At 35.3% G+C, this 72,089-nt stretch overlaps 2 protein-coding genes across 2 annotated transcripts; one reads left to right on the top strand and one right to left on the bottom strand.

Annotated features, from left to right (window-relative positions):
- The first annotated feature begins 31,269 nt into the window (after nucleotides 1-31,269).
- On the top strand, nucleotides 31,270-31,773 carry LOC107915663 (uncharacterized). The gene has a single exon (XM_016844796.1). It carries the CDS (start codon nucleotides 31,270-31,272, stop codon nucleotides 31,771-31,773), a length of 504 nt encoding a protein of 167 aa, XP_016700285.1.
- Nucleotides 31,774-48,917: 17,144 nt separating this feature from the next.
- LOC107915664 (uncharacterized) lies at nucleotides 48,918-51,257 on the bottom strand. Its single transcript, XM_016844797.1, has 3 exons — nucleotides 50,862-51,257; nucleotides 50,144-50,390; nucleotides 48,918-49,687 (listed from the first exon to the last, which is right to left on the bottom strand). Exons 1-3 carry the CDS (start codon nucleotides 51,255-51,257, stop codon nucleotides 48,918-48,920), a joined length of 1,413 nt encoding a protein of 470 aa, XP_016700286.1.
- Between the last annotated feature and the right edge of the window lie 20,832 nt (nucleotides 51,258-72,089).

Raw genomic sequence — 72,089 nt, 5'->3', positions numbered from 1 at the left:
CTTCAAAAGGATGCTAAGTTCGAATGGACGGAGAAATGTCAGAAAGGCTTCGATCAACTGAAAACTCATTTGACTGAAGCTCCAATTTTAGTGCAACCCGAATCAGGCAAAGAATTTGTCATTTATAGTGACGCATCCCTACTCGGGTTGGGTTGCGTATTGATTCAAGAAGGCCGAGTTGTGGCCTATGCGTCGAGACAATTGAAGCCACACGAGAGAAATTATCCAACCCATGATCTCAAACTAGCCGCCATCGTATTCGCTTTGAAAATATGGCGACATTACTTGTTTGGCGAAAAGTGCCATGTATTTTCGGATCACAAAAGTCTCAAATATTTGATGACTCAAAGAGACTTGAATCTGCGACAAAGACGTTGGCTTGAATTGTTGAAAGATTACGAGCTTGTCATTGATTACGACCCGGGAAAGGCTAATGTGGTTGCGGACGCCTTAAGCCAGAAATCATTGTTTGCTTTACGAGCGATGAATGTGTACTTGTCTGTTCTACCCGACAATGTGTTAGTAGCTGAATTAAAAGCCAAACCATTATTGATTCATCAAATTCGTGAAGCCCAGAAAGTTGATGATGAATTGGTTGCAAAACGGGCTGAATGTATTCCGAATATGGAATCCGAATTTCAAATTGACGATGACGATTGTTTGAGGTTCAGAAGTCGGTTGTGTGTTCCAAGAAATTCAGAACTCATTTCGATGATTCTGAACGAAGCTCATTGTAGCCAAATGTCAATTCACCCGGGGAGTACGAAAATGTACAACGATTTGAAACGTCGGTTTTGGTGGCATGGTATGAAACGGGACATCTCCGACTTTGTTTTGAGATGTTTAATATGTCAACAAGTGAAAGCAGAACATCAAGTGCCTTCAGGATTACTTCAGCCGATCATGATACCCGAGTGGAAATGGGATCGAGTCACAATGGACTTTGTGTCCGGACTGCCATTGTCAGCAAGTAAGAAGGATGCGATTTGGGTTGTTGTTGATAGACTGACTAAGTCGGCTCACTTTATCCCCGTGCGTACGGATTTTTCATTGGATAAACTAGCCGAATTGTATGTTTCTCAGATTGTGAGATTACATGGAGTACCTATTTCTATCGTGTCGGATAGAGATCCGAGATTCACCTCGCGATTTTGGAAGAAATTGCAAGAAGCTTTGGGTACCAAGCTGCATTTTGGCACCGCTTTTCATCCACAAACCGATGGTCAATCCGAGCGGATAATTCAGATACTTGAGGATATGTTGAGATGTTGCATCCTCGAGTTTAGTGGTTCATGGGAACGGTATTTACCTTTGATCGAATTCGCTTACAACAATAGTTTTCAATCAAGTATTAAGATGGCACCTTACGAGGCTTTGTACGGTCGTAAATGCCGTACGCCATTGTTTTGGACCGAGCTCGGTGAAAGTAAAGTTTTCGGAGTTGATTTGATTAAAGATGCCGAACAGAAAGTAAAGGTAATCCGTGAAAGTCTGAAGGTAGCCACAGATCGTCAGAAATCGTATGCGGATCTGAAACGAAAGGACATTGAATATCAGGTGGGAGATAAAGTGTTCCTTAAAGTTTCGCCTTGGAAAAAGGTACTTAGGTTTGGCCGTAAGGGCAAGTTGAGCTCGAGATTCATTGGGCCGTACGAAATCTCCGAACGAGTGGGGCCGGTTGCGTATAGATTGATTTTGCCCCCTGAGCTCGAAAAGATTCACGATGTCTTTCATGTCTCGATGCTTCGACGATATGGGTCCGATCCATCGCACGTAATTCCTCCATCGGAGATCGAGATTCAATCTAATTTAAGTTACAAAGAAGAACCAGTTCGTATTTTAGCACATGAAGTAAAAGAACTACGAAACAGGAAAATCTCATTAGTGAAAGTACTGTGGCATAAACACGGAATTGAAGAAGCCACTTGGGAACTTGAGGACTCTATGAAGGATCGATATCCAAAATTATTTACCGGTAAGATTTTCGGGGACGAAAATTTCTTATGTGGGGGAGAGTTGTGACAACCCAAATTAGACCCTGGTCGGAATGTGGTTTCGAGACCACATTACCGAGCCAAAAATTTATTTTTTGTGTTTTAATTGCATAAATTTTTGTGTGACAGTGAATATATGAGAAATTAAATGCTTAATATTAGCTTTAGGATTGTGAATTAATTCAAAAAGGACCTAGTTGACGAAGTTAGAAAAGATGATAGATGAATTATAAGGAGTAATTAATAATAGGGTGAGGAAGCATGGCTTTGCATGTCAAATTGCCCATAAAATACATGGTGGCCGGCCAAGGAGTGATGATGCTCCACTCATTCTAATTTAATATGTTTTCTTTTGGTTAACAAATGATGGGGATAATAATAGGAAAGTGAACAAAAAAAAATGGGTGTCATACTTGCCATCTCCTAGCCGAAAAACCAAGAAAAAGAAGGGGAGAAAAACTTGGAAAGAGTTCGGCCATTGCTTGTATCTAGGAGGAGTGTTTGATGTTGTTGCATGAAAATGAGGGAGTTTGAATGCTTAATAAGGAGGGAAGAAGGAGTGTTCATGTTTTCTTTCTTTTGCAATTGTCGTAACTAGAGGAAGAAGAGGAAGCAAGATTCGGCCAAGGTGGTCCTTTAGATCAAGGTATGTTCAATGATATTTTTGGAAGTTTACACAACCTTTGGGGGATGAGTCTAAATTCTATCTATCCCATGGTTGGATTTGGGGTTGTTGGAGAGTTAGGATTCGGCTAAGGAGCTTAAAAAAATTTTAGTTGATACCTTGATGCTATTAGCATGCTAGTTATATGGATGTGTTAAGTTGCTTGTTATGTTAGCATGAAAGTTGAAATTGTTAAGCTATTTTGTTGGAGGTGCCGAATTTAGGACTAGGAAGAGAATGAGTATTCGGCTAACATAGTGGAAAGGTGGGTGTTGCCGATTGCTAGATTTAGACTATGGGAGTGGCTATAATGGGCATTAAGATGTGGAACTTAAGAAATGTAATTATATGTGGATTTACATGATGTTACAAATAGATGTGAAAATATGCTAGATTAGGAAAATTCGATTAAGTGTTCATGAGATGAAATTAGGTGTTTAAATGATGTTATAGTTGACATTGTACATGTATACATACATTCGGCCATCTAATTGAGTATGAAGGTGGTGTTAAATCTAATTGTGATGCCCATTCCGAAGTATATATATACATATATATGTATATATACACAAGTATGCCCATTCGGGATGTTACCTTTAATTATGTGTATAATCGACTAAATGGGTAATTAGTGAGGATGGTTGCCGAATATACAAACATACATATGCATGTGTAATTGAATTATGAATGTTTAGCAAGATGGCTAAACTAGTTGATTTATTGATTAAGCTCAAGGAGTTAAAGGAGGAGAATCAAGCAAAGGCAAAGAAAAGATCATCGAGTAGCCGAATTGGAACCGTCTTACCCAACACCAAGTAAGTCATTAAGCATATAGTTGGTATTAATTCAAATGGTCATAACGTTTATGTAATGATGCTGAATGGAATGAATAAATATATATATATGCATGTACGTATGTGATGATGAAAGTGTTGAATGAAAAGAAAAGAGGTGAGATGTATTGAGTTGTTGATCTCGGCACTAAATGTGCGGGTATAAACATTTATGACCATGAGATTGGCGCTACGTGTGCGGGTTTAAATTGTGCAGCACTAAGTGTGCGAATTGACTATGTAGCACTAAGTGTGCGAGTTTGACTATGTAGCACTAAGTGTACGAGTTTGACTATGTAGCACTAAGTGTGCGAGTTTGACTATGTAGCACTAAGTGTGCGAGTTGACTATGTAGCACTAAGTGTGCGAGTTTGATTATGTAGCACTAAGTGTGCGAGTTGATTATATAGCACTGAGTGTGCGGACTTAATATATATTCTTGAATCATTATGGACACTAAGTGTGCGACGCTATTGAGTCGATCACGGACAGCGGATCGGGTAAGTATCTTGAGTTCATGGCTAATAGGTGCTATGTTTATAGTTGGAGTTGAGCTTGGTAAGTTGAACTTATGTGACAAATATACTTGAAGTCACGTACATAAGATTTATCGTGGAATGGGTGAAAGGCCGTTTAGTTGTATGATTGTAACGAAAATGAAATGATTTATGAAAATGCCTCGAATATTCTATTGATGAGTATATGGAATGTGAATGCATGATTTGGTATGAGATTGAACCGATAGGTCGGAGGAACTATGGTATGGCTCGGTATGGATGGAGTAACTAGCCTCGTTCCATTTTGTTTCCTCTTGTGATAATGTTATTAATGGATGGTAGTGTATTGCTTATGACTTACTGAGTTATAAACTCACTCGGTGTTTCCTTGTCACCTATTCTAGGTCTCTCGGACTCGTCTCTTTTTGCGTGGTCGGGCCGTCATCGAAGTCATCACACCGGATAGCAAGTTTTGGTACTTTCTTCTTAGTTGGCTTAGGAGAACATTTCGGCATGTATATGCTATTATGTTGTGTTTGAACTTTGGTATGTAATCTTTTAGCCATGCGAAAATGGCATAAATGTTCGGTTGGGTTTGGATTCATAACGTTAGGTCGCAAATCTTGATAATTCGACCTTTTTTATGCCATACGTCATGGTTGATTATTTTGGTGTTAAAATTCATGATATGGCAATAGTGTAGTAGGGGGAAGTTTGACAATGATTAGCCTTTGGCATGGCTAGTCATGATCATAATTGGTGATATGTATGATGAATTACTAGTTAGATCAAGGAGAAATCACGAAATAGGCATAGTTGCTTTCGTAACAGATGCTGGCAGCAGCAGTGACGTGAGATCGAAAAATCACTAAAAATAGTAGGAGTGGAATTAATTGATGAATAAATTATGTATTTGAAGCTCGATGAGTCTATTTTCATATAGAAGTAACGAAAAGATCATATGGACAGTATGTTAAGAGATATTTAGGGTCTCGTGAGACAGGGCCAGAACGGTTTCTGGATTCCCTGTTCCGACTTTGGAGATTTATTATAAATTAACCAGAGATAATTAGGAGTCATGCCATATATGTACAGATTCCTCTCTGAGTCTAGTTTCTATAGAAACAAACGACATCAGTATTGAAGCTCTGTGCAGGGAGATATCCAATTCGTAATGCGAAAGGGTCAGTGTAGTCGATCCCTGTAACATGGGAGACTTTGACTAATAAACTGTACTAATTGGCCCAACCAAAAATTCTAGAAAAAATTATGGAGATGGGCATATGAGTCTAGTTTCAGGGAAAAATCACGAAACTGATTTTCGAGTTATGAAACTCAAGATATTATTTATAAAGCGACTAGTACGCAGATTGGCAGCTTGTCTGGGAAATGTCGAATAAGTGGTTTGAAGTCTGTTAACACCTCGTGTTCGACTCCGGCGACGGTATCGGGTTCGGGGTGTTACAATAAGAGCCCTCGAGGCCCAAAATACATATTAGAAACAAGTAGGGACTAAATTGGAAACTCAGAGCCGATGGATAGTGTGATATAGCTCCGACAAGCTTTTAACCCGAACGAGCTTCTAATTCACTATAAAACACGGAAAATAACACTGAGTAAGCATTTAAGCTTAGTAAGTTCGTAAAATTAGAATTTAACTTACCATTTAATCAAGTAATAGGTAAGTTACAAAGCATATCCCAACACATTTTGGCCAAATGCCTAAGCACATATACACCAACCAATATTAGCCATGTAAATACATATATGAACCAAACTCATGTATGAGCTCAACAATTAATCAAATTCCATATACATGTATCATCCATTTCATATATCTATATATATCATGTAACATCATTTCTATGAATTTCATGTGTATACCTCTAATAGTTCGTATCAAACTCATACCATTTCGTATCAGAACATTGCCCATTGAACCGTTTAGAATATCGTTGGATACTTGAGATAGCTCACACATTGTGTGCCAGCTCTTATAACTGTAATCCGTCAATTCATGTACATGTATGCTCATACGAGTTGTGAATCAGTAACATTCATGACATGTCATTTGTATCCTTCGGATTCCTAAGGTTCAAACGGGACTCGGTATTTTGTCGAACTTCGTTGGATATGCAAATGTAAATTTATAACAATTCACAATTCATAAATAATTCATTATAAATCATATAAAAACAATTTACTCACATGAACTTAGCTCGATGAGTATCCGTAGATACGGAGGCAATTAATTTGAAACTTTCTCTTTGCCCCGATCTAACTACGGATAAATTTAATCCAATTTAATATAAAACATATTTTTTTGCAAAACATATAATTCACTCAATTTAATCCAAAACATATTTTTGGAAAAATTACTATTTTGCCCCTATACTTTTAATTTTTTATAATTTAGTCCCTAGCTCATAAAATAGAAATTCATGCAATTCATGCTTAACCCACTATAGGTGAATTTTATATAGGTCCCTAGCAAACCTTATGTTTCATTTATTTCACAAATTTACTATGTATAATTTCTATTTTTCAATTTAATCCAAAATTTGACAATTTCATCAAAAATCACTTAACAAAAGTTGTTTATCTATTAACAACTAACCATTTTCTTCCATAAATCATCAAAAATCATACTCATTCATTCATGGAAAAACTTTCAAAGTTTAACAATTTCACAAATTAGTCCTCGGGCTAGCTACATTAAGCTAAAATGATCCTAGAAACGTAAAAATGATAAAAAAACGAGACAAAAACACATACCTAAACAAGCATGCAAGATTGTCGAAAGCCAAAACTCAAAAATGACTTTCCAAGCTTTAACTTTCAGTTGAAAATGATGAAAGAAAGATGATAACCTAATTTGTTTTATTTTAATTTAACTTTAATTACTTAATTACTGATTAACCTTTAAAAACATTAAAATTTACACAATTGTCATGCCATGTACATCCACTAACACCAGTAATGGTCTATTTACCACATAATGACTTCCACTTTAAAGTTCTATAGCTATTTAATACCTTTAGCTATTAGAAATCAACTTTTACACTTTATGCGATTTAATCCTTTTTATCAAATTGATTATCTAAACGCTAAAATTTCTTAACAAAATTTTTAAATGGTATTACTATCATGTTGTAGACAATCAAATAATAATAAAATAAAATTTTTGACTCTAGATTTGTGGTCCCAAAACCACTGTTTTGATTTTACTGAAAACGGGCTATTACAACTTTCCCCCTAAAAGGATTTTCGTACCCAAAAATACTATTACCGGAAAAGTGGTTTGGATATTGCTTTCTTATAGATTCATCGGGTTCCCAGGTGGCTTCTTCTATTCTGTGTCATTGCCAGAGAACTTTTACTAAAGCTATGTTCTTGTTTCATAATTCTTTCACCTCATGTGCCAGAATTCTAATTGGTTATTCACTATACGACATATCAGGCTGAATCTCCACATCTGTCGCAAAGATAACATGTGAAGGGTCAGATTAGTACCACCGTAACATAGACACATGAAATACATTATGAATCTTTTCTAGTTCTGACGGTAAAACTAATCAATATGCAACAGGTCTGATTCTTTCAGTACTATCAATGGCCCATAAATTGTGGACTCAGCTTTCCTTTGTGACCGAACCGAAGGACTTTCTTCCAGGGTGATACTTTCAGAAACACTTTATCACTAACTTGAAATTCTATGTCTTTACCTTAAGATCTGCGTATAATTTCTGATGATCTGAAGCTGCTTTCAAACTATCTTGAATCACTTTTACTTTTTCTTCGGTCTCGTGAATCAAATCAACCCCTTGTATCTTTTTCTCACTGAGCTCGGTCCAGTGTAATGGAGTTCGGCATTTATAGCCATATAGAGCCTCATATGGTGTCATATTTATACTCGATTGAAAACTATTGTTGCACATAAATTGAACCAACAGTAAATATTTCTCCCAGTTTCCTTCAAACTCTAGTACGCCACAACGAAGCATATCTTCAAGAATTTGAATCACACGCTCGGATTGACCATCAGCCTGGGGGTGAAATGTAGTGCTAAAATGCAACTGCATACCAAGAGCTTCCTATATCTTTCTCTAAAATCGTGATGTAAACCATGGATCTCTATCTGAAATAATGGAGACTGGCACTGCGTATAATCTGACAATTTCTGAAATGTATAACTCAGCTAATCTGCCAACGGAAAAATCTGTACGTACATAAAATGTGCAAACTGCGTCAAACGATCAATGATAACCCATATGACATCTTTCTTTCTCGGGGATAGGGGTAAACCCAATACAAAAATCCATAATAACTTTATCCCATTTCCATTCCGATATCATCATTGGCAGTAACAGTCAGGAAGGTACTTGATGTTCAGTATTAACCTGCTGACATATCAAACATATCGATACAAAATAAAAACTCCCGTGTTTCATTCCTGGGCACTAGCACATCTATCTCAAATCACTTTACATTTTATTGCTTCTCGGATGAACAGACAAGCTACCATTATGAGCTTCGTAGAAGATTTTCTGAATGAGTTCTGAACTCTTCGGTTTACAAATTCTACCTTTGAACAATAAGCAACCATCAGATCCTATATGAAATTTTGAATCAGAAGTCGACTGACATTGTGCCCGTTTAGCTAACAAATCGTCATCACATTTATGATCTTCACAAATCTACTGTAAGAATATCGGTCTAGCTTTCAACTCAACTAATATCGAACCATCATCAGACAATGTCAGTTGTGTAATCATCGCTGGCAAAGCAAATAAAGATTTTCTATTCAGAACGTCAGCAACTACGTTCGCTTTTCTTGCGTGATAATCAATGATCAACTCATAATCTTTTAATAGTTTGAGCCATCTATGCTGTCTCAAATTCAAATCTTTCTACGACATTAGATATTTCAAACTTTTATGATCGGTGAATATATGAGATTTTTTACTGAACAAATGGTGTCGCCAAATTTTTAATGCAAACACAATAGCTGCCAACTCTAGGTCATGAGTTGGATAATTCTTTTCCTGTTGCTTTAACTGTCTGGAAGCATAAGCTATTACCTAGCCTTCTTGCATCAAAACACAACCTAAACCATTTAAATATACGTCACTTAAAATTAAAAATTATTTACCCAATTCAGGCTGAACCAAAACTGGTGCTTTAGTCAACAATGCTTTCATCTGATTCAAACTTTGCTAACATTTCTCGAACCATTCAAATTTTACATCTTTCTATAAAATTCGTGTCATCAGTATAGCTATCTTTGAGAACCCTTTAACAAACCTTCGATAATAACTAGCTAATCCCAGAAAACTTCTAATTTTGAATACGTTTCTCGATGGTTTCCAATCAACAACTGCAGAAATTTTACTCGTGTCAACTCTGATGCCTTCAGCCGATACTATATGTCCTAGAAAATCGACCTCTTAGAGCCAAAACTAGCATTTGCTAAATTTAGCAAACGATTGTTTATCTCGTAGAGTTTGTAACACAATCCTCAAATTTTAGAATGCCTGGACTCGTCTCGAGAATAGATCAAAATGTCGTCAATAAATACCACAACAAATCTGTTTAAATATGGTTTGAAGATTATGTTCATCAAATCCAAATGGCATCACAAGAAATTCGTAGTGTCTGTACCTGGTTCTAAACGCAGTTTTTGGCACATCTAAATCTTTCACTTGTAGCTGATAATAACCAGAACGAAGATCAATCTTTGAGAATACTGTGGCACCTCTTAACTGATTGAATAAATTATCAATACAAGGTAGTGGATATTTGTTCTTGATTGTAACTTTGTTGAGCTAATGGTAGTCTATACACAATCTCATCAATCCGTCCTTTTTCTTAATGAATAGAATCGGTGCACCCCAAGGTGAAAAACTGGGTCGAGCAAAACCCCTATTTGTCAACTCTTGCAGCTGTGCTTCCAACTCTTTTAACTCTGTAGGAGCCATTCTGTAAGGTGCGATCGATATCGGTGATGTCCCCGGTAAAAGTCAATAGCAAACTCAACCTCTCTAATCGGTGATAATCTAGGTAACTCCTCTAGAAACACATCAGGATACTCACAAACCACTAATACTGACTCAAGCTTCAATTCAGACACTTTAGAATCTAGTACATAAGCAAGGTAAGCATCTCAACCTTTTCTCACATATTTTTCTACGAACATAGTTGATATAACCATAGGCAACCCACTCAGACTATCTAATTCAATTTGAAGCATCTCATCATTCTAACATTTCAATACAATAATCTTTCATCTACAATTTACAACCGCGTCGTGTAGAGTTAGCCAATCCATGCCCAGAATCACATCAAATTCATCAAACGATAGTAACATCAAATCAATCGAAAAACTGTAACCTCAAGTCATCAAAGGACAATTCTTGCAGACTTTATCAACTGGCACATACTGACCTAAGGGGTTTAATAATTTAACCACGAATTCAGTGGACTCAACAGGAAAATTCATACTAGACACTAAGTTCGTTCACACATATGAATGAGTAGATCTCGGATCAATCAAAGCAATAATATCAATACCAAAAATAGAAAAAGTACCGGTAATAACATCAGGAGCAGAAGCAACCTCTAATGCGCGAATAGCATAAGCCCTAGTTGGTGCTCATGCCTCTAATCTCACAGTAGAATCTTTAGTAACACCACATCTACTATTTACATTTTTGGGATTACGAGCTGGTCTACCACTCGCAGCATTATTGCTCGGCCTCGTGGTCTGAGCTTTCTCTTTCTCTGATTTCTCTAGACAATCTCTAAGATAGTGTTTTAAGGAAGCACACTTGAAACACACTCCGTTCTTTAATCGAAACTTGCTATAATGTGGTTTCTTACAGTGCTTGCACTTGGGCCAAACATCTCTAACACTACCCACACTTGCTACAGATGTAGTTTGTGATTTTGGACTAGAGCGTTGGGTACCTCTGTCTCTACTAGAATATCCCACAAAAGTTTTAGAATGGATGTGATATTCTTTTGATTTCTTTGTTACTAATTGATAGGACTTCCCAATCGATCTTTTTCTCGAGTCTCTAGCTTCAAAATCAGCGCGTCTTTCTCTGTACTCAGTTCCTCGACCTTATGTGCTCTGTCAACCAGTACAAGGAATTCTTTCATCTCAAGAATTCCAACTAGAAGCTTTATGTCTTCATTTAACCCTTCTTCAAATCTTTTACACATAGTGGTCTCGATCAGAATACACTCTTGGGCATATTTGCTCAATCTAAGAAATTCTTGTTCGTACTCTAATACAGTCATGTGGACCTATTTGAGCTCCAGAAATTCTTTACGTTTTTGATCCAGAAACCTATGACTAATATATTTCTTTCATAACTTAGTTTGAAAAAATTCTCAGGTGATTCGATCTCTCGGCACAACAGAAATTAACGTGTTCCACCACTGGTAAGCTGAATCTTTCAATAACGACACTACACACTTAACACAATAAGCCGATGAACATGAGAGTTTGTCAAAAACCCTAATCGTATTCTCTAATCAGAATTCAGCTCTCTCGAAATCATCCTCAGCTGTAGCTCAGAATTCTTTAGCCCCGTACTTACGTATCTTATCGGCAGGCGGCTTACTAACTAAGATTGGTTCCATACCTTGACGAATAGCGGGAACTGGTTGGGCAGTAGAAGGGGGTGGAGGTTGTTGAATAGCTGGGTTCATCCATACAAACTCAGTAAACCATTCGTTCATCATCTAGAAGAATGCTTCCTTAGCCTCACCTTTCTGGCCCTCAGATACGAGCCTCATACCACTCGATGCTACTCCGTGAATGGAGGCTTGAGCATTACTCTCTACTTCATCAGAGTCAGCTCGGTTAGATGTCATTGCTATATGAAAACATGTTTTAAATAGTTAGGAATCACACTATCACAGGTTATATAATGGCATGTATAGCTAGACCCGTACACGCTATGTTTAGTTCAAGAATTGACTAAATCGTAGCTATTATACCAATAATTGTAACACCCCTAACCCAAATCCGTCACCGAAATAGGGTCACGGAGCATCATCAGAGTTTACAAAATAATCAAAAAGAAATTTTAAAAATTTCTAAACATATCAATATTCATATCAAAAACCAATTCAAAACATACCGAGGCCCAAAAATATGCGTTAGAAATAAGTCGGGACTAAATCAAAAACTCAGTATTTTTAAAAAAAATTGGAATTTTTCAATACTGCAGGGGTTACATGGCTGTGTGGCTAGGTCGTGTGACTCACATGGTCAAGAGACACGCTCGTGTCTCATGCTGTGAGAGCATTCAAAGTAGGGACACACGGGTGTGTCCCAGCCTGTAACAGCTCATTTTTAGTGAAATTGGAAAAGTGGTTTCGAGACCTCAAATCTAAATTCAAAAAATTTATTTTATTATTATTTTATGGTCTACAACATGATAATATTACCAAACAAAAATTTCGTTCAGAAATTTTACCATTTACATGCTTAATTTGATAAAAGGACTAAATCGCGTAAAGTACAAAAGTTGAGTTCTAATAGCTAATAGAATTAAATAGCTATAGAAATTTAAAGTGGAAGTCCTTATTTAGTAATTAGACCATAAATGAGTTAGTGGAAGATGTTGGCTTGGGATTTGTATAATTTTTAAAGCTATTAAAGGTTAAAGTAGTAAAAAGGTAATTAATGTTAAAATAAATAAAACAAATAAAACTTTCATCTTTCTTTCTCAACCACAATCGAATGTAGAAGAATAAATAGCCATTTTTGAATCTTGATATTCGACCAAGCTTGTAAGCTCAATTAGTAAGTGATATCTGTTCCGCTTTTTATGATTTCTATGTTTCTAGGATCATTGTAGCTTAATCTAGCTAGCCTAGGGACTAATTTGTAAAACTATTAAACTATTAGGGATTTTTGGTGAAATTGTCAATTAGGGGTTAAATTGAAAAATATGATAAATTCATGGTAAAATTTGTGAACTTGTGAAATATGTGGGCTGTTATAAGCATGTATAAAAATTTACTACGCTTGGGTAGGAGTAAAATTGCATGAATTTCATTTTCTGAGCCTAGGGACTAAATTACAAAGAAATTAAAAGTATAGGGACAAAATGGTAATTTTGAAAAATATGTGTTGGACTAAATTGACTGAGAAATATATTAAATTGAATTAAATTTATCTGGATAGGTCAAGACAGCCTCCGTATCTACGTATACTCGTCGAGGTAAGTTCATGTAATTAAATTGTGTATTTATATGTTTTAATTGAATTATATATATGTGTATTTGTATAATTGCCATGTATAAATACTGATCACATATTCGATGGTGCACGATGACAACCGAGTCCCGTTTGAACCTTAGGAATTCGTAGGATACAAATGACATGTCATCAGGGTTACATGATTTGGGTGCTGGTTCTGAACATTCTACCGATGGCTGAGGTCTGGCATGTGTTGGAGATACTCCACAGCTCGTGTGAGCAGCATTGTGTAGCTACATACCACCCCAAAGCTCGTAGAAGCTTACCAATTCATAGCTCGTATGAGCTTACTAATTTACACCTTGAGAGAGCATACAGATTAATAGCTGTATAAGCATACATGTACAAGATTTGACGGATTACAGGTTAGCACACTATGTGTGAGCTATCTCAAGTATCCAACGATATTCTAAATGGTTCAACGGGTAATGTTCTGTTACGAGATGATATCAGTTTGATACGAACTATTACAAGTTTTTACTTGAAATACATGGACATGATTTTACATGATGTATAGATACATGATATGGATGTTACATGTATATGGAAACTTGATTAATTGTTGAGCTCATCATCCATGATTATTGATTCATATATGAATTTACTTAACTAACATGGTTGGTGTATATGTGCTTAGGCTTTTGGCCAATTTGTGTTGGGATATATTTTGTTACTTACCTATTATTTGATCAAATGGTAAGTTTAATTCTATGTTATACGAACTTACTAAGCTTAAATTCTTACTCTGTGTTATTTTCCATGTTTCTAATGAATCAGAAGATCGTTCGGGTTTGAAACTTATTGGACTTGTATCACACTATCCATGGGCTCTTTTGGTAGTTTTGGTTGGTTAAATTTTGGTTATAATAGCATGAATAGGTTATTTTGGCTAATGTTGGCTTATATGTGTTTTGGTTGTTGGAAATGACCATTTGGTTGGATTGCATTTTGGCCTTGTGTTGGTGAAATGGTATATTTTGATATGTATATAAGTAGCCTTATAATGGTTGTTATGTGACTTGATATGGTTGAATGATGGAAGAAAGAAAGGTAGTTGAATGTGCATATTAAATATGTCATATAATTTGTTGTGAATTGGTGTTTTGTTGTGGAAGGCATATTTGTATATTGATGCTAGTGATTAAGTGATTAATTGGTACCATTTGGTGTGTTTTGTTAAGTGAGTTACATGGTAAGTTTTGGTGCAAATATGCACATATGTTAGTTGATCATTTTATTATATCGAACACATAGTTAGACATGTTTCTAAATTTTCATTTGAGGTGCCTAAGGGCATATTGGTTGCATGTGAATATACCATATGTGCAAGGCTTGATTATGCTTGTTTTGGGTGCCTTATTATTGCTTGTTGTTATGCATAATGTTGGGTGTAGGTTTATGCCTATTTGGGTGAGAAAAATGGCTTCTAAAATGGCCTATTTTCGTCCACACGAGCAGAGACACGGGTATGTGTCTCAGCTGTGTGTAACACACGGCCAGGTGACATAGCCGTGTGTCTCCTGTAGCTTTCAAAGGGTTGCAAGTCAGGCTGTGACACGGCCTAGCACATAGCCTGGCACACGGGCATGTGAGGTTACTTCGAAGGGTACATGGCCTAGCACACAGGCGTCTGGCTTGGCCGTGCGACCCAAGTCAGTGTGTTATACGGGCACGGGTACGAGGTGGGACACGGCCATGTGTCCCCATTTTGAATGCCCACACAGCCTATGACACGGGCATGTCTCTATGCCGTGTGACCCCTGCAGCTTTGAAATTTTTCAATATTTTCTGAAAATCTTTGAGTTCTCGATTTAGTCTCGATTTGTTTCTAATGCGTATTTAGGGCCTTGAGGGCTTGTATATGAGAAAATATGTATAATTTTGATTGGTTTTGATAGGAAATGTTTGAAACTTTTGTCCGTTTAATTTGTAAACTCTAGTAATGCTTCGTAACCCTATTTTGATGATGGATTTGAGTTAGGGGTATTACATTTATTTGTATCAGAGCTATAGTTTACTCAATTCTTGGGCTGAACATAGTGTGTACGAGTCTAGCTATACATGGAATTATATAACCTATGATAGTGTGATATCTCCTGACTGTTTGAAACATGTTTTCATATAGCAATGACGTCCAACCGAACTGACTCCGATGAAGTAGAGAATAACACTCAAGCCTTCGTTCATGGAGTAGCATCGATTGATACAAGGCTCACATCTGAGGACCAAGGAGGAGAGGCTGAAGAAGCCTTCTTCTAGATGATGAATGAATGGTTCATCAAGTTTTTATAGACGAACCCGGCTGCTCAACAACCTCCACCCCTTTCTGCTCCCCAACTGGTTCCCATTATTCCTCAAGGTATGGGATCCTGAGTTCGTATAGATGAACCGAGTTAGTAAGCCACCTGTTGATAAGATATGTAAGTACGGGGCTGAAGAATTCTGAGCAATTGCTGAGTATGATCCCGAGAGAGCTGAATTGTGGCTAGAAAATACAATCTGTGTTTTTGATGAGCTATCCTGTTCATTGGTAAGTGCGTTAAATACGCGATGTCGTTATTGAAAGATTTGGCTTACTAGTGGTGGAACACGTTGATTTCTGTTGTGCCGAGCGAGCGGATCACTTGGGAATTCTTCCAGACCGAGTTTAGAAAGAAATATATTAGTTAGAGGTTTCTGGATCATAAACGTAAACAATTTTTGGAGCTTAAACAGGGTTGTATGACTGTATCAGAGTACGAGTGGGAATTTGTCAAATTGAGAAAATATGGCCGAGACCGCTATGTGTAAAAGATTCAAAGAAGGGTTAAATAAGGACATTAAGCTTTTGGTTGGAATTCTTAAGCTGAAACAGTTCATTGTACTAGTTGACCAGGAACATAAGGCCGAAGAATTGAGTAAAGAGAAAAGACATGCTAATTTTGAAGCTAGACACTCAAGAAAGAGATCGACTGGGAAGTCCTATCAGTTAGTATCAAAGAAATCAAAAGAACATCACAACCATTTTACTTCTTCTGTGGGATATTCTGGTAGAGACAGAGGTATCCGATGCTCCAGTCTAAACCTTAGGCTGCATTTGTAGTTAGTGTGGGTAGTGTCGGAGATGCCAGACCCGAGCGTAAGCACTGTAACAAACCACATTATGGTGAGTGTCGAGTAAAGAACGAAGCGTGTTCCAGATATGGTTCCTTCGACCACTATCTTAGAGATTGCCTAGAGAAATCGAAGAATATGAAAGTTCAAACTACGAGATAAAGCAACACAGCTGCGAGAGGTAGACCACCTCGTAATCCTAGAAATGTGAGTGGTTGTAACACCCTTAATCCGTATCCATCACTAAAATAGGGTTATGGAGCATTTCTGGAGTTTACATTTCAAAACAAACAAAAATTTTAAACATTTCAAAACCAAACAATAACATGCAATCGTCCCTTATACGAGCCCTTGAGGCCGTAAAAACACATTGGAAACAAGTCGGGACTAAATAGGAATCATATACAATTTTTCAGGAAAAGGTGAAAATTTTCAAAAGTGCAGGGGTCACATAGCTGAGAGACATGCCTGTGTCTCAGGCCGTGTGGACATTCGAAGTAGGGACACACGGTCGTGTCCCAGCCCCTGTCTGTGCTCGTGAAGCTCACTGACTTGGGTCACACGGCCAAGCCACACGCCCGTGTGCCAGGCCGTGTAACTCTCAAATTGCAACCTTTAAAAACCTATAGGGACACACGCCCGTGTTTCTGACCGTGTGGAAAAAAATAGGTCATTTCTAAGCCATTTTCTCACCCATTCATGCACACACCTATAACCAATTTACCACATGTAATCAAGCACTCCAAAGTGCACCAAACCATGCTATAACAAGCTATCCAATTAAGGTACATAAGCATACAACCAATGTGCCTAAAAGACGCCTCAATCACAACCATTAAACATGTATATCCATATACATAAATTGGCCAAAAGTTCAACTAACTTATAACTAAACTTATATCATAACTTACCACTTTTTTTACCTATCAAATTTCACACCAAAAGTACCAAATATGCCATTTTACATCTAGCACCAATAGCCATACATGTAATCTATAACAATTATACCAATTCACCACAATCAAACATATCAAAAGACCATTTATAATATACATTTTTATTTACCATTGAACTTCCATCATATAGTTATTATGCATATCAAATATACATATATCTAACTTATACATAATTGACCATAACTTATCCATATATATTTATAGTTTAATTCCATACCAAGTTATACCATAATTCACCACATGCCAAAATTACATTCAAACAAACAAATTTGGTTATTCAAAATAGAACTTCAAATGACCATATCAACTGCAACCATCAAAGCCATCTAAATGACACAAATCTAACCGTATCTAGATGGTTCCAAAAATCAACATGTATAGAAACTATATTTCAACCATACACATCAATTCGAAACCTTTCCAAAGCATACCATATCTTGACCATGTTGAGGTAAATTCATCATATATCACTTTGACCATTCAAACATGCTTTAACATATTATCAAATTAACACATATCAACAAAGCACCAAATGTACCAAGAGTTCATCACCCAAAATGACATATACATGCCAAACTCATTAACTAACATTCAATTATTATCAACCATAAGTCCACCTATACTTGCCATTATAACCTTAATCAAGACATCGAAAACTACCAATATAACTGCTGGATAGTGTGATAGATCTCCGATGAACTTCCAACCCGATTGAGCTTCCGATAATCTGAAAAGTAACGGAAAAACAACTGTGTAAGCAATGAATGCTTAGTAAGCTCATATAAACTTTAGTCATATCAATCCATTTGAAATATGAAATTTATACATATCAAGAATAATCATATAACAATACTGCAAGGTTCATGAAACCATATCCAACAACTCACAAAGTGGATAAATCCACAGCATCACATATACATATCATCCCTAGCATAGTAGGACTTTATAAAACTTTAGACCCTTTCAAATTTTCTTATTTTCAGCATTTCATTACTTTCTATTGCATTTACTCTCATTAGCTCAAATAACAACATCAATTCAATTCATCATTCCCTTTTCATCATTCTACACTTTAGGTATGAACTTACTATTTCATTACCTTTCCACACCCGTTTCATATGCATAACAGACAAGACATAAGCATATCATTGAATCATAGCCACAAGCTAGCGCATTAAAAAACATAGCTCCTTTTGGAATTAGTCCCATGATAAACCATTTCATAAGAAATTACATAATTTAAACGTTACCACTTTTTCACAAACACAAGCATATTTCCACTGCAGCACTTACCATATCAATGCAACTTATAAGTAAACATAATACCATTCAATCAATAGCTTGACACATGCCTAAAAACTAAACAACAACACAAGTTAGCCATGTAAATACATATATAAACCAATAATCATGGATGAGCGCAACAATTGATTAATTTTCATATACATGTATCATCCAATTCAATTTTCCATATACCATGTAAAACATTTCCATGTAATTCATATGTGTCTTGAACTCTTACCAGTTCAATCAAAATATTGCTCGTTGAACCATTTAGAATACTTTTAGATACTCAGGACAGCTCACACATAGTATGCTAAACTGTAATCTGTCAATTCCTGTACATTTATGCTCTCACGAGCTGTGAATCAGTATGCTCTCACGAGCTAGAAATCGGTAAGCTCATATGAGCTGAGAATCGGTAAGCTTTCACAAGGTGCAATCGGTAGGCTTATATGAGCTAAGACTCGGTAAGCTCTCACGAGCTGCAATTGATAATCCCTAGTGACATGTCATTTGTATCCTACGAATTCCTAAGGTTCAAACGGGACTCGGTAATCGTCGTACGTCATTGGATTTACGTCGTTTCATAACACGATAAATTGCATGCTAACATATATATATTGATTTAATCACAATATAATCACATATTAACATTCAATTTAATCTAAATTATACAGAATACAGTTCATATGAACTTACCTGGCTAACTTGCGGAAATACCAAAGTTTAGGGGTATTTTGGTAATTTTCCATTTTCCTCAATTTTCCACCCGATCTTGATCAAAATTAATAATTTCATACAATATATTAATTTAGACAATAAAAAATAATTTTATGCAATTTGGTCATTTTGATATTTTTACAAAATTACCCCTAAAGTTATACTTTTGTTTAATTTAGTCCTTGAGCCCCAAACATGCAAATTAACCATATTTACCCAAATTTAAGCTTAGAAAAATGTTCATAGCTCCCAATACAGCCCATATTTATGAAAAATTCACATCAAATTCTTGTACTTTTATTAATTTAATAGTTTAGTCCCTAATCAATAAATTCATCAAAAATCACTTAACAAAATACTTTTAAATACCAACTAATATTTCAAATTCATAATTTAACGTCAAATATCACAAGATTCATCAATGGTAGCTTTCAAAATCAAAGGTACAGGCTAGCTGAACCTAGTTGCAACAATCTTAAAAACATAAAAATTACAAGAAACAGGGCTAAATCGAACTTACATGCACACAATGAAGTTTGGCCAAAGCTTCAAAGCCTTTAAAAATGGCTTTATTCTCCACAATTCAGTGAAAGAAATGGAATAGAAAAGATTATGCAAACTTTGTTTTATTTAACTTAATATAATTATCAAATTACCACATTAACCTTAGTTAAAAATTAAACAAAACATCAAATTCATGCCCATTATTGTCCACTAAAACCTTGAATGGTTAATTACCATTTAAGTCCCTTTTTCTTTATCAATAATCCTTTTAATCACTCAAATCATGTAGGGATCAAATTTTGTAGTTTTTACGATTTAGTCCTTTTAAATTAATTAATCATCGAAAAATTAAAATTTTTCAACAATATTTTAGTTTATATGAAATTATAAATATTTTAGTTTATAGAAAAGAGGTCCCAATACCTCATTTTCTAAAACCACTTGACCTTAGGGTTATACCACTTAAACATAATAAATCTCTTATATAGCAAAAATCACTATATCAAAAACCCTTCTAAACCATGATTGACTCGTATATTTATGAACTTACTTATCAAATTTGATCGTCCCAAAACCACTATTTTTGACACCATTGAAAAATGAGCTGTTACAGTGGCAACCGTGATTTGACGAAAAACTCTGTTGTGAGATCCAAGGCCTGAGCACCAGCTAGGGCTTATGCTATTCGTACATGCAAGGATGCTTTTGTGTCAGATGTTATTATCGGTCCTTTCTCTTTTTATGATACTGATGTTACTGCTTTGATTGATCCGGGATCAGCCCATTCATATGTTTGTACGAATTTAGTATCTAGTAAAATTTACTTGTTGAGTCCACTCAATTCGTGGTTAAAGTATCTAACCTCCTAGGGTTAGTATGTGCTAGTTGATAAAGTTTGCAAGAACTGTCCTTTGATGACATGGGGTTACAGTTTTCTGGCTGATTTGATGATATTACCGTTTGATGAATTTGATATGGTTCTGGGTATGGATTGACTAACTCTGCATGATGCTATTGTAAACTATAGACGAAAGCTTATCGTATTAAAATGTCAGAACAGTGAGATGCTTCATATTGAATCAGATAGTCCGAGTGGGTTGCCTATTGTTATGTCAACTATGTGAGTGTAGAAATATGTGAGAAAGTTTGCAATGCTTACCTTGCTTATTTATTGGATACTAAAGTGTCTAAATCAAATTTTGAATTAGTGCAGTGGTTTGTGAGTAGCCCAATGTGTTTCCAAAGGAGTTACCTAGATTACTGCCAGTCAGAGAGCTTGAGTTTGTTATAGAACTTGTACCGGCAACATCACTAATATCGATAGAACCTTATAGAATGACTCCTACCGAGTTAAAAGAGTTCAAAGTACAACTGCAAGAGTTGACAGATAGGGGTTTTGCTCAACCTAGTTTTTCACCTAGGGATGCACCGGTTCTATTCGTTAAGAAAAAGGACAAATTGATGAAATTATGTATAGATTACCGTTAGCTCAACAAAGTTACAATCAAGAATAAGTATCCACTGCCCTGTATTGACGATTTATTCGATTAGTTGAAAGGTGCTATAGTATTCTCGAAGATTGATCTTCGTTCTGGTTATTATCAACTATGAGTGAAAGATTCAAATGTATTCAGAACTAGGTACGGACACTATGAATTTCTTGTGATGCTGTTTGGTTTAAATAATGCACCTGCAGTATTTATGGATTTGATGAACAAAATCTTTAAACCGTATTGAGACAAATTTGTTGTGGTATTTATTAATGACATTCTGATCTATTTTTGAGACAAGTCCGAACATGCTGAAAACTTGTGGATTGTGTTGCAAACTCAGTGAGATAAACAATTCTTTGCCAAATTTAGAAAATGTGAGTTTTGGCATCGAGAAGTCAGTTTTTTGGGACATATAGTATCGGCTGAAGGAATCAGAGTTGATTTGAGTAAAAATTTTGCAATTCTTAATTGGAAACCACCGAGAAACATATCAGAAGTCAAAAGTTTTTAGGGATTAACTGGTTATTACCAAATATTTGTCAAAGGGTTTTCAATGATAGCTACACCGATGATGCGGCTACTATAGAAAGATGTAAAGATTGAATGGTCTAAAAAATGTCAGGAAAGTTTTAATCAGTTGAAAGCACTATTAACCGAAGCACCAGTTTTGGTTTAGCCTAAATCATGTATAGAATTTGTGATTTTTAACGATGCATCTTTAAATGGTTTACGCTGTGTTTTGATGCAGGAATGCAAAGTAATAGGTTATACTTCCAAAGAGTTAAAGCCGCACGAAAAGAACTATCCGACACATGACCTAGACTTGGAAGGTATTGTTTTTGCGTTGAAAATTTGGCGACACCATTTTTTCGGTGAAAAATGTCACATATTTACCGATCACAAGAATTTAAAGTATTTAATGTCACACAAAGATCTAAATCTAAGGCAGCGCAGATGGGTCAAATTGTTAAAAATTTAAAGTAGTTGCTGATGCATTGAGTAGAAAGTCCTTGTTTGCTCTTCGTGCGATGAATACGTGTTTGAGATTATCTGATGATGGGTCAATCTTAGCTAAGTTGAAAGCTAAACCGATTTTTTGAAAGGAGATCTGCGAATCTCAGAAATGTGATAATGAATTGCTACCTAAACGAGCACAGTGTGAATCAACTTTTGATTCAGAATTTTAGATAGGACACGATGGTTGCTTATTGTTCAAAGATAGAATTTGTGTACCGAAGAATCCAGAGCTTATACGGAAAATTTTGCATGAAACTCATAGTGGTAGCTTGTCTATTCATCCGAGAAGTAATAAAATGTACAGTAATTTGAGATAGATGTACTGGTGGCCAAGAATGAAACATGAGATTTTTTTATTTTATATTGAGATGTCTGATATATCAGTAAGTTAAAGCTGAACATCAGGTATCTTCGTACAGCCAGTGATGATACTAGAGTGGAAATGAAATAGAGTTACTACAGACTTCGTAACAGGTTTACCCCTATCTCCAAGGAAGAAAGAAGCTATTTTTGGTTATTGTTGATCACTTGATGAAGTCTGCACATTTTGTATAGACTACTCCATTGATAGATTAGCTGAGTTATACGTTTCAAAGATTGTCAGATTACATGGAGTGCCAATCTCTATTATTTTGGATAGAGATCTACGGTTTACATCATGATTCTAGAGAAGGTTACAGGAAGCTTTAGGTACACAGTTTCATTTTAGCACTACATTTCACCCTCAGACTGATGGTCAATTCGAGCGTGTAATTCAAATTCTTGAAGATATGCTTCGCTGTTGTGTATTAGAGTTCGAAGGAAATTGGGAGAAATATTTATCATTGGTTGAATTTGAGTATAATAACAATTTTCAATCGAGCATAAGGATGGCACTGTATGAGGATCTGTATGGCTGTAAATGCTGAACTCCATTATACTGGACTGAGCTTAGTGAGAGAAAGATACACGGGGTTAATTTGATTTGTGATACTGAAGAAAAAATAAAAATGATTCAAGATAGTTTGAAAGAAGCTTTCGATCATCAGAAATTGTATGTGGATCTTAACATAAGCATATAGAATTTCAAGTCAGTTATAGAGTATTTTTCAAAGTTCTGCCCTGAAAGAAAGTTCTTCGGTTCAATCGCAAAGGAAAGCTGAGTCCACAATTTATTGGGTTGTATGAGATTACTAAAAGAATTAGACCTGTTGTATACTGATTAGTTTTATCGTAAAAACTAGAAACGATGCATAATGTCTTTCACGTGTCTATGTTACAAAGGTACCGATATGACCCTTCACATATTATTTCCCCGGTGGATGTTGAGATTCAACCTGATATGACATATAGTGAGGAATCGATCAGAATTCTGGCACGAGAGGTTAAAGAATTGAGAAAAAAATATAGCTTTAGTGCAAGTTCTCTAGAAACAACACGGAATGGAAGAAGCCATCAAGGAACCCGAGGAAGATATGAGAAAGCAATATCCGAACCTCTTTTCTAGTAAGAATTTTAGGGACGAAAATCCGTTTAGGGGGAGAGTTGTAACAGCCTATTTTTAGTGAAATTGAAATAGTGGTTTTGAGACCACAAATCCAAAGTTAGAATATTTGTTTTATTATTATTTTATGGTCTACAGCATGATAGTATTACCGCATAAAAATTTCGTTCAAAAATTTTACCGTTTACATGCTTAATTTGATAAAAATGACTAAATCGCGTAAAGTACAAAAGTTGAGTGCTAATAGCTAATGGTATTAAAGAGCTATAGAACTTTAAAGTGGAAGTACTTATTTAGTAATTATACCATAAATGAGTTAGTGGAAGATGTTGGCTTGGCATTTGTGTAATTTTTAAAGTTATTAAAAGTTAAATTAGTAAAAAGGTAATTAATGTTAAAATAAATAAAACAAATAAAGCTTTCATCTTTCTTTCTCAACCACAACCGAATGTAGAAGAAGAAATAGGCATTTTTGAAGCATGATATTCGACCAAGTTGTAAGCTCAATTTGTAAGTGATTTTTGTTCCGTTTTTGATGATTTTTATGTTTCCAAGATCGTTGTAGCTTAATCTAGCTAGCCTGATGACTAATTTGTAAAAATTTTAAACTATTAGGGTTTTACCATTGATGAATATATATGAGTTTTAAAGTTTGATGATGGAAAATGAATGTTTGTTGTTAGATAAACAACATTTGTAAAGGGATTTTTGGTGAAATTGTCAATTAGGGTTAAATTGAAAAATGTGATAAATTCATGGTAAAATTTGTGAACTTGTGAAATATGTGGGTTGTTATAAGCATTTATAAAAATTAGCTAGGCTTGGGTAGGGGTAAAATTGCATGAATTTCATTTTCTAAGCCTACGGACTAAATTGCAAAGAAATTAAAACTACAGGGGTAAATTTATAATTTTTCAAAAATATGTGTTAGATTGAATTGAATGAGAAATATATTAAATTGAGTTAAATTTATCTTTATAGATTAAGGCAGACCTTGTTACATTTAATACATGGAAATGATTTTACATTATGTATAAATACATGATATAGATGTTACATGTATATGGAAACTTGATTAATTACTGAGCTCATCTGTGATTATTGATTCATATGGTTGGTGTATATGTGCTTAGGCTTTTGGAAAATTTTTGTTGGGATATGTTTTGTTACTTACCTATTCTTTGATCAAATGGTAAGTTTAATTTTATATTATACGAACTTACTAAGCTTAAATGTTTACTCTGTGTTATTTTCTGTGTTTATAGTGAATCGAAAGGTCGTTCGCATTGGAAGTTTGTTAGAGCTATATCACAATATCCATCAGCTCTTTTGGTACTTTCGGTTGGTTAAATTTTGGTTATAATAGCATGTATAGGTTATTTTGGCTAATGTTGTCTTATATGTGTTTTGGTTGTTGGAAATGACAATTTGGTTGGATTGCATTTTGGCCTTGTGTTGGTGAAATGGTAAATTTTGATGTGTATATAAGTAGCCTTGTAATGGTTGTTATGTGGCTTGATATGGTTGAATGATGGAAGAAAGAAAGGTGGTTGAATGTGCATATTAAAAATTGTCATATAATTTGTTGTGAATTGGTGCTTTGTTATGGAAGGCATTTTTGTATATTGATGCTAGTGATTAAGTGATTAATTGGTACCATTTGGTGTGTTTTGGTAAGTGAGTTACATGGTAAATTTTGATGCAAATATGTACATATGTTAGTTGATCATTTGATTATATTGAACACATAGTTAGACATGTTTATAAATTTTCATATGAGGTGCTTAAGGGCATATTAGTTGTATGTGACTATACCACATGCGTAAGGCTTGATTATGCTTGTTTTGGGTGCCTTATTATGGCTTGTTGTTATGCACAATGTTGGGTGTAGTTTTATGCCTATTTGGGTGAGAAAATTGGCTTGTAAAAATGGCCTATTTTCATCCACACGGGTAGAGACACGGGCGCGTGTCTCAGTCGTGTGTGACACACGACCAGGTGACATGGCCGTGTGTCCCTTCTAGCTTTAAAGGGGATGCAAGTTAGGCTATTACACGACCTAGTACATGGCCTGGCACAAAGGCGTGTGAGGTTACTTCGAAGGGTACATGGCCTAGCACACTGGCATGTGGCTTGGCCATGTGGTCCAAGCCAGTGAGTTACACGGGCACGGACACGGACACGGGTTGGGACATAGATGTGTGTCCCTATTTCCAATGCCCACATTGCCGTGTGGCCCCTACAGCTTTGAAATTTTCAATATTTTTTGAAAAGTTCTCTAAGTTCTCGATTTAGCCCGGACTTGTTTCTAATGCATATTTAGGACCTCGAGGGCTCATATTAGGGACAATATGTATGATTTTGATTGGTTTTGATATGAAATGTTTGAAATTTTTGAACGTTTGATTTGTAAACTTTGGTAATGCTTTGTAACCCTATTTTCGTGAAGGATTTGGGTTAGGGGTATTACACAACCCATGTCCATGCTCGTGTAACTTACTAACTTGGGTCACACGGGCAATCCACACTCCCGTGTGCTAGGCCATGTAACAACCTGACTTGCAACCCTTTTAAAGCTATAGGGGACACACGGCCGGGTCACCTGGTTGTATGTCACACACGGTTGAGACATGTGGCCGTGTCACCTGGCCGTGTGTCACACATGGCTAAAACACACGCCTGTGTCTCTACCCATGTGGACAAAAATAGACCATTTTGCAAACCATTTTTCTCACCCAAATTGACATGTACCTACAAACACAAATGCACCTATACAGAAGCCATAATAAGGCACCAAAACCATGCATATTCTAGCCTTATATAAATGCTATAATCACATACAACCTTTATGCCCTTAGGACCTCAATTGACAATATATAAACATGTATAACTATGAACTCATTTTGGCTAATTAATCAACTTACTTATAGGCATGTTGCATCAATACATACCATGTTAATTACTTACCAAAATACAACCATTTGGTACTAAAATTTGTCATTCTATAATTAGCATTATTTGACCAAATAGTTTATACCTACTTAAGAATCAATCTACCACAAATTCATTCCATTACAAGACATATAAACCAAGTGCACATTTAGCTACCATATTACCTTTCATCATTCAACCACAAATCAAGCCACACATCAACAATATTAAGATGACTTATATACATACCAAACATGCCGAAACACAAGCCAAATCATATGGCCATTATCCCAACAAAACATATAGGCCAACACTAGCCAAAATAACCTATACATGCCATTATAACCAAAATTAAACATCCGAATGTACTGAAAGAGCCGATAGGTAGTGTGATATAGCTCCGAAAAGCTTCCAACTCAAACGACCTTTTGATTCACTATAAGACATGAAAAATAACACTAAGTAAGCATTTAAGCTTGGTAAGTTTGTATAACTTAGAATTTAACTTACCATTAAAAAAGCATATCCCAACACATTTTGGCCAAGTGCCTAAGCACATATACACCAACCAATATTAGCCATGTAAATACATATATGAACCAATACTCATGTGTGACCTCAACAATTAATCAAATTCCATATACATGTATCATCCATTTCATATTTCTATATATATCATGTATCATCAGTTCCATGTATTTCATGTGTATACCAGTAATAGTTCGTATCAAACTCATACCATTTCATATCAGAACATTGTCCGTTGAATCGTTTAGAATATCGTTGGATACCTAGGATAGCCACACAGAGTGTGCTAGCTCTTATAATTGTAATCTGTCAATTCATGTACATGTATGCTCATACGAGCTGTGAATCGGTATGATCATTTGAGCTATAAATCGGTATGCTCTCACGAGCTATAAATCAGTAACCCAAATGACATGTCATTTGTATCCTATGGATTCCTAAGGTTCAAACGAAACTTGGTATTTTGTTGAACCTCGTTGGATATGCAATAATGTAAATTTATAACAATTCGTAATTCATAAATAATTCAATATAAATCATATAAACACAATTTACTCACACAAACTTACCTCGATGAGTATACGGAGATACGGAGGCAATTAATCCGAGACTTTCTCTTTGCCGCCATCTAACTTCGTACGAGGTCTAACTAGATCTATACGGATAAATTTAATTCAATTTAACATATAATTCATTAAATTTAATCGAAAACTTATTTAGGTAAAATTACCATTTTGCCCCTACACTTTTAAATTCTTTGCAATTTAGTCCCTAGCTCATAAAATGGAAATTCAAGCAATCCATGCTTAACCCACTATAGTTGAAGTTTATATAGGTCCTTAGCAAACCCTATATTTCATTTATTTCACAAATTTACCATGTATAATTTATATTTTTCAATTTAATCCCTATTTGACAATTTCATTAAAAATTACTTAACAAAAGTTGTTTATCTATTAACAAATAGCTATTTTCTTCCATAAATCATTAAAACTCATACACATTAATTCATGGAGAAACTTTAATAGTTTAACAGTTTCACAAATTAGTCCCCAGGCTAGTTAGATTAAGCTACAACGATACCGAAAATGTAGAAATTACCAAAAACGAGACAAAAACACATACCTAAGCAAGCATGCAAGATTGTCGAATGCCAAAACTCAAAAATGGCTTCCTAAGATTTAACTTTTGATTGAAAATGATGAAAGAAAGATGATAGCCTAATTTTTTATTTTTATTTAACTTTAATTACTTAATTACTAATTAACCTTTAAAAACATTAAAATTTACACAAATTGCCAAGCCATGTACATCTATTAACACCATTAATGGTCTATGTAATGGTTTTGGGACTTTAATTTTTATAGCATGAGCTGTGGTACGGGACACTGTTTTGATTTAATAAGGTATTATGCATGAATTATTTTTATGTGATTTATAAAACGATCAAAGAAATGTTTCCATGATTATTAGCCGCAACAAATATGGGTTTTAAAAACTAATTTACATTTTAAATAAATTTTAATTATAAAGGAACACATAACTCTAAAATGAAAAGTACAAGATGTTTTACAAAATCAATTTTTTTCAAAAGGTAAGTGAATTTTCTATTAAAAATCATTTTGGCCAGCTTTAAGGACCATGTAATCGCTTAGATTGGGCCATAGTGTCTAGGCTTGGTTTTAGGGGTTACATTTAGTAGTATTAGAGCTCGGTTCAAAACTCGGGCTTTGGGTAAAAATGTTTTCAAAAAACTTCATGCATAAAAAAGGGCTGTTTTGGGAAAAATGCTACATGTGATTTTATTATAATGAAATCTAAGACATTTCGAAGACCGATCCTAAGTGTTCTTTAGATGTTAAAATATAGACCTTGAAACTATAGGAATGTGAAAATTATGGAATGTGAAACTATAGGAAACTTTTGACAGAGATTGTGAGAGGGATAAATGGTGAAACTCATAAAAAAGGGGTAAAACAAAAATTTGATTGAAAAAAAATTCAAGTGATAGCGATAAAACATATCTTTTTTAACATCATAAAATTTTAAACTGAGTACTCGTGGTGTTAGGACTAGGGGAATGAGAGCATGTGGGAAATTGGGTCAAGAAACCCAAATCGACTCATCTACGTCTCAGGTGCGAACCCCTGAACCTGTTGCGGAGAATGTGAAGCAAGCACCTACTATTGATGAGAGTTAGTAAGAGCCTGCAAACAAGGTTGTATCAGATACCACATTACGAGTTTTGGAATGAGTGGCGGGTGCCCAATATGGTGTTAACAATCGTGGCCCTATTGTTGAGATGCTTCGTTCAAGTAGGGCCAAAATATTTAGGGGCATTGCTGGGATGACCCCGACTGTAATTGAGTCTTGGTTAGAGGCTACAGAGAGGATTCTTAATGATATGAAGTGCACCCCTGAAAAAAAGTTTCAGGGCACTGTGCCATTACTGCGTGATAAGGCCTGCCGCTGGTGACAAGCTATTGTGAGAGGTACCCAAGCTGATTGCTTAACGTGGGATTACTTTCTAGAGGCATTCTAGAAGAAATATGTGGGAGTGAGATATGTGGAGGCCAAGAAAGATTACATGGTCTATAGTGATGCATCCCATTCTAGTCTTAGATATGTGTTAGTTCAAGATAGGAAGGTTATAGCATATGCTTTGAGGCAACTCAAGTATCCGACACATGATTTGGTATTGGTTGTTGTGGTATTGGCACTTAATATTTTGAGGCACTATCTTTATAGGGAAAGATGTGTCATCTATATAGATCATAAGAGTCTTATGTATCTTCTCATCCAAAAGGAGGTGAACTTAAGATAGAGGTGTTAGATCTTACTTCTGAAAGATTATGACTATACCATCGAGTACCATCCGGGTAGGGCTATGTTGTGGAGAATGCGTTGAGTAAGAAGTCTATGTCAGAGTTGAGGGCAATGTTTGTTAAGTTGAGTTTATCTGATAATGGTAGCTTACTTGCAGAGTTACAAGTGCAATCAACTTTGATTGAGGAGATTAAAATGAAGCAGATTTTAGATTCGTCATTAGAGTCTCATGTGAAGCTTGTTAAAGAGGGTAAGACTTCAGATTTTTCTTATAATTCTGAAGGAATCTTATGTTATTGTGGAAGATTTTATGTGCCTTCTAATTTGGAGTTTAATCGGTCTATACTTTAGGAAGCGCGTAGTAGTTCTTATGCTATGCATCCTTGAGGTAGTAAGATGTATAGAGATCTTCATGAGTAGTATTAGTGGCTGGGATTGAAACATGATGTGGCAGACTTTCTAGCTAGGTGTTTGATGTGCCAACAAGTCAAGGCTGAACACCATCTTTCTTTAGGTTTGCTCCAGCCTATTCAAGTTCCTTAGTGGAAGTGAGAGCGTATCACGATGGATTTTGTTAGTGGATTACTATTGATGTTGTCCAAAAAAGATTTTATTTGGGTGATTGTGGATTGATTGATGAAATTCATCCATTTCTTACTTGTGCGCACTAATTATTCATTACAGAAGTTAGCGAGGTTGTACATCACTAAAATTTTGTGAGAATTCATGGGGGTACCAGTGTCTATCATTTCCGATAGAGATCCTCGCTTTACGTCACAATTTTGGAAAAGTCTACATGAGGCACTCAGCACAAGATTGAATTTCAATACTACTTATCATCCACAGTCTGATGGGCAGTCTAAGAGGGTTATTCAGATTCTGGAGGATATGTTGCGAGGTTGTGTAATTGAATTCCGAGGAAATTAGGAAGAGCATTTAGCACTTGTAGAATTTTCTTCTAGTAATAGTTTTCAGTCTTGCATTCAAATAGCTCCGTATGAGGCACTATATGGGCGCAAGTGTAGGACACCTTTGTGTTGGACAGATTTGGGAGAAAAGAAAGTGTTGGGACCAGATTTAGTTCAAGAGATGGAGAACAACATGAAGATTTTCGAGATCGATTGAAAGTTGCATCAGATCGATAGAAGTCCTACTTTGACTTGAAGCGGATGGACATTGAGTATAATGTGGGTGATGAAGACTTCCTTAAGGTTTCACCTTGGAAGAAGGTATTGAGATTTTTCCGTAAAGGGAAGTTGAGTCCAAGATTCATTGGAACTTATCACATCATTAAGAGGATTGGACGAGTGGCTTATCAATTGGAGTTACCTCCAGAGTCAGATCGTATTCACAATGTGTTTCATGTGTCCATGTTGCGACGTTATCAATCTAACCCTTCTCATGTGATTCTAGTACAGGATATTAAAGTTCGTTTTGATTTGACATTTGAAGAGGAACCGAAACAGACCATTGATCTTGATGTTAAAGTTTTAAGAACCAAGCAAGTTCCTCTTGTGAAAGTGTTATGGAGAAATCATGATTCAAGTGAGGCAACTTGGGAACCTGAAGATGCGATGCGGCAACAATATCCTCACCTATATCCATCATGTAATTTCAAGGATGAAATTTATTTTAAGAAGGATAGAGTTGTCACATCCTATTTTCTTAATTAATTTAATTTAGTAAAGAGGGTGAATATGCTAACTCTTATGTCTTAAAATTATTCACGCATTATTGAAAATAATGAAGTGTTGTGGCTTAGTGGTAGAAAGATCCTTATCTATTTTTGAGGTCAGTAGTTCGAATCCCTTTGTGCACATACTTTTTTATTTAATATTTACACATATTTAGCATGTGCTAGCTAGCCTTGTTGTCCACCTATGTTATCATATAAGGAGGATTCCTTTCCTCCATTAGCAAGTCAAACTTGCCTTTTTAACATGAAACACATGTTACATCACCTGTCTCACTCCCTTGCCAAAAGCTCATCTCTAGCAATAAGCCTGTGGTGCATTGAACCTGGTCATGGTTGATCAAGCTACATCACCCCTTGTGTCATCCATCACCCCTATTTGCACCCTAGTCTCCATCTTTTTCATTTTCTTCCCCTCATTTTTCCCTCTTTTTGGAAACCACAACCATCACCCATTTCTTCCCACCACCGTGAGTATATTTGCACCATTTCCTCACCACCATCCTCAACCAACATTCCCTCCCGTTTCCCTTTGGTTTCCCCTCCCCTCTTCCATTGTGCACTGTCGTGAGCCATCGTGTCCACTGCTGCAACCACTGCGGGTCACCTTCTCCTCCATAGGTTTTCTCCTTTCTTTCAATTAAAGGTGACTGAACCCTGCTTCCTACTTGTATTTTGTACCACCATCGGACAACCACACACTTGTAGCGGACCCCTACTGAGCTGCCGACACCATCACTGTCGCCACCAGTGGTAGATTTCTTCCATTTTGTTTTCTTTTTCTCTTGTCTATTACCCTAGTGACTAAAACATATATTTTCATTTCATTTATTCGATTCTTTTAGATTACCCAACCATCGATTTTTCTCCATTTTCTTTACTTCGATAATCTCGTAACGAAATAAGTGTAAGTGGAATTTGGGATTGAAAATCCTTCGTCTTGAAATTTTGTGACATGGTCAAATGGTATAGGGCCTAAATAATTTTTATTTTATTTTTATTATTTTGAAAATCATTAGTACCAATACGATCTTGTGTTAACATGAAGGATCAATTAACAATCCTCTGAGAAATCAATAGTGAAACATCGCGAGAAAGACAAGGTCAAGCATTCGAATTGTGGGTAAGTATTGGTGAGATTTTCAAATTAAATCTCCTAATTGAAAGCCTTGTTATTGGAATAGATCATGACTAAAATGGGTTAATCATGTGTTTAGATTTGCGATCAAGACTAGACCTAAATGAAACTTCTACAAGGGAGCAAATGGTTTGGATTTACATTAAGGTGTGGGATTTAACTCTTGTTTTAGTGAAGTTTAATGTTACTATTTCATTAATATGTTGTTTAATTAATTAATGTGTGAGTACCTTATGTATTCGTGTGGGTTTGAAAAACTTAATCGAAGAGGAAACCATGTAAGTGACCTAAACTATTAAGTGTTGTGAAATCCATTATTTGTGATATGTGATGTATGTAATGTTTATCTCAACTTTATGTTATGTGATTTATGGCAATATTGATATGTGATGATCTAAACATGTGATATATGTGTATGTGTATGTTAAAATCCTTGTTTTAATATAAATATGTATATTAAAGAATGCTAAAGTGAAAACTATGTGATATGTGAAAATGTGAGAATGATACATGCTTATGTGTAAAAACCAAGAAATATAAATTATGAGCATGAATATGTGAAAAATGTGAAAAGTGAAACATATGTGTTTAAATGCCATGTCACATGCATAGGGTGGGATTGTGAAAGGAAGAAGCTATGTGGCAGTTTAACTGCAATTATGTGGTGGTTCATCCATGATGTGCTATGTAACCATTCATCGGTATCTATGTGGTGGCTTGTCCACAAACTGGTGTGTTATTGGATGGACGAGTTCTGGGGAACTTGATACTGGTGTGTAGCGGAGATGGTAGGTAATACTATATTTGTGCATTGTTCATAAGCATTCCATGTTTGATTCAATAAATGAGATAATATGTCAATTCTGTAAAAAAATGCCTTGTGATATTTTGATGTGTTATACTTTAAAATAAGTGTTTGTTTTGATCTCACACTGAGCCTTTTAAAGCTCACCCATGGTATTCGTGTGTCTCAGGTAATCCTCGTACTTAAGGCTTGGATTTGGATCTTCGAAGCGGCTCTCAGTATAATATGTTTTCATGGTTAAGGATTTTGGAAATGGTTTGGTGTTTTTATGGACTTTTTGAAATTCTCTTAGACTTTAAATTATTTTTGAAATGGTTTGTTTAAATGGTCTCGGGACTTTAAATTTTATATCATGAACTGTGGTAAGTGACACTATTTTGATTTAATAAGGTATTATGCATGACTTATTTTTATGTGATATCTAAAACAATCAAAGAAATGTTTTAGTGATTATTAGTCGCTACAAATATAGGTTTTAAAAACTAATTTACATTTTTAATAAATTTTATTTATAAAGGAACACATAACTTTAAAATGAAAAGTACAAGATGTTTTACAAAATCAAATGTTTTCAAAAGGTAAGTGAACTTTTCTGTTAAAAATCATTTTGGTCATCTTCATCGCCAATGTAATCGCTCAGATTGGGTCATAGCGTCTAGTCCCGATTTTAGGGGTTACAAGTATTCACCACGCGCAACCAAAAGCATTAGCCTAAGTTATGTCCCTATGTAACTGAAACCTTTAACAAAGCCAACTTTAGATTTGTATCTCTCGGTCTATACTCAATATTTTGCCTAAAACCAATTCCATTCTTCTTATAATTCACCTACGACTAATTCTTAACCTTTAAACTAGACAAAACTATACAACTCATGGTATCGACATATTTCGACAAGTTTTGACTATTTTTACTAAAATTTATTAAAACTCAAGAAATCTCTGATGAAACTTCAAAACAAGTTTAGGAACCTCTTAATCATGTAAAAATCTATTTATTAACACTTTGAAATCACATTTTTACTTGAAAATCTGAAATTCATCATTTCAAAACAAGTTTAAGAACCTCTTAATCATGTAAAAATCTATTGATTAACACTTTAAAATCACATTTTTACTATAAAATATTTAACGAAATCACAATTTCGACTTTTAATCAAGACATGTGATTTAGCAACTAAAAATTTAGTTTCGAAGGCCTAATAACATGAAAAACTAATGGGTAAATGATTGGTTACTTTTGATGAAAGAAAAATTGAGATTTGTTGAAAACCTAGAAAACTCACACGTGAAGAAGATGATGAAATCTATGTTGGTTTTGTGTGTTTTAATGGAATTATATGGAGATTTAAAACTTAGGTGGCGATAGAAATCAAGATCATCTCGAACTTCAGTTTCCTCAACTGGCACTATATGCGACGGATCTAAATGATAGCTCCACAACATCAACACATGAAAAACATCATGAGTTCGCTCAAGTTCTGACGAAAACTTGAGATGATAAGCTATCAGACCAATCCTTTCAAAGACTTCATAAGGTCCAACATACCTTAGACACAATTTACCCATCCTACCAAACCTCAAAACCTTCTTCCAAGGCAAAACTTTCAAGAATATCTTATCATCAACTTGAAAACCAATACCTCAATGTTTCAAATCCATATAAGATTTTTGCCTATCAGACACTAGTTTCAACCTTTCACAAATCAACTTTACCTTCTCTTCAGTCTAGCGAACTAAATTCGGTCCAAGAACTTGCTTCTCATCCAATTTTATCCAACACAAAGGAGTTCTACACTTTTTTCCATATAATGCTTCAAAAAGTGCCATACGAATACTTGGTTGAAAACTATTATTGTAATCGAATTCTACCAACAACAAATATCGCTCCCAACTATCACTGAACTCGATCACACAACTTCGTAACATATCTTCTAAGACTTGAACTACCCTTTCAGATTGACCATCTGTTTGAGGATGGTAAGCTGTACTAAAAATAAGCTTCGATCATAAAGCTTCTTGCAAACTCTTCCAAAACCTCGAAGTAAACCGCGAATCTTGATCTGAATTAATCAAAACTGGAACCCCAAAAAGACGAACAATCTCAGCAATATGCAACTCTACCAACTTCAACAAAGATTAATTGGTACGCAGAACCAAGAAATGCGCACTCTTCAAAAATTGGTCAACTATAACCCATACTAAATCCTTTTGCGATGGAGTCAAAGTCAAACCTGAAACAAAATCCATAGTCATCCTTTCCCACTTCCATTCAAGAATATCAATCGGTTACAATAGACCTGAACGAAACTGATGCTCTGTCTTAAGCTTTTGAAAAACTAAACATCGAGTAACAAAATTCGTAACATCATGCTTCAACCCAGGCCACCAATAAATCTTTCTAAGATCATGATACTTCTTGCAACTATTGGGATGCATAGAGTATGGACTACTATACACCTCGGTAAGAATCGCTTGCCTCAAGTCTACATCATGTGGCACACATAATCTACCTCTAAATTTCAAAATACCATCATTGTGTACATCAAAGTCTCCTTTAACACCTTGTTTCACTTGTCAAATCCTCTTTAACAATTCTCCATGTAAAGGTTGTTTCTCCTTAATCTGCTGCGACAAAGTCGGTCTCACTTGAAGTTTAGATAAGAAGCCACCATCACTAGCTAAACTCAAGCGCACAAACATAGCTCTTAATTCTGGCATCGACTTCCTACTCAAAGCGTAAGCGATAAGATTCGCCTCATCAGGATGATACTCTATCACACAATCATAATTCTTTAACAACTCAATCCAACGCCTTCGATTTAAATTCAACTCTGTTTGGGTGAGGAGATACTTAAAGCTCTTACGGCCCGTATAAATAACACACTTCTCTCTATAAAAGTAATGACACCAAATAGTAAGTGCAAAAACAACAACAGTTAACTCCAAATTATGAGTGTGATAATTGCAATCAATCATTTTCAACTGTCTTGAAGCATAAGCCACAAGTTTCCCCTCTTTGATCAACACACAACCAAGACCCAAATGCAAAGAATCACTATAAACCACAAAATCTTTTCTAGGTTGTGGTTGAATCAACACTATTGCCTTAGTCAAAACTGCCTTTAGCTGATCAAAACTCTTCTTCCTCGCATCAGTCCATTCAAACACCTCATCTTTTTGAAGTGTTCTTGTTAAAGGTGTAGCTATAAGGGAAAATCCTTCAATGAATCTACGATAATAGCCAACTAAACTAAGAAACTCTAAACTTTGGTAACACTCCTAGGCAGCTTCAACTCTAAGATCGCCTCAATCTTCTAAGGATCCACACAAATCCCTTCTATCGAAACAACATGACCTAAGAATGCCACTTACTTAACTTCAAATACAACTGCTTATCTCACAGAATCTACAAAAAAACCCTTAAATGCTCGTCATGATCCTCCTCAGAATGAGAATACACCAAGATGTCATCCATAAAGACAACCATAGATTGATCCAAGTATGAATGGAATATTTGGTTCATCAAATCCATGAACGCAACAGGGGCATTAGGTAAAACAAACGACATCACCAAAAACTCATAATGCCCATACCAAGTCTTAAAGAAATTTTCAACACATCAAGCTCCTTCACCTTCAATTGATAATACCCAGATCTAAGATCAATCTTTAAAAATATTGTTACTCCTCGAAATAGATCAAACAAGTCCTTTATTCAAAGAAAAGGATACTTATTCTTAATAGTCCACTTGTTCAATTGCGTATAATCAATACACATCCTCATCGTACCATCTTCTTCTTCACAAACAAATTTGGTGCACCCCACGAAGATATACTTGGTCTAATAAACCCTCTATCAAGTAACTCTTACAACTGAATCTTCAACTCTTTGAGCTCTTTTGGTGCCATGCAATAGGGCGTAATGGACATCGGTGCAGTACCAGGATAGAACTTAATACCAAACTCAACTTCACGATCCGGTGGCAAACCCAACAACTCTTCAAGAAACAAGTCAAAAAAATCTTTAACAGTGCGAATCTCTTGAACTCTCAACTCCTTACTATTCAAATTCATCACATAAGCTGAATAAGTTTCACAACCTTTTCCCATCATCTTTTCAACATTCAAAGCCAAAACCGCATTAGACAGAAAACCTAGTCTTTCGCCCACAACAATAATTTTGAACCCATCACAATTCCTTTAAGTAATTTGCTTAGTCTCAAAATCTACCTTAGCCTTATGCTCAGTTAACCAATCCATACCAAGAATAAAATCAAAACCATAAAACGGTAATTCCATAAGATTAATAGAGAAAACATGTCCATGAATCATAAGGGGGTATCTACAGTAAACTTTGCTCACTACCACACTATCATCGAAAGAACTAATAACTGTCATATCAAACTAATAGTATCAAAAGGAATCTATATCTCACAAGCCAATTCACATAGAATATACGAATGCGTCGTACTAGAATCAACTAAGAAAAATAATAGAGTAGATTGTAAAGTAAAAGTACCTACCATAACATTAGTCAAATCCTGATCCTCCGGCTGCCTAACAACATAAACCCAAGTTGGACCTCTAGATTCGACTTGTGAAGCTACTGCATGAGCAAAAATCCACTTCTCAACTGATCTCCCATTACCTCTATTGCAACCGCGGCTTCTAGTAGGCGCAAAAGCATGTGCTGAACTCTGAATCTGCGAAACCTCAACTCTTTTTGGGAAATCTCCAAAAAAATGTTCCTTTGAACCACATTTAAAACATCGACCTGTCAGACTGGTAGCGGAGTAGCAGTAGCGTTTTCTTAAAGATTCTGACAATATTTTTCTTGGTTGTTTTATTTCTCTTGGTCTACCTTTGTTTGATTTTATGAACAATTGGACGGTGGGGTAATGGTCTTTGAGTGTGTGGATTGCTCTCGGGTTTGTTAGTTTTTTGTACGTGCGACGATAGAAGTGTAGGTGTTTCTCTTAACTCGATTATTCTTATTGTCATATGTGAAAGGTTGTTGGGTCTCGTCTAGTCTCGACACTTGTCTATAGGCGGTGACGATTACGAGTGGCGTTTCTTGTTTTTTCTTTTAGTTTTCACATGATTTTATGTATAACATTTTACATGTTTTTAAGCTTTCTTTCCATTATTATTACTAGTCACGCACCTTAAGTAGGTAGGTAGTTAGTACTTTTTTGTTGCAGCTTTCGGCGACTATTTCTTTCGATTATTTTTGCTTTTTTGTTTTCTTTAAACATTCCTAGCTGCTTTAAATCGGTCTTTTTCTTATTTTTCTACTTTATTTACATTTTAAAGTTTTTTTTGCAAGGGTTCATCTTTTGTTCATTTTCGTGGGTTTGGAGTCTACTCCGAAGTGTTTTTTATTTTTGCTTTCAGGAAGTATATTTTACGTCAAAGATCAGGAAGTTGATATCTCTTGACTCACCTTTGACATTGTCTTGGTTTCTTTGGATTGTCTACTCCATGTCGAGAAGTGCTATTTTTTGGCTAAAGGATGCCACAAGTGAGGGCATTGAGTGTGTGGACTCTGATCTATCTGTCAAGGATATCTGATCTTGTAAAGTCCTAGGGAGCACAATGTTGCTGCTTGTTCGTTATCTAGGTTGTTGCTTTCGCATTTGACAAACTTTCCCTCCAAAGCTGTACAGGAGGTTTTCTTTTGTTTCTTTTTTATGTTTTCTTTGTTCCTTGTACTTTTAGTTTTGTTTCCCTAGATTGTAAATGGACTGTTTAATTGGGATTTTATTTTTTCTTTCCTAGTTTTGTCGTGGTTATTCTAGTCTTAGCTGCTATTGAACTTCTTATTTTGATTCCTTTTTGTTAAACTTGTTCCCGATTATTCTAGTTTTTTTCATTGTTTAGTGTTGTTCTAACTTTTGTATGATTTGCGAAAACTTCTACTATGGTTCTTGCTTTTTTTGGGTGGCCTCAGGTCCTAGCGTTGGGGTGGTGCTCTGTTCGCGTCGAAGAGTGTTTGTTGGCTCAATCAAAGTTTTTCCATAAAAGTGGTGGTGTTTGTTGATTGTTCGTGACTTGGGCTGTTGCTTCTGATTTCAATAGATTCTGGCTTCGAAGATCCATTAGAAGTTTTTTCGATTTGATTTTTTATCTTGTTATCTTTGTCATTTGTTTCTTTTCTAGTTTCCATGGGTTGTAAAATGACTGTTTAACTGGAACATTGTCTTCTTGATTACTTGCTTGGTTGTTTTGCTTTATATGTTTTCTGATTCTCGTGTGGTGATCTTATTTTGATTGAATGGTTCTTGTCTTTTCTGTTTCATCTTGTTTAATTGTTCTGTTTTGTTTGTTTAATTATTTTACTTCTTTTAGTTCACCTTTGTATTATTGCGAAAAGATCCTATGTTGTTTCTTTTTCTTTTTGTCCATCTCGTTCCTAGTGCTGGGGTGGTGCCTTGCCTGTGACAGTGTGGGTTGTTGGGGTTAAGTTTGCCTGCTTGGGTAGTTGTTTCTTTCTAGGTTATGGTGGCTTGTATCTGGGTGCTTCTACTGCGTGATTTTAACGTTGGTCGGTTAGGTTTGGCAACAGTATTTTGTGATGGAGGAAGATATTAATAATCTTTTCGCTCGAATGACTTCACTGAGGACAAGACAAATCAGGTGGTTGGGAAACATAAAAACTCTTTGAATTTTCAAGGACATGAAGCCTGGTCGGTTGGAAAAGGGATGGCGACAGAGAATGCTAATAGGGAAGCTATGTACAGGGTGTTAAAGTAAAGTCAATATGGTTTACTAAAAACCCAGTAAGCTTCGTCTCGATGTCTAAAGGTTACTACCTGGTTAAGTTGGGCAGCCTAGAGGATAGAACCAGAATTTTTAATTTGTACCCTTGGCTATTTTATCAAAGCCTTTTTTCTATGCTGTCGTTCGTGAAGGGCCAAGCAATGTCAGACTACAATTTCCATTTGCTTCCCTCCTGGATTCAAATATATGATATACCCTTTGAACAAATGGATCGACAAGTTGTAGTCGACATTGGGAGCTTCCTAGGTGAATTTTGGCCATTGATTGGAGGGGCAAGGATGGCTATTGGATTCATTACATACAGATTTGGGTAAAGATCAATATCCAAAAGCCTCTATTTTGTTATGTGTGGTCAAGTATGAAAGGCTCCCTCTATTTTGTTATAATTGCGGTTGCATTGGACACAATACTCAAAAATTCCTGGCTCAGGTGGCTCATCAAGAGGTAAATGAATCGAAGCATCAATTTGGGAATTGGTTGTGGGTAAAATTAGGATAACTGAATGGCTATGGTGGAAATTGGAGAGACAAAATGGAAATTTTAACAGAGAATGATGGCACGAAAAGTATGGATGATGCGATGGAGGGGCGAGATGGGGAATTAGACTTATCGTTAGAAATTGCGAAACGAAAGGGTAAGATGGATGAAGGGGCATCAGATTCTAGCTCATTAATTGATAAAAGGACGAAAAGGGCTCCAAAAGAACGTGGGATTAGGGCGAGGAGCAAGCATAAAAAATCAAAGGGTATAGTGGTGAGGGAGATGATGAGGTTCTGGTTCAATCAGTTAGGAGGAAACTTGCGGATGGTGCTTCACCATTCAAGGCGTGGCTAGTGATTAGCCAAACCCAGAGCCATGGAAATCTTATGTTGGAACTACCATGGGATTGGGAACCCTGCGACAGTTCTCAATCATAAACAACTCCTAGTTGTTAAAAATTCTATTTTTTTTAGCGAGACTAAGGTTAGGTCTAAGAAAATGGAGCGTGTTAGAATTATGTAAAATATGGATGGTTGTTTTGTGGTTGAGGCTGAAGGACATCAGGGGGCTAGCTCTGTTATGGAAAAATGAGGCTAAAATCACCACTAAAAATTTCTCTAATCATCATATCGATTTGGTGGTCTCCATTGATAGGATGGACTGCTTTCGCTTTATGGGTTCTTGTTCTTGTTTTATCTCGAGAAATCTGATTTGTGGAGATAATCAAACTTTTGATTTGTGGAGATAATCAAACTTTATGGATTCGTTTTCATCTTTAATACAAATCAGGTGTTTTCTTAAACTCTACACTTCAATTCATTTACCATGTTTTCTCTTTACATCAATTCCATATTGTTTATGAAAGCCATGAGGAACTAATCCTTCTATGGGGGATTAGCTAGTGGAGGTATGATCTATTAACTATTTAGTAGGGTTACTCAATGGATCGATTGTTTGGAAAATGAAGAACTTAAACCATAGGCCTTAGAACCCTAAGAAGTAATCAAGGTGGGAATTAACCCAAAATTGGTATGGCCTATTTGTGATCACCTTCACCCCAGGTCGGAAGATAAGTAGTCCTTGGAAACTCATTATTTGAGTGGGAGATTGAAAGATCCTGTCGGGAAAGCGACTAGCTGATTGACGAGGAACCCGAAGTGACAGTTACTAAATATTATCAAAGCAAGCTAATCACTCATAATTAGATTTGATTTATTCTATATTTTGATCTCTTGAATTTTTATTTCGTTATGTTATTTTATTTTATCATAAAAATCTTAAAAATTCCCTTTTATTTTACTATCGTACTATAAATAAACCAAAGTACTAAATAGATCTATCAGTGTTTAGGTTAAAACTGACCTAGTACTGGCCTTCCTTAGGTATGATTCTCGGAGTACTCACCCACTCCATTGTAGCTATATTAAAACTAGACCCGTATACTTACGGAACTGCCTCAATGATATATATTTCATTGTAGTATTCACACTATAGATATTAGTACATCCGGCGGTGGTCAACTAGATTGTGCTGCTATGAGAGTCTCTTTGAAGACAACTGATGGTAAAGAGATTGTGATGGCCTGTGAGCGTAGAGATTATCTGTCCATTGTGATCTCTACTATGGTAGCAGAGAAACTGGTTCAGAAAGGTGTGAGGCTTATGTAGCCTATGTTCAAGATGCAAGTGCAAGTAGTTCATCTATGGATAGTATCCATACTGTAAGGGAGTTTTCATATGTTTTTCACGAAGAACCACCTAGGTTACCTCTTTGATCATGAGGTTGATTTTGGAATTGAATTGTTACCTAGAACTGCTCTGATGTCCATCGCTCTCTACTACATGACACCTAAGGAACTTAAGGTTCAACTTCAGGAGCTTTTGGACCTAGGGTTTATAAGACCTAATGTTTCACCTTGGAGAGCTTCAGTTTTGTTTTTTAATAAGAAAGATGATACAATAAGGTATATTATTTACATGAATCACAAGTGTCTAAAGTATCTTCTCTCCTAGAAAGAGTTGAACTTAAGATAGCGAAGATGGATTGAGTTACTTAAGGACAATGACTGTGTTACTGAGTCTCAACCCAAAAGGGCCAATGGTGTGACAGATGCTCTAAATAGAGGGTCAATGGCAGATTTGTGAGCCATGTTTGCTATATTTAGTTTGTTTGAGGATTGTGGCTTACTAGTTGTGCTGCAAGTAAAGCCCACTTTAGTTAGTGAGATTAATGAGAAACAACCTTTGGATGTGACTCTGTTATCTCAAGTTAACCCAGTTGATGAGGGTAAGACAGCGGACTTTGGGTTAAATTCTGATGGTATTTTATGTTTCTGAGGGAGATATGTGCGTTGAATGATTGGAACAGAAACAGTCTATTCTTCAAGAGGCACATAATAGCCCTTATGTTATGTATCCTAGTGAAATTAAGATGTACCAAAGGGAATTGTATTAGTGGCCTAGTCTAAAGTGAGAGGTAATAGATTTTGTAGCTAGGTGTTTGACATGCCACTAGGTAAAAGCTTAGCACCATTTTCTTTCTTGTCTATTATAGCCTATCAAGATTCCAGAGTTGAAATGGGAGCAAGTGACTATGGGCTTTGTTAGTAGGTTGCCTTTATCACCTACTAAGAAAGATTCTATTTGGGTGATAGTGGATAGGTTGACTAAGTTGGCTCACTTCTTATCGGTTTGTATGGATTATTTTGGATCGTGATCCTCATTTTAGGTCTCAATTTTGGTATAATTTGCATGAGGCACTTGGTACTCAACTAGATTTTAGCACGACTTTCTATTCATAGACAGATAGATAGTTTGAGCGACTTATTTTTGTCAATAATGATATGTTGAGGAGTTGTGTGATTGACTTTCGAGGTAGCTATGAGGAGCGCTTTCCATTGGCTGAGTTCGCGTACCGTAATAGTTTTCAGTTGAGCATTCATATTGCACCTTACAAGGCTTTGTATGATTGTAAGTGTCGGACACCTTTGTATTAGACTAAGTTGGGCGAAAGGAAGATTTTGGGTTCAAAATTGGTTCAAAAGACAGAGGGTAAGGTTAGATTGATTCAAGACCGACTGAAAGCAGCTTTAGATAGGCAAATTTTGTATGCAAATCTGAAGATAAAGGACATTGAGTACAGTGTCGAAGAATAAGTTTTTCTGAAAAGTGTCTCCATGGTACTTGGGTTCGAACGGAAAGGTAAGTGGAGCCCTAGATTTGTTGGGCCTTACAAAATTCCTATAAGAGTTGGGTCAATGACTTATCAGTTAGAGTTACCTTCTAAATTGGACCGTATTCATGATGTGTTACATGTCTCTATGTTAAGATAGTACCGATCTAACCCTGTTCATATTATTCTGATTGAGGAGATAGAGGTAAGACCAAATTTTTCTTTTGAGGAGGAACTTGTTCAGATTTTGGATCGTGAGGTAAAAATTTTGAGAAATAAATGGATTCCATAGAGTAAGGTTTTGTGCCAGAACCATGACACTAAAGAAGCCATGTCGGAGTCGGAGACTCGATGCGTCAACAATATCCTCATCTATCCGGATCAAGTAAATTTGGAGGACGAAATTTCTTTTAAGGAGGGGAGAGTTGTCGTGCCCCGATTTATATTTGTATGTAGTGTGCATTTAGACATATATTTTTTTTTAATTTTCCTTGAAACCTAAGTTTGAATCCCCTCTTTTGCAATTTTTTAAATTTGTCATGTCCCCTTGCCTTTAACCCCATTGTCACTACTAGGTTTAAAAACCCTAGTATTTAAACGTCTTTTTGTCATTTTAGTGTTCACATTGCCTCCTTTCATATTATTCTCTCTTGTAATTATTCACTCCATTTTCCTTTTCTCTCCTCCTTTGTGTCGCCCCTCACCTTGCCTCCCCTCATCTTTTTCCTACTTCCTTTTTGTTGTGCCACCGATCCTCCTCTATTGTCACTGCCCACGCCACCTTGCACCACCACCTACACCACCTTACATCGTCGTCACCACACCTATTTCTTTTACTTTTCGTCGCTTCTCTTCTCCCCATTCTTCTTCATCTTTCATTATTTTTATTCACATTTTCCTCCTTTTTTTCACCACCGCTGCACCACTTTGTGCCCCCACGTCACCACCATTTTTCTCCTCCTCCCATTTCGTCTTCACTTCTTTCATTATAGTCAGATATTTGCTTATTTTCTCCATTTTTATTCCCCTATAGGTGAATCTTCTCTGACTGTCTAGATCTCCATTAATTGTTCATTTTTTATCTAATTTTTGGAGTGGAGTAAGTGCTTTATTTGGTTTAGATCTCACTTTTCCTTCCTAGATCTAACAATACCAATCCTATTATGTGTATGATTCTTTGTTTAAGGTACAATTTTGGACGTGTTAGACCAGATCTGATCCATAGGAGTGTTTTTGTCTCAAATTTGTAAATCGAAAAAAAGAGGCAAGTGTTCTTCTATTTTGTAATTGGATCTATAGATCTTTTCCTGGATCTAGTATAACTAAATCTAATTTGGTGTGTTTTGTGTGTTTGGTTCATTCAAAGTTTAGATCAGGAGGAGATTTGGTCAAATCTGTAGTGAAGGAGTGTTGCGAATTAGATCTACTATTATTTAGGATGTACAACGTGGGTTCTAACCAAATGTAATGTGCATGTCTTGTACAAAAGTATTATATGTGTGTGTTTCATAGTATCTGTATAAATCTATGCCTTAATTGTGACTAACTGAATGCATGACTGCTTTAGGTGTTAGTCGAATGAGATTTGAGCCCTTCGCTATGGTTAGCCGAATGTAAGTGTCTTTAACTATGGCTTCTATTTTGACTGGAATTGTGTATATTATTATTGTATGTTTTGTTCATATTCATATATTTTGTGATATTATGGCATAATATTGTTACAGATATTCTAAACACATGTTAAGACATGTTTACTGTTACCATTTTATTGAACGCATGATGAAAAGCATGCCCACTGTCTCTGCTAAAACTGATTGCATGTAGAAACATGCCTACTATATTGATTCTGATTCTATTAGGCCATAATGCATTGCATGGGGATTGAGATGATATGTAAGGAGGAAGATTATGGCAATTTATATGCAATTTTGGTGATTTATTCACATATTTATGACAATTTATTTGCTATTCTAGTGGTTTAACCACATATATCGGGTAGTTTATCTACAAATATGATACAAACTCTGTTTAGTGATGAATCCGAGTCGTTTAGTTGCCCGATCGATAAACAAAAAAGTATGCTTTGTTTTAGAATTTAAAATAAAATAGACTAAGATGAGCTTACGGAAAGAAAGATCATTCGTATAAAGAAAAAGATAATGTATAATGTTAGGATAGAAAGGATGTGGTTGGAATTTGATCGTTTACGGTTTAGGTATTAAAATGGAATGGTTTTTGGTATGTGTACGAATTGGTATGGTTTAAAACGAAAGAGACCAAATTGGCTCAAAAAGTCAAGGATGAACCAACACAAAAGAAGAGTGTTGACCCGAAACTTATAGGACCTAAAAGAGTCAGAATTGGCAATTTGGGAACGTTGACCCGATACTTAGGAAAGTAAGAACCAAGGGTATTAAAGGTGAACGCCACACTCGGGTTTAGGGAGTGATAAGTTCGGAAAAGACTCGAAAAGATGCCACTAGAAGCTAGATAAGTCTTACGGGTCTCGAACGAAATTTGAGAGAAAATGCCTCACAAATTCGGCAGCAATTCATTAACAAAATTTCCAAAAGTTCTTTACAAAATGAAAATTTCAACTATTTATAAGCAACACCTAAGCTAGCCGAATAGTCACATACATCCTTAAGAATTAAGCAAATGAATCCATTTAATTAGGCTAGCTAAATTCAGCTGAATGTGAGCTCCATTGGTCAGCTTCTAGAATGAACATTGGACTTGGAAGCTTGGAAAAGTGCATGGCAGCAGCTAGGTTCGGTTAATAGACTTTATTAAGCTCATTTAAATGGCAACTATTGTTGGAAAGTGACCAGCAATTAAGGAGTTACTGATCAGCCTTTTAAGGTGTGAAAACTTTGAACCGAACAGCCAACATGTGTGAACATATGCCCAGCAATGTAAAAGGAATTAAAATCGGCTAAATGGTCAGCTTGGGAGTAGGAAACAATAGCTTCTTTGGCCGAATAGACACCTAGAAAGCTTCAAACAGCAGCCAATTTAATTTGCCAATCATGCATGTACCATCCATTGCATGTACCTGAAATTAAATACATGTAGCTAATTAATTAGATGACAACACGTTAAAATCAGGCAGCAACAAATTAATCATCATAAATTCGGCTGCACCTTGACACATTTAAAAGATGTAATGTAACTAGACAAATTAATTAGTTACGTATTAAATTCAGCTGAACAAATTAAATTGATGTCTGAACTTAGGATGAATTAATTATGGACAAAACACATTAAAACCATGTAATATCATAAAACATATTTAATGTAGAATTATCCACCTAATTTAATTCATATGCATGCTGTAACTAACTAAACTAATTTATTTTAAAGACAAATTAAATTAATTTCAGCAGCTAAAACGCATAATCACAAATTTTGCAATTGAGCTCAAATGAGCTGGAATGAGTTCATAGAGCTGAATTCGAGCTTAATTCAGCTAGTAAAAGGGTGCAAGGGAAACTTATGGAGCTGTTCGAATCATCCTTAAAATGCTCAGCTAAATTGTCATTCCAAACTTGCGCCACTAAAGTCGAAATGGCTTCCTTAAATTGTTTTGCCCGAGCTCGAGTGATCGGGCCTTGCAGAAGTATCTGTGGATCTTTGCTTGTATTTGGTACACTCCGAGCCACGGCCGCATCATTCCCCCTCTTCGAAACGAGTTTTCCTCAAGTCGAAATCTGCATCAAAAGGGGTTAGATCAGCAACATTGAAACTAGCACTAATATTATATTCACCAGGCAGATCAAGTTTGTATGAGTTGTCGTTTATGCGTTCCAAGACTTGAAAAGGTCCATTCCCCCGAGGAAGTAATTTGGATCTCCTATGAGCTGGAAATCTTTCCTTTCACATGTGTACCCAAACCTAGTCTCCGGGTTCAAAAACAACTCATCTTCGGCCCTTGTTTACTTTCTAGGCATAGATCTTGGTTCTTGCTTCGATGTTGGACCTCACCTTCTCATGTAAATTCTTCACGAATTCAACTTTCTTTTTAGCATCTGCATGAACAAATTGTTCGTTAGGTAGAGGAACTAAATCTAATTGCGTTAGAGGATTGAAGCCATAAACGATTTCGAAAAGGGAATATTTAGTCGTCAAATGCATGGAACGATTGTAGGCAAATTCGACATGTGGTAAGCAATCCTCCCAAGATTTTAAATTCTTTCGAATGATAGCCCTAAGCAACATTGATAAAATGCGGTTTACCACCTCGATTTGGCCATCGGTTTGAGGATGACAAGTAGTCGAAAATAATAGCTTAGTTCCTAGCCTTCCCCACAATGATCGCCAGAAATGACTCAAGAACTTTGCATCGTGATCCGAAACTATCGTTCTAGGAATGCCATGTAGACGAACGATTTCCCTGAAAAATAGATTAGAAACATGAAAAGTGTCATCAGTTTTTGTAAAAGCTATAAAATGTGACATTTTAGAAAAACGATCGACGGCAACAAATATTGAATCCTTCCCCGTCTTAGTCCTAGGTAATCCAAGGACGAAATCCATGGATATATCCATCCAAGGACCTTTAGGAATTGGAAGCGGTGTATATAGTCCATGTGATTTGATTGTGGATTTGGCTTTCTTGCACGTCAAACAACGTCCACAAACTCGTTTAACATCCCGCTTCATTTTCGGCCAGTAAAAATGTTCTTGGATGGTAGCCAACATTTTTCCCACGCCAAAATGAACCATGAGGCCCCTACTATGTGCCTCGTTTACTAATAGATCCCTACTAGAACTTTGCGGGATACACAATTTTCACAAGCAACATAAATTTCACCAAAATCATTATTAGTGGCATACAAATCTTTCAGAAACACAAAACCAAGTAATTTGGAATCTAAATGTGATAGAAGCGTATACCTCCTTGATAATGCGTCGGCCATTATGTTTTCTTTACCTTTTTTATGCTTAATGACATAGGGAAACAACTCTAGGTATTCGACCCATTTAGAATGCCTTTTGTTCAATTTGTGTTGGCTTTTAATGTGTTTAAGCGCCTCGCGATCAGAATGAATCACGAATTCTTTTGGCCACAAGTAGTGCTGCCACATCTCAAGGGCTCGAATGAGGGCGTACATCTCCTTGTCATAAACGGGATAGTTCAGCACGGCTCCATTCAATTTTTCGCTAAAATAAGCGATCGGCCTCCAATCTTGAGTCAACACGGCACCTATTCCTACACCTGATGCATCACACTCAATTTCAAATGTCTTAGAAAAATCAGGTAGAGTTAATAACGGGGCTTTAGTAAGACAATCCTTAATAATAGTCAAAGCTTTCTCTTGCTCATCACCCCAATGGAAGGTGGAATTTTTCTTGATTACGCTCGTCAATGGTGCAGCCAGAGAGCTAAAATTAGGCACAAAGCGTCGATAGAAGCTTGCCAAGCCATGGAAGCTTCTCACTTGCCTGATACTCGTTGGTCTCGACCACTCTTGGATTGCCTTCAGCTTTTCTTGGTCCACCTCGAGTCCATCCGAGCTAACTACAAAACCAAGAAAAACCATTTTATTAGAACAGAACGTTCACTTTTTAAGATTATCATATAAAGTGTCTTTACGAAGAACATCCAAAACAGACCTGAGATGCATTACATGCTCTTCTAAGGACTTGCTATAAATTAATATATCGTCAAAATACACAACACAAAAATTACCAATAAAAGATCTCAACACATGGTTCATAAGTCTCATGAATGTGCTAGGGGCGTTGGTTAGATCAAACGGCATAACTAACCACTCATACAAACTGTGTTTCGTTTTAAAAGCTGTCTTCCATTCATCACCCTCTCGCATGCGAATCTGGTGGTACCCGTTCTTGAGATCGATTTTTGAAAATAATTTGGCACAGCTCAGTTCATCAAGCATGTTGTCGAGACGCAGTATCGGATTACGATATTTAATGGTTATTTTATTTATGGCGCAACAGTCAACATACATACACCAAGTTCCATCCTTCTTGGGTACCAACAATACTGGCACAGCGCAAGGACTAAGGCTCTCTCGAATGTAGCCCTTTTCCATGAGTTCATTGATTTGTCTTTGCAGCTCGTTGGTTTCTTCGGGATTGGTTCGGTATGCTAGTCGATTCAGAATAAAGGCTCCAGGCACGAAGTCGATTTGGTGCTCAATCCCACGAAGGGGTGGCAAACCACTTGGCAAATCATCCGGAAATACATCTTTGAAATCCTGCAAAAGAGAGGCAACAGAAGATAGAATGTTCTCGGAAATTTCATTAGTGTTAAGAAAATTTTCCTTGTACATGAGCACAAGGATCGGTTACCTCATAAAAAATGCTTTTCGAACATCACTAACCCTTGCAAAAACACTCAATTTTTCACTTTCCTTTTCCTTTTCGTCTTTTTCTTTTCTCAATTTCTTTTCATTTTCTTGTATAGTTTTTCCTCTTTTTTTCTCATTTTTCTTTTCTTTTGCATTTTCACTCTTTTCTTTTTCTCTCGTTTTTTCTATCGATTGTTCTAATTTAACTTGGTCCTCATAGACTTGCTTTGGCGTCAACGGGGCTAAGGTTACATTTCTTCACATATTCTTGAAAGAATAGCGGTCTGAGTATCCATCGTGCATGACTCGACGATCAAATTGCCACAGAGGGCCAAGTAGCAAGTGACCCGCATGCATTGGAAGAACATCGCATAGTACCTCGTCGCAATATTTTCCAATGGAGAATGAAACTAGAACTTGCTTGGTGACCTTGACTTCACCGCCATTATTGAGCCATTGGAGTTTGTAAGGGCTCGTGTGCTTCGTGGTTGGAAAGCCTAACTTCTCAACCATAAAAGTGCTCGCCACATTCGTGCAGCTACCACCATCAATGATGACGCTACATATTTTCCCTTGAACTTGGCATCGTGTGTGGAAAATATTTTCTCGTTGTTGATCGTCTTCCACACCTTGGATGCTAAGGCTCCTTTTGACAATAAGAAGTTCTCCTTCAGGGACTTGTTCAATTTCTTCCTCTTCGTCAGAACCCGCTTCGGGCTCATCTTCAAGTTTTTCTTCCTCTGATTCGATTTCTCCGTTCGCACGATCCACCATAATGTTATAGTTGGGACATTGGCTGGCAATATGCCCCCTTCCGAGGCACTTAAAGCACTTAAACCCAGCCTAGACGTTACGGTCGGATCTGATGTGTCACATTGAAGTGTCTATCGAAAGATTGGACTCGTTGGTAAAAATTTGTTTCCAAGTTTAAAATTAACTCCTTTATTATTAAAGAAAAACGTTTGTCTTGTTATTAGATTTCGTTTTAATAAGTTAGTTCTAAATCGCGGAAGCTTTTTAAATTTTATTGTTTAACAAAAAAAACCTGTCTTTGAAAATAGTAATTATTTTAAAACGCGTCTACTCCTAACTAGCAGTTTTAAAATCGGTAAGCAAAAGCCCAATTAAAAATTTAAACCAACTCAAAGGCCTTATTGCAAAAACAAAACCAAACATGTAAATTAAATTAACAGAAAAGCAAGAGTAAACTGCAGCAGATTTGTGGCCACCTCCAAGTCCCTCGCAGCACCGAATCTCCTAAGGCTGAGGATTATGATACGAGTCACAAAGGCCCAACTCAAGCTCAAGAACATGATGGGCTCAAATTACCACAAGGCCTAATAACGAAGTCAAAGGCCAAGCAAATGCGTATGAAACTAAATGGAACCATTCAAGACTTCATTAGCAATGCCTTAGATGCGTATACAAAGGAAAAAGAAAATCAAGATTCACTTTCTTGGTTTCAAGAAAATCAAGAAACTGAATAATCTTTCTATTTTGAGCGATTTCAATAATCAAGAAAATCAAGATTTCAAATCTTGGAAATCTTGGTCCAAGAAACCGAACCTTACAGCTAAGGCACATCGGATCTCAGTTACGAGCATCAACGAACCAATTTTGGGAGAGAACGGATTACAAACTCAAGTTCTTGAAGATATGACCCAATAAGATGTTCCAAGCCCCACCAAGAAGTTTAAATTAGACTTAGTTGAAAATTAGGCCAAATTGTCAAAGTGGCCCAATTTGTAAAATTTTAATTCTTTAAATACTTAGTTTTAATTTTTAGACTTTATGAATAAATTTCTATGTGAGAATTCAGTCCAATAAGCCCATTTAAAGGCCTTGGACAAAATTCCCCTTGAAAGTCAACAATTAGGGATTTTTTTTTAGTTTTCCTAGTAGGGCTAGGAAAGTAGTTAGAAGGCCTATATATATGGCTTGGCCGGCCACCCTTAAGAACATTACATTGAAGCCAGATTTTATTTAGTGAAAATTCTCTTTGAGTTTCTCCAAGAATTTTCTCTTGAGTTTTCTTTAGAAGTAGCTTTAACAATCTTTCTGATTGTGGGAAACATCTCCAGCCTTCTTCTTGCCGTGTTTTTACATTGGAGGGTAGATTCGAGCCGTTTGAAGGGAGTTGTGAAATCTTTCTTGATTTCAAGGCTTCTTAGGACTTAATTATCTTTCTTGCTGTTTGTTCTTCTTTAATTATTTTTATTTGTGCTGAATTGTTGATTAACTTGGCGTGATTGTTCTTGTTGCATTTTCAGCCATTCCAAGCTTCAAGAATCTGTTTTGGTAACATTCTTTGGCGTCAATAAACATTTAGTTTTTGGGAGTCTTTCTGAGTTGAATTTCGATTTCTTTGCTTCCAAGAAACCCTATTAATAAGTGTTTTGACTCATGGTTGATTCTTTCTTGTTTTGGGGTGTTTCTTTATAGATCTTTTGCTATTAATGTTAATTTTCTGTTTTCGTTTTAGATCCACGTGTCTATAGTTTTTGTAGGACTTTTCCCGTGACTTGACAACTCGATCTTTGTCCGTGTGCAACTTGCTATCATTTGGTATCCGATTTTGGGCGTTTTGGGTGTCTTGGTTGATTTCTAAACTGATTTCCTTTAAAAAAACAGCATATAGCAGTTTTTACGGCAAAAATTTTTTGAAAAAAAATTCATTTGAGTGGGTAAACATTGTCCGATTGGTCTGAAATTTTACATGCATATTTATGGCACTGTGATAGAATATTAAAAAATATTTCCCACAAAAAATAAGTAGAAAAAGTCAAAAAATAGAAAAAGATAAAATCAAATAAAAATTTAAAAAATATTCAGCGGGTTGAGTTTAGTGCCGAAACTTTCCAGATAAAATATACAAATTAAATTTCATGATTTTTGGAGATCGGGAACACCTCGAATGAAGTTGTCAAGTTACTCCGCAGTTTTTCAGGTTTTTGGGTGTCAGCAATTTTTATTGATTCTTAGTTGTAGGTTTTCATTTGTTTTAATTTTATTCTTCCTTTACACTATCTAACACCTTCTCGTTTCTTGTGTTTGTAGGATTTAAAAGTGTGCACAATTCTTCCTCAGTGCCACACAAATCAATTGGAGTCTCGTCACTTTTTGGACTCCTAGTGCAATTAGGATTATTTGGTAGTTACGGTTCATACACTTTCTAATTGATTGATATATACTCTACTAAAGAACTCACAAGATTGAATTCTACCTCTTTGAGAATTTGATTTTCCTTTTTTGAGTGATTAACGGTGAAGTTTGTTAAATTTTTTTCGAGTGTTGAGTGTTTGTTTTGCAGGTATTCCAAAAGAAAAAAAAATAAGATGCATAGAATTGGTCAAGTCGATGATGAGAATACTGACCACAATGATGTCCATGATAAATTTACAGAGTTCCAACAGCAGTTAGACGAACAGGCTGCTGCACTCAAACAAACAAATGCCATACTTCGAACATTGACTGCTACTATCAATGAGATGCGATTGGATCAAGAGCCTCAGTATCGGGGTCCAATTAAAGATGATGTGGATAACCAGCCTCGTGCTCATAGGCATGCTCCTAGACGTGTCTCTAGAACTGACTATGACGTTTATGATTGTGGACAACCCTCTTTGGAAAAACCAAAATTCACAATTCCTCAATTTCGTGGTAAGAATGATCCAGAAGCTTATTGTGAATGGGAATCTAAAATTGAACTTATGTTTCACTATTATAAATGCCCGGATGATGAAAAAGAATCGTTAGCAACACTGGAATTTTCAGATTATGCATTAAGTTGTGGACTCAACTTGGGGTAAATCGTTATAGGAATTATGAACGTGAGATTATGACATGGGATGAGTTGAAACTTGTCATGCGTAAAAGATTTATTCCGCCTCATTACTATAAAGAGGTTAAAACAAAACTTCGATGACTTGTTCAAGGTAGTAGGACGGTAGATGAATACTTTAAGGAGATGGAAATGCTCATTCAGAGAGCTAATGTAGAGGAGGAGGATGGAAAAACTATGGTTCGATTTATTGATGGTTTAAATAGGCCAATAGCTAATACATTAAGGCTACAAGCATACATTGATTTAGAAGAAGCAGTTCATAAAGCCATTGAGATCGAGCAACAATTAAAGGAACAAAGGTCTAGTTCCTTCTCTACTTCACAATATTATAGATGTAACACTTCCAATTCTGATTTCAAAATTTCGAAACCACCTTTTGTTACGAATAAGTCTTCTTTGAGTAGTGGTAGTAAGCAATCAAACTGGAAGAAAAGGGCTCCTATTAAAACGCAAACACCTTCTAAGCAGCCCAATTTAAGTAATTCGAATGTAAATTGGACTCGTGAGATTGAATGTTTTAAGTGCAAAGGGTGTGGTCATTATAGTAGAGAATGCCCTAACACGAGATTTCTTCTTATGAAAGATAATGGTAAGTGCACTTCCGACTCCAATAAAATAGATCTGAAAATGCCCGAACTTGTGAATGATAGTGATAATAAAGAAGAGTTGGTTGAGCCACCAAAAGAAGGGGACTTTGCTGACTTTCAATGCCTTGTAGTCCGTCGTACCCTTAACATCCAAATGAGAGACGATTTTGAGAACCAAAGGACCAATATTTTCCATTCTAGGTGTTTTATAAAAGGTAACTTATGTTCACTTATTATTGATAGTGGGAGTTGTTTGAATGTAGTTAGCAGTTATTTGGTGGATTCCTTAAAGTTACCTTGTACCAAGCACCCTAAGCCGTATCACCTTCAGTGGCTTAATGAATGCTCGAAAGTTAAAGTTACAAAATAGTCGTTGATCACTTTTAAGCTCGAGAATTACGAGGATGAGGTATGGTGTGATGTGGTCCCAATGCATGCGGCACACTTGCTCCTTGGACAGCCATGTCAATTTGATCGTCATGTTACACACCAAGGCAAGCTCAATAGGTACTCTCTTGTGTTTAAAGGCCGAAAATTCACTTTTGCTCTTTTAAATCCCAATGATGTATATGAATATCAATTAAAAATGATGAAGTTTTGTGAGGGGGTGAGGGAGAAAGGACAAATAAAAAAGACAGAGACAAAAGAGGCTAGCAATGAAAAAAGTCAATTTTTAAATGGCCCAAAGGTGAGTGAATCCGCAAGTGGTAAAACTAGCGTGAAAAATTTAATTGCAACAAAAAAAGATGTGCGGAGAGCCCTACTCAATAAACAGCCTTGTATCCTTGTGAGGTTTAGGCAAAATTATTTATCTCTATCTAACATTAATGAAAATTTGTCTAGTGTGTTTCAATGTCTTTTGTAGGATTATGAGGATGTTTTTAGTGAGGCCCCTAAAGGTTTACCACCTTTATGTGAGATAGAACACTAGATTGACTTAGTACCCGGAGCTTCAATACCAAATTGACCAGCCTATAGAAGTAATCCTGAGGAGACAAAGGAATTGCAAAGGTAAGTTGAGGATTTATTAGACAAAGGGTACATTCGTGAAAGCTTAAGCCCTTGTGTCGTTCCTGTCTTATTGTTACCTAAGAAAGATGGTATGTATAGAATGTGTGTTGATTGTCGTCCAATCAACAAAATAACGGTAAAGTATAGACATCCAATCCCTCGTCTTGATGACATGCTTGATGAATTACATAGTTCAACTATATTTACTAAAATTGATTTAAAAAGCGGTTATCATCAAATTCGAATGAGGGAAGGGGATGAATGGAAAACAACCTTTAAAACAAAATTTGGATTATATGAATGGTTTGTTATGCCTTTCGGCCTTACTAATGCACTGAGTACATTTATGAGATTAATGAATCATGTTTTAAGGCCTCACTTGGGTAAATTTGTAGTAGTTTACTTTGATGACATTTCAATTTACTCAAAAACATTAAATGATCATGTTTTCCATGTTAGAACGGTTTTAGACATTCCAAGAGCTGAAAAATTGTTTGCCAACCTTGATAAATGCACATTTTGTTATGATAAGCTAATATTTTTAGGTTTCATAGCTAGTGCTCAAGGTATTCATGTCGATGGGGACAAAGTTAAGGCAATCAAGGAGTGGCCAACTCCTAAATCGATAACTGAGGTGAGATATTTCCATGGTTTAGCTAGTTTTTATAGACGATTTGTGAAAGATTTCTCCACTATTGCTGCCCCATTAACAGAAGTTATTAAAAAATCTGTTGGTTTCAAATGGGGTGAAACTCAAGAAAAGGCTTTTCAAACCCTAAAAGCTAAGTTATGTTCTGCTCCTTTTCTTAGATTACGTGATTTTACTAACACTTTTGAACTTGAGTGTGATGCTTCAGGAATTGGAATTGGCGTCGTTTTAATGTAAGATAAGCAACCAATTGCTTATTTTAGTGAAAATTTGAATGGTGCACAATTAAATTACTCAACTTATGATAAAAAACTTTTGGCATTGGTTCGTGCACTTCAAGTATGGCAACATTACTTGCTGCCTAATGAGTTTGTAATACATACAGACCATGAATCCCTTCAATGGTTAAAGGGACAAGGTAAGTAAAGTAAACGGCATGCCCGATAGGTGGAATTCATTGAAACATTCCCTTATGTGATAAAATATAAAACAGGAAAAGATAATACAGTTGCAGATGCTTTGTCTAGACGATATGCTTTAATAACTACATTAAATGCTAAAGTATTAGGGTTTGAACATATTAAAGAGTTATATAATGATGATGTTGATTTCAGCCATATCTATAGTAATTGTGGAAATACAAATTTTAAGAAGTTTTACCTTGTAGATGGATTTCTTTTTCGTGTAAACAGGTTGAGCATACCAAATTGTTCCATGCGGGACTTATTGATTCATGAGGCCCATAGTGGGGGTTTAATGGGACATTTTGGAGTGACCAAAACACTAGACATCTTGTAAGAACACTTCCATTGGCCACATATGAAGAAGGATGTCGAAAAGGTATGTTCTAAGTGCATCACATGTAAACAAGAAAAATCAAAGGTAATGCCTCATGGCCTTTACACTCCTTTACCGATTCCTACTTCACCATGGGTAGACTTATCCACGGATATTATTCTAGGTTTGCCATGAACTAAGAAAGGAAGAGATAGTATATTTGTTGTTGTTGACAGGTTTTCCAAGATGACACATTTTATTCCTTGTCACAAAATAGATGATGCTACACATGTGGCAGACTTATTTTCTAAAGATGTGGTAAGACTTCATGGCATCCCTAAAACAATTATTTCCGACCGAGATGTCAAATTCTGTAGCCACTTTTGGAAGGTATTGTGGGGTAAGCTTGGTACGAAATTACTGTATTCAACTACTTGTCACCCCTAAACCGATGGCCAAACTGAGGTAGTCAATTTAATTTTAGGAGCCTTATTACGATCTGTTATAGGAAAGAACATTAAAAATTGGGAAGAATGTTTGCCATTTTTTGCATTTGCAAATAATAGATCTATTCATTCTACAACTGGCTATTCACCATTTGAACTTGTTTATGGTTTTAACCCACTAACAATACTTGACCTTGCGCCATTACCACTAGAACATATTGTTAATTTAGATGGCGAACAGAAAGCTAAGCTGGTGAAATCCTTACACGAGAAGGCCAGGCAACGAATAGCCAAAACAAATGACATTAACACCAACAAAACAAATAAACGGCACAAACGGGTTGTCCTTGAACCCGGAGATTGGGTTTGAGTCCATATGAGGAAAGAACGATTTCCTACAAAAAGAAAGACCAAGTTGGACCCAAGAGGCAATGGGCCTTTCCAAGTACTCGAGCGGATCAATGATAATGCATACAAAATTGATCTACCTAGTGAATACAATGTAAGTTCTACTTTCAATGTGGTTGACTTATCTCCATTTGATTTTTCAGATTCGAGGACGAATCTTTTTGAGGACGGGGGCAATGATACGAGTCACAAAGCCTCAACTCAAGCTCAAGAACATGATGGGCTCAAATTACCATAAGGCCCAATAACGAGGTCAAAGGCCAAGCAAATGCGTATGAAACTAAATGGAACCGTTCAAGACTTCATTGGCAAGGCCTTAGATGCGTATACAAAGGAAAAAGAAAATCAAGATTCACCTTCTTGTTTTCAAGAAAATCAAGAAACTGAATATTGGTCTGATCTTGCTGTTTTGAGCGATTTCAAGAATCAAGAAAATCAAGATTTCAAATTTTGGAAATCCTGGTCCAAGAAACCGAACCTTGCAGCTAAAGCGCATTGGATCTCAGTTACGAGTATCAACGAACCAATTTTGGGAGAGAACGGATTACAAACCAAAGTTCTTGAAGATACGACCCAATAAGATGTTCCAAGCCCAACCAAGAAGTTTAAATTAGACTTAGTTGAAAATCAGGCCAAATTGTCAAAGTGGCCCAATTTGTAAAATTTTAATTATTTAAATACTTAGTTTTAATTTTTAGACTTTATGAATAAATTTCTATGTAAGAATTCAGTCCAATAAGCCCATTTAATGGCCTTGAACGAAATTCCCCTTGAAAGTTAACAATTAGGGATTGTTTTTTTTAGTTTTCCTAGTAGGGCTAGGAAAGTAGTTAGAAGGCCTATATATATGGCTTGACCGGCCACCCTTAAGAACATTACATTAAAGTCAGATTTTTTTGAGTGAAAATTCTCTTTGAGTTTCTCCAAGAATTCTCTCTTGAGTTTTCTTTAGAAGTAGTTTTAACAATATTTCTAATTGTGGGAACCATCTTCAGCCTTCTTCTTGCCGTGTTTTTACATTGGAGGGTAGATTCGAGCCGTTTGAAGGGAGTTGTGAAATCTTTCTTGATTTCAAGGCTTCTTAGGACTTAATTATCTTTCTTGCTGTTTATTGTTCTTTAATTATTTTTATTTGTGCTGAATTTTTGATTAACTTGGCGTGATTGTTCTTGTTACGTTTTAAGCCATTCCAAGCTTCAAGAATCTGTTTTGGTAACATTCTTTGGCATCAATAAACATTCAATTTTTGGGAGACTTTCTAAGTTGAATTTTGGTTTCTTTACTTCCAAGAAACCCTATTAATAAGTGTTTTGACTCTTGGCTGATTCTTTCTTGTTTTGGGGTGTTTCTTTATAGATCTTTTGTTGTTAATGTTAATTTTCTGTTTCCGTTTCAGATCCAAGTGTCTATAGTTTTCATAGGACTTTTTTCGTGACTTGACAACTCAATCTTGGTCCACGCGCAACCTCCTATCAGATTACCTGCACAGTTAAAAGGAGAGGGTGAGTTTACGAAACTTAGTGTGCAATCCCGTACCAAACAATCAGCATACAACATGCAGTAATAGCCTGGGCCTGAGCCCAACACAGTAATAGTACAGTGTGGGCCTTAGCCCGATACAGTAACAATGTGGGCGTTAGCCCAATACAGAAACAGTGTGGGCCTTAGCCCATTAAAGTAACAGTGTGGGCCTTAACCCAAAACAGAAACAGTGTGATAATGAAACCGATTGCAATCCAGCCAACACACCACTCCGTACCACCAACACACCATGTGGGGATAAAATCGACCCACCCAGCCAACACACTAATATCATAGCAAAGCTACCAATAATAGTATCGCAACAAAGCTGCCAGTAACAGTATATGCGGCGAAGCCACCAGTACAGTATGCTTCCCCTATATTAATATCCCAACCCCATACAGTATGCCATGTCATAAATGATACGTGTATGCAGAATGTCATGCATAACATAGAGCAAATCAGTCCTACATACATAAGGTCATAACAGTCATTTAATCTCCTAGGGGTATAATGGTCATTTTACCATATAAGGGTATTTCGATCATTTTACCCTGTGGGGGTATTTCGGTCATTTTACCCTTCGAGGGTATTTAAGTCATTTTACCTTTCGGAGGTGTTTTAATCATTTTACCCTTTGGGGGTATTTCGATCATTTTACCCTTCGGGGGTATTTCAGTCATTCTACCCTTCGAGGGTATTTTGGTCATTTTACCCTTTGAGGGTATTTTGGTCATTTTACTTTTCAAAGGTATTTCGGTCATTTAATCCTTCAAGGGTATTTCAGTCATTTTACCCTTCGGGGGTATTTCTGTCATTTTACCCTTCGAGGGTATTTTGGTTATTTTACCCTTCGATAATATTTCGGTCATTTTACCCTGCGGGGGTATTTCGGTCATTTTACCTTTCAGGGTCTTTTGGTCATTTTACCCTTCGAGGGTATTCAGTCATTTTATCTTTCGGGGGTATTTCGGTCATTTTACCCTTCGAAGGTATTTCTATCATTTTACCCTTCGAAGGTATTTCAATCATTTTACCCTTCGAGGGTATTTCGATTATTTTACCCTTTGGAGGTATTTCGGTTATTTTACCGTTCAGGGGTATTTCGGCCATTTTATCCTTCAGATGTATTTCGGTCCTTTTCCCTTCTAGGGTATTTCGATCATTTTACCTTTCGAGGGTATTTCAGTCATTTTACCCTTCGAGGGTATTTCGGTCATTTGCCTACGAATCGAAAGTTGGGCTTACCACTCGAGCGTTCGCACGCTCGTATGGTCTCAATCACTATGTTCATGGTTTTTCGGCTTTTCGTCGAGGTACGGTTGCAGTGGGAAGATTACACACCTATTTATGAGAAAAGCGCAAATCTCCACATACGTCTTCCTTGATTGAACGATGAGCACAAAGGTTGCGACCTTTTCCAAATCACTTAGAAACCACCACACCTCGAAGGAAACCCTAAGACCGCAACAAGTAACACCATGTGAGAAAGAAATCAACCATGGGCAATCAAAAGAATAAAGAAGAAGAATATCTGGTTTTGAGAAAATGTAAATAAGAGAACAGATTTACTCAAGTAAGGAGTATAACCACTTACCGATAGTCAGGAACTTGCAACACAGGAGCGGCAAGAAGCAGTAGAGGAAGATCAACGTAGAGAACGATACGACGAATGGGTGATATTCGACTAAGAAGTAAAAAGAAGAAAAGTCTGACAGAAATAAACCGATGAAAACAAATAGGTTATACGGCTAAGAGGCGCAAATTGAGAGAGAAGAGAAGAAGAAAGAAAAAGGAACAGAGAATCAAAGCTGATAAAAATGAAAGAAAGAAAGACGAAGCTTGGCAAAAGAGAGAACCACAATATTGTTCGGTCGAAACCAAGAAGGTAAAAAAAGAAGGCAGAAAAGTAATCAGAAGGAGATACTCGAGAATTTAGCAAAATTTGGCACCACAAAGCAGAACGAGGGAAACATTACCCAAAAATGAAATACGAAAAACACCCAAAATGAGCCATAACCCCACTAGCCGAATTCCCTGAGTACCAAAGTCCCCATTCGGCACACCTCTCCTCTCCCCTCACCTCCCTTGATTTTCTCCTAAAATCACTTATCCCTCCTTAAATCTCTCCACCCATAACTCCTCAACTCCCCCAACAACTCCATTCAAAATCCATTCAAACTCCCCACAACTGTGTTTCAGTCCAACACCACTACCTACACTACTCAAGTAGCAAAATAATTACTCCCTTGCACAACCCAGGACTTGATCCTCAGACCTCACAATCACAAAACACGCCACCTTGCCACCAGACCACAAGCTCTTTTTGTGTCATAAAGAAAACACTAATATTTATAAAGCCTATTTACCAGCATCTAGATTCATTTAAGGGAAAAACTAAAAATTCTGCAAAAGCCAAGACTTGAACTTAGGCTTTTCAAACACTCCCATACACACCCAAATCACTTAGTCAATAAAGCAAACAAGCAATTTATATAAAATCATGCAAAAATTAAAGACTTATATTTTTGGGGTGTTACAGTCACTAAGATGGTCCATGTGACCTCCAGAATTCGAATGTAACGTCTAGGCCGGGTTAGGGATGTTACAAATATTTTACTAAACCAATTTGTTCAAAAAATACAGGTATACAAAATGAAGATATTACACTTAGGGAACTAGATCCAACTGTTAGAACCGTAAAATAAAATTTGATATAAAATAAACCATAAACTAAGATCTTTCATTTTAAATCATCAAGAATAAAATCAAGAACAAAACTAGATGCAGAAGCGTACCTAAATGCATTGGTTTCTTAAAATCTATGGATCTTGGGGTTTTGATCTTCCAAATTAGCACATATGTAATCTAGACAAGGTGGCTCTCTCTTTTCTAAAGATTGGATATTAGAAAAGTTATCTTATATGTAATTTGGGGAGCATAACCCTAATATATAACTTTGGCACATTAGCCCTAATTTCTAATCAAGCTATCATCAAGTAGAAATTAGTTACTACAGTATCTACACATATTTGACTCATACTTTATTTAAAAATTAAAGCACAATAAACCTTAACCAAATTAGATCACTTTTAATTTGGGCTAATCTATTATGATAGTAAATAATAACATGTAATTACCCTGATTATATATGTGATGTCCATATTTTCCCACAATCTTCCACTTGGACAACTTATATTAATTACTCTATAATCACATGTCATTATATAACCTTATGAGCTCAAAACTTTACTATAATATCCAAAAAGGTATTTCAAACAATCTTGTCCGTTAATTATGTTAACATAGAACCAAGGCGACTTTTGTTGCATATATCGTAACTAAATCCATCCTTGATCAGGTATATTAATACAACCAAATGATAGAGATCAAGTATGGATGTGTAGCATAGAAATTACATGCAATATGATCTAAACATGTCTATTTCCAACTAGTCCTCCTTAAACCTTAGTAAGATCAAACCTTACCAAAATCATAGCGTGAATAAACCAAATAAACTTAATATCCATAAAATAAAATAATTAAAGATGTGTCTATAATATACTAGCATTTAAAAGTACAAACTCCCACTAAAACCAAATATCCTCAAAAGACATTACACCCATATGGGCAGTGTTCTCATGAAAATCCTTAGGTGTAGTCCCTTAGTAAGCGGGTCCGCAATCATAGAGTTTGTCCCAATATGCTTTATAGACACCTAACCACTCAGAACTTTTACTTTAACAACCAAGAACTTAAAGTCTATGTGCTTTGACTTTGATGTGCTTCTATTGTTATCAGAATAAAAGACTAACAAATATTGTTACAATTTTCACCCTAGTGACCAAATTTTGCATTAATATTCCATCAAAATTGTGGTCTGTATACCTAATGATCTTTAACTTATCAGACCTCTGATGTGCAATCATGTAATCTTTTGTTCTCTGAAAATACCTTATAACCCTATTAGATGTTATCCAATGGTCCAAACCAGGGTTACTTAAATATTTGCCTAACATTCCAACAATGTACACAATATTCCAATGTATACAAACCTGAACATACATTAGACTTTCCATTACTAAAATGTAAAAAAATCTTATGCATTTCCTTAATCTCAAAATCATTCTTGGGGTATTAGTCGAGACTTAACTTATTATTGACAAGTAGTATGTCATTAACATATAAAACCAATTATAGAACCTTACTCCCACTAAACTTTTGGTGTATACAATTATCTACCAAATTTATCTCAAAATCGAATGAGATAATCATTCGGTAAAATTTGTAATACTATTGATAAGAAGTTTGCTTAAGCCCATAGATGAAGTTCTTTAATTTGTAAATCATTAACTTTGCATCATTAGACACAAAGTTTTCTAGTTGCACCATATAAATGTATGATCAATGTTACCATTAAGAAACTGTTAACTTAACATTCACCTAATGCAGTTTAAGGTCAAAATATTCCACTAAGGCCATTATAACCCTTTTTCTAGTAGACCTTTTTAATGACATTTGTTCTTGAGGTTATTGAGTTTGTTCTTCTAGAACAGTTACTTCATCTTGAATAGGGAGTTGCTCAACATTGTCTTATTAAGGTTCTACATTCAGTTCTTGATCAATGATAGGTATGCGAACCTGAACATCGTCAAAAGTGATAGCAAGAATTGAGTTAGTATCCAATTCCTCCTCAAAAGCAATGTCTCTAACCTTATTTCTCCTTCAAACTCAACATCCTAGTTGCAGTTATCATATCAAAAAGAAAAATATTACTAATTGTGGGATCATAAAGCTCATAGCCCCTAGATCACTCAAAGTAACCAATAAAGTAGTTGCTTACTATTTTGGAGTGCAATTTCTTTTCATGAAGCCTATAGAGCCTTGCTTCAGATGGACATCCTCAAATGTGAAAGTATTTTAGACTAGGCTTTCGACCTGTCCAAAGCTCATAAGTTGTTTTTGCAACTGCTTTAGTGGGTATTCTATTCAAAATGTAAGTTGTTGTCTTTAAAGGCATTGGCCAAATGAGCACTTTCAGACTTATCATGTTTTAACCTTTCGTCCTTTTACACACAATAAGAAATGAGCGCATTTATAGTCTATTTCTCCTATCAATAGATGTAACTAATTTTAAATTGGTTAAACTGTGCAGGAAACGATAACAAAACCATAAGAATAAAAAATTCCTCATAAAACTCTATCTTAAGTCTTGAGGCAACATGAAACATCTCCATAATGTACTCCCTCATGTTTCCTTGACCCTTATACTTCCTAGACATCAAAGAAGTCAGAAGTGATGTGACACCAACCTTATCATTTTACCAAAACATTTCTCAATTTCGTCAAGGAAACACTTGGCCTAAGTAATCTTTTCAGATTCTATGCCCCTAAAGGCTTCTGGAATGTTGTGCTTCATGATCATTAGACTCATGCAATTTGAACGATCCCATCTCTCAAAATCCCTTCGAACACAAGGGGTGCTTTTCGCAGTGAGAGGTGCGGGTTGTTCTTCCCTTAGTTCAAGGTCTATGTTCATACAACCAAGCAGTATAAGTAAGTGCCTTTTCCATTCATTGAAATTAGTCCCATTAAGCATGGGTATATATTTAAGAACACCGATACACCCCATGGCATAGTAAAAAAACTAAATTTGGTGATCACATCTAAGGATCCATGTGCGAGCAACAAATCGGGGTGAGAAGGGTATGAATGATTACCTTTAATCATCTAAAAACCCAAAGATAACTGTTGTGAAACTAATTACGCAATTGTATGTCGATTCCAAGCTACTACGAGAAGTTTCGGCCTCTACGTAATCCACCCGGTATGATAACGAACAGCAAGATCTCTCTTAAACTTTTCAGAGAGAATTAACTATGTAATGACTACTAGACCTCACTCTCTATATTTTAAGTATATTAGGTTTTTCTTAAAAACCTTATATATCCTAATTCGGGAATACTTGATATTTTAATATGAATAAAAATTCATTATAATAATCAACTGAATATAATAATTATAATTACCATAATTATAAAAATGTTTGACCGAATAATTACAATTACAATAATTATAATAATATTAAATTGTAAGTTATAATTACAATAATTATAGCAAGGATTTCGGTAAATTATGTTTAGTTAAATTTTATACAAATCAAATTCATATATATTAATTTAACCATGTTCTCATTATGTGTACAACATACTTGTAAATATAATTTGTTCGATATTTAACTACTTAATTAAATTAATTCTATAATCAATTTAATTCATGTGATAGCTAAAAACAAAACCAGTTATGTTTGGATTCTATTTGTTTCAACCATAAAGTGTGATCCTATAGGTTCTTGTAACGTTAGCAGTAATACTAGAATGATTCTAATATTACAAGCAATGAGTGGCATCTAGCAATGCATCATTGCTACCTAAGTTACGAGAAGTCATGATTAGACATAACCTCTCTGTGATTAACCCTTCATGTATTAAATCTTTTTGTCCTTTATATCTAGATTGGACACAAGTCATGGAATAGTCACACTTGTATAGTCCATCTAATGGCTCTTGATATCCTGAGTAGACTATGATAAACAAATAAGTATGATATCTCGTATCAACTTATTCAAGCATGGCCATGCATTTCTAATCTCACTCAATCCTATATTGATCAACCATACCCCACTACATAGATTGTGGTATATCTAATATCAGCCTTTATAGAACAACCAGTTACGGTGGACATTTAACTGTATCAAAATATACGACTCACGATGTTTGGATAATGATGATCTCAAGTTTATGGATCGTATACATAGTAATCACTATGAGTAATGTTGTGACTATTACATAATAATTCAAGAAACATACTTATAGTGGGTCAGTCCAATATGTTTTTCTCTAACACACATACTCATGTATTGATTTTGACACCCATGTCAATGACAACACTTTGTCATCAATAAACTACACATTAGTCTTAATGCATTATTGTTGTCCAAGTCTACAATAATACTAGATTAAGGGCCTTTGAAGAATAATTATATTATTCTCAAGACATTATTATAAAACAATTTATTTCTATACACGGTAAAGAAACTGAAATAATAATGACAATGTCTTATATTAATAAACAAGGTAAAATAAGTATGTTATTACAATCATCTCATGATTGATCTTTGGGCATACTTTAACAATATAATTTATATTAGTAGATATTGTGGCAATAGAAGATGGATTAGCTGAATATAGAACAAAAAATAAATAAAAATAAGCTCACATGAATATTCATAAGTAAACAATAAATTCAGGATAATAGGTAATCCCATGTCATGATACCAAACACAACATTAATATCAAGTCTTTGAACAATAATATTAATAGTAAGAGGTACTCTTGTTGTAGCAATCAAACATTGACAATAACTTATGTCAAACAATGAATTAATCTTTGGACTAACATATTGCTCACATAAAGTACCTTATAATTGTCACACATTTATCACCACAGATATCGTTGAAATTTTGCCAAATATTAACTTACCTTTCGGTCAATTAATAAATGTCTGAATCACAAAGCATATAATCATCTTGATATTTAAAAAAAAACTAATCTATGAAAAGATGTCACTTTGGCGGCATTTTGTTTCAACTGATCTATTTAAAATATTAGACATTCTTAATTAAATCCCAAAGCCAAAATCTAAATTTATTTGTTTCAAAATATTCTCTTAATTTCATCTTGCAATCAGATTAAAAGATAATATTATATATATGCATATATATTTATCCCAAAATAACATACAATGTTGGCAAATATAATAATAACCGAATAAATAAATAAATAAATAAAACAACCTCACACAAGGCTTCAAATTTAAACCAAAATATTTTTTTTGAACAAAGGTAAACCCCATCTTAAGATATCGGACACTCCATTAATATTTCATCTTTGGACAAAATATTAACTTGTAAGTGATATCTTGGTGTAGTAATCATTGACAATAAGAACATGTCGAAAAATAAATCTTCCGTAGGGCTGATTTATTATTCACATGTAAAACCGAATAATTGCCACATGTTTATTACCACAATTGCATATTTAATATTATTAACCTACCTTTTATATTTTTAAAACAAAAATAATTTCAATATCAGAGGTCATTTTGGCAACTTATTATTTCAATTAAGTTATTTTAAATTATGTATAAATATACCAATATTCAAATCTAAAATTTACATAATAGTTAAAGGTCAACTTTTATTGTTTTATAGTTTCTGAAATAACCTAAAATAAGGTTGACTAAATAGTGCAATAAAAAAAACTAAAATCCTTAATCTTTAACCTTTTCTTTTTCTTTTTCCAAAACAATATATGTCAAAACCAAACAAAAAGAATATAATGATTCAAAGTCAAATAATTAACAAGCACATGTATTCATACTTTTGGCATTGGCAAAATAATAAAGCAATTCACACATATACGTGTATTAAATATAAAGTAGAAAAACTTGCCCTCCATATACCATGTAAATCCAAAATTGTATTTATGATTAAATAGATATTTGCATGAATACTTGAAAAATATTTTCAACCTAATAAATATCAAAAACAAAATCATAATAGTTGATATATCCCACAATTCATACAATAAATCATACCATTATAATAAAATTATATAACTCAAAAGTAAATAAGTAAATAAATAATATATATGCGATTTCACAAATGAAACCCAACCGATAACTTACTCAACTATTAAAACTTAATTTTTTAATAGAATTTTATCCTTAAGGATAAATAGACGTTTTCTCAAAGACACCAAAGCACCCAGCAACTCTTATTGATGTGCAATTCTACTTCAAATTAATTGCAAGGTAATCATGCGGAAAGGAAAAAAACTCACATATTAATATATTCTATCAACTATATATTGAATTCAAGAATTAATGATTATAAAAATTGAATTCAATTACACAGTTGTTGAACTGGGTTCGAATTAAAAATAATTATAATGAAACCTCAAATTTGAATTAATAAAAAAATTAAAACTAACAAATATTATCATCAACCTTAACGATTCAATATATATAATAAACTCATTGATAAGTAATCGATATATAAAAGACACTTTACCTAAAGCAATTCTGATGAATCTCAATCCAAAGTAAAAATGGTTCAGAAACAAACAAAAAAAAAAAACAAATAAAGTTTTACATATATGGTTATATATATACATATACGCAACATCCATTTATAACTTTATGCTGTAAAACTATCAATAACATAAATTCTTGATTGCAGATGGAGAAACAAAATTCAATCCCCATTTTCTTACCTAAATGTCCAATGAAAACTGAAGCACGTATATTCAAAAATCACCCAAATTAAAAATTAAAAATTAAAAACAAAACCCTAAATTTCAACATAAATCCAAAAGATTTAACATGGATGTGATTAACAACACAAAACCCACATGTTAAATTTATAAAATTTTAAGAACGAATTATTCTATAAATAATAAAATTCATTCTCAATTATTAGACATGACAAGGCTCGGATAACATTTGTTAGCACCGTAAAACAAAATCTGATATAAAACTTAAAACAAACCATAAACCAGGACCTTTCATGTCAAATCATCAAGAATAAAATCAAGAACAAAACTAGAAGCGGAAGCATACCTGAATTCATCGATTTATTGAAATCTACGGATCTTGGGTTTTAATATTCTAAATTAGCACATAAGTAATCTAGAGAAGGTGGCTCTCTCTTTTCTAAAAATGGGATATTAGAAAAGTTATCTTATGTGTAATTTGGGGACCATAACCCTAATATATAACTTTGGCACATTATCCCTAATTTCTAATAACCCATCATCAATTAGAAATTAGTTACCAGAGTATCTACACATATTTGACCCATACTTTATTTAATAATTAAATCCCAATAAACTTTAACCAAATTAGATCACTTTTAATTTGGGCTAACCTAGTATGAGAGTAAATAATAACATGTAATTACCCTGATTATATATGTGATGTTCATATTTTCCAACACCAACAACCTAGTCATTTCCTTTGTCTCAATTTCTTGAAATGCTCATGCTTGGATTAATTAATGCTTATGATTGAAACTAATATATTTATATTGTACCTATTTGGTTATTTTTTATAGATGAACACAATTGAGTACACATTCACTTGAAATGCCTTTATGTTTCTTAACTCTTTAACTTAGTGAACTAAGTTTTATTTGCTCAACGGTGCTTAAATTAGCTAGGAATCAATCTTAATTTGGTTGTGAAATGTGACTTATGCATGTTCAATAACTAATTACCATTTATTCTCTTGTTCAAGGTAATTCAAGGGTCATCTTTGTTGCGAGTTTCATGTTGTTTGCTTGAGGACAAGAAAAGACTTAAGTGTAAGGGTGTTTTACATGTAGTTTGATATGACAAATTAAGCTCTTTTCAAACCTAAGGAGCTTGTTTTCAAGCACCTTTTAAAGTAATTTTGGTTAGTTTTCTGCATTCGTGTTAGGACTTACTTTAAGTGTGTTTTCTAGTATGTTTTCCTTATTTTTGAATAAGTTTATCATTTACCTTTTAAGCTTAGTTATGAGCTAAAGGTCTTTGTAAGGCTCAATGGGAGAGGCAAAGGGGAGGAAGCAAGGCATAGAGCTTAGTGTTGCGACCTGAACCCCTCTGACTAACCATGTAGTGACTTTACTTGAATCGCTGTCGCAACCTACATTTCTCTGACTTGCCATGTCACAACTTTAATCAAGCCATTCTTGCTACTCACACTTCTTCAAGTTGCCAAGGATTTGCTCCAATCAAGTCTAATGCCGAGCCCTCTAGAAGACCATGTTATGAGACCAAGGCCTTGGGCTTGGTGTGTTGTGATTGGGGCATTCATAACTGCAAAATCTACATAATTTATGAAGGTCAATTGATGAAAGTTTGACTTTTACAAACTTTTTATATAGATATGATTGTAAATGGGTTAGCTATTAGGTTTAGAGTATAAATATTAATTTATACTCAACTTAAAACAACAATTGAACATTATGCAACAAATTAGATTAGTTTTATACAATTTTGTTGCTTTCATTTTTAAGTTAGAATAATTTCTATTAAGTTTTATAAATTCATCATTTTCTAATTTTAATTAGTGGATATTTTTTCTATTGGGTATTGCAAAAATTCTTGTGGTTTGATTGTTTCTAATTCTTGAAGCTAAAAGATTCCTCTATTTTTATGAGCATTTTTCAACTCTCTTTATTGTCATTTAATTGGTTTATAATAAATTCAATGAAATTTTGGTTGATGGTGATTATCCTGATGGAAATGAACTAAAATTCTTGGGATATTTGTTATTTCAATTGTTTGATTTGAACCAAACTGAATATATTCAGAACATGAAATTGACAACTTCGAGTGAATATTGAGATAAGATAGGTTTAGAGGATGTTTTATTGTGTAAGTTGGATTTAGTTTGGCTTAATCGAATGAGACCAAGAAGAGAATTTGTTTTAGTGCTTCAATTAGTTAATTGAGACTAAGAGGTAATTTTGATTATGTGAGAAAGTTGTGCTTTTAAATTCAATTAGAATATGTCAATTACATGCATGAGAAATGGTCAGTCACTATTGTCGCCTATGCTATTTTCTAGCAATGGAAGCTTTTAATTTAGTAGTATTTAGTAAAAATTAGTTTAATTTTATTTTCAAAATATATATTATTATCTTATGAAATTATAAAAAAAATGAAATTACTAGAAATACACATTCAAAATGGATCCGGACAAATTGATGTCTAGATGCAAATGAATCTGATGGTTGTCCAATTTCATTATGCGCATAAATTAAATTAAAATAAAATAAATTCCCTAAAATTCTTTTGTTTTAATTTTAGAAATTATTTTTATCATTTTTCAGAATATATTTTCACATTCTATTAAATATCAATATAAAAATACCAATATAAAAATACCAACTTAACAAACAAGGTAAAATTTTAAATTTTAATTGAATTCAAACATAAATACCAACTACAAGTAGGTTTCGAGTAATGGCTAAGACTCTAACTTTGGTTGAATTTGTAGTGGGGAAGAATTTTATGTGGTCAAATAACGGTGTTGGCAGGGCAACGAAGAAGGTAAGACGTCACACGGGTGTACCTCCAGATTTGAATGACTCGACTGTGGATGAGAATGGGCAGGTAGTGCAGGATGCGTCTTTGCCACAAGCCTCATACAAGGCAAAGTTATTGGGTGCCTCATTTGTACAAAATTTGTCTACTAATGCAGAGGAGGATTTTGAGTTACAGGATGGAAATGTGGCTATGGAGGTGGTTGATGGAG

This window comes from Gossypium hirsutum, chromosome D10 (genome assembly GCF_007990345.1).
Source record: "Gossypium hirsutum isolate 1008001.06 chromosome D10, Gossypium_hirsutum_v2.1, whole genome shotgun sequence".
In the NCBI taxonomy this organism is placed as follows: Eukaryota; Viridiplantae; Streptophyta; class Magnoliopsida; order Malvales; family Malvaceae; genus Gossypium; species Gossypium hirsutum.
This window is presented reverse-complemented; position numbering and strand designations above follow the sequence as displayed.

Bases quoted from the DNA above. Each gene is read 5' to 3' on its own strand.
- LOC107915663 (XM_016844796.1), top strand. From the start codon at position 31,270: ATGGACATTGAGTATAATGTGGGTGATGAAGACTTCCTTAAGGTTTCA.
- LOC107915664 (XM_016844797.1), bottom strand. From the start codon at position 51,257: ATGGTGGATCGTGCGAACGGAGAAATCGAATCAGAGGAAGAAAAACTT. The intron at 50,391-50,861 runs GTACTATGCGAT...TCTCTTTTGCAG, and splicing joins TTGGAAAATATTGCGACGAG to GATTTCAAAGATGTATTTCC. The intron at 49,688-50,143 runs GTATGTATGTTG...TTGGTTTTGTAG, and splicing joins CAAGAAGGATGGAACTTGGT to TTAGCTCGGATGGACTCGAG.